Source organism: Salvelinus namaycush, chromosome 12 (assembly GCF_016432855.1).
Source record: "Salvelinus namaycush isolate Seneca chromosome 12, SaNama_1.0, whole genome shotgun sequence".
Classification (NCBI taxonomy): domain Eukaryota; kingdom Metazoa; phylum Chordata; class Actinopteri; order Salmoniformes; family Salmonidae; genus Salvelinus; species Salvelinus namaycush.
The window spans coordinates 45,401,283-45,466,968 of NC_052318.1; the positions used below are offsets into that span (position 1 = coordinate 45,401,283).

Sequence of the window (65,686 nt, forward strand, 5' to 3'; positions counted from 1 at the left end):
TTTTTTACCCAAGTTGATTTGAAGACATGAACAGAATGCATCAGGGATTGGTTGTTTCATTTTATTTGTGTTCATTTTGGAGTTGAATCTCCTTTTCAAAAAAGTAACCAGAACTGACCATCTCACAGTGCATCCCCGCGTTCGTTTTTTTTGTTGTTGATGTGGTATCGTTTTATCATCGTGATACTAAACCTATTATCGGTATCGAAGTCAAAATTCTGGTATCGTGACAACACTACTCTTTACGGCTCTCTGTCTGGTCAATGGACAGCTCATTACTGTCTCTGCGTTGATTTAATATAAATATGATGACAATGATATACCCACTGGTACCTTGAAACTCACTAATTCCCTGATCCTAGCTACTGTCTTAAGATCAACTCTACCCTGTCACTCATATCATACATTACACTGCATGTGTTTTTCTCTCTAGGTCTCTGGTCCGCTCTAAGTTCTTTCCCGAGCTGGAGAGCCGGACCCCTGAGGAGCCTCCTCTGGAGATCAAAGACCCCCTGCCTGAGAAGCTACGCGACTCTGTGGTAAGATCAAGGATCTTTAACCAGAGCCAAATGGCTCTGGTTAAAAAAGTAGTGCACTATCAAATTGTATTTGTCACATGCGCCGAATATACAACAGGTGTAGGACCTTGCAATGAAGTGCTTACTGACAAGCCCTTAACCAACAACGCAGTTTTAAGAAAAATACCTAAAGAAAAATAAGAAATAAAAGTAACAAATAATTCAAGAGCAGCAGTAAAATAACAATAGCGAGGCTATATACAAGGGGTACCTGTACACTATGTAGGGAATAGGGTGCTATTTGGGACTCAAACCAAGCATTGTGTGAGTGACAGACTGACCAGGTGAATGCAATTATCACTTATTGATGTCACTTGTTAAATCCACTTCAATCAGTGTAGATGAAGGGGAGGAGACGGGTTAAAGAAGGATTTTTAAGCCTTGAGACATGGATTGTGTATGTGTGCCATTGAGGGTGAACGGGCAAGACAAAGATTTAAGTGCCTTTGAACGGGGTATGGTAGTAGGTGCGAGTGTGTCAAGAACTTTCGACACCTTGTATAGTCCAATGCGCCAACGAATTGAGGCTGTTCCGAGGGGGGAAAGGGTTGCAACTCAATATTAGGAAGGTGTTCCTAATGTTTTGTCCACTCAGCGAATATAACAAATGTTTGAATGCGGTTGGTGGTCTGAGGTTTTAAAACCCTCTTCATCTCTCTCTGTCTGGTTTTTTTTTTTACAGAGAGAGATTTTCCACTCGGATCTGGTCATGTTTCCCCTCATGGCTGTCATCACGTTTGCCATCAGTGCCAGCACCGTGTTCATCGCTCTGCAGGTCAGTCAACTCACCTGGTCGACTGTAGATGGACGATATGACGTTTCAATATCTAGAGAGAAACCCTTCTGGTTTTCTATGACACTCCCCAGTGAAACCTTGTCTCTCTTCCCTCCAGCCTGCTCTTAGTTATATCTTGTACATGGTGGCCGGGGTGGTGGGCTTCCTCACACACTACCTGTTGCCTCAGCTCCGCAAGCAGCTGCCCTGGTTCTGCCTGGCCCACCCCGTGCTCCGTTCTCGAGAGTACAGCCAGTTCGAGGTCCGCGGTAAGTAGCAACCCGTCACCCCCTAAACGCACACGTTCACACGCCCTGAAGAATTGTGTCGAAGCCTGTGGTTTGTCATTGATTGTTTTGCTATGCCCTGTCCGTCCCAGATGCCGCCCAGTTGATGTGGTTCGAGAAGCTGTATGCGTGGCTGCAGTGTGTGGAGAAGTATGTCATCTATCCGGCTGTAGTGCTCAACTCCCTCACTACAGAGGCGCAGCGCGTCAGCCTGAAACCCAAGGAGCTTGACATCTAGTAAGCAGCTCAAGCCATCCCCTTTTACCAACCTCACCACGCGTTCCTCTCCATCCCTCATCCCATCTATCCACCCAGTCAGAGCTGAGGTTATGTTTATTGAGACTACGCTTTGTTATTGCACCATTAATGTGTTTTGATGTCCCCCTCTCGGTCTCTCTCTCCTTCCCCTCCCTCCAGCGGCCGTGCTCTCTTCATCTCTCTGGCGGGGATGAAGCTGCTGCGTTCGTCGTTCTGCGCCCCGTCTCTGCAGTACGTCACGCTGTCCTTCACCGCCCTCTTCTTCCTCTTCGACTACCCACACTTCTCAGAGACCTTCCTGCTCGACTACTTCTTCATGTCCATCCTCTTCAGCAAGGTACAAAATACTCCTCCCTGGGATTTGGTTTTGCACAAATTCAACCAAATGAAAGTACCTACACATACTTAGCTGTATGTATACTGAACAAAAATATAAATGCAACGTGTGACAATTAAAAAGATTTTAATGAGTTAGTCCATATAAGGAAATCGGTCAATTGAAATAAATTCATTAGGCCCTAATCTATGGATTTCACATGACTGGGTAGGGTTGCAGCCATGGGAGGGCATAGGCTCACACACTTGGCTGCCAGGCCCACCCAATCAGAATCAGTTTTTCCCCACAAAAGGGCTTTATTACAGACAAATACTCCTCAGCACCCCCCCATCAGACGATCCCACAGGTGAAGAAGCCGGTTGTGGAGGTCCTGGGCTGGCGTGGTTACACGTGTTCTGTGGTTGTGAGGCCGGTTGGACGTACTGCCAAATTTTCTGAAACAATGGAGGCAGCTTATGGTAGAGAAATGAACATACAATTTTCTGGCAACAGCTCTGGTGGACATTCCTGCAGTCAGCGTGTCAATTGTACGCTCCCTCAAAACTTGAAACATCTGTGGCATTGTGACAAAAGAATGTTCCATTGAGAAATGACTGGACTCGGGTGTTTGATCGCTCACGTTAGATTGGATGGTTTCTCGTTACAGCTCTGGGACCTGCTCTACAAGCTGCGTTTTGTCCTCACCTACATCGCTCCCTGGCAGATCACCTGGGGCTCTGCCTTCCACGCCTTCGCCCAGCCCTTCGCTGTGCCCCGTATCCCTGTACACTGGTGCTGTGATCAGCAGAAAACTGTTGGTTAGATTACATCCTTGTTCAACAAAGTTCTTTCTGCACTCCCTGTTGCTCATTTGCCCGTGAGAAAAAGTGTTTAAACAACACTAAATGCTGTGCGCATTGAATGTCCTGTGTGTTAGTGTTGTCTGTTAGAGGTCCTTAACCTAACTCTCAGACTCAGCCATGCTGTTTGTCCAGGCCGTGTTCTCTGCTCTCTTCTCTACCCCTCTTAACCCTGTCCTGGGCAGTGCTGTGTTCGTCACCTCCTACACCAGGCCCGTCAAGTTCTGGGAGAGAGACTACAAGTGAGTTCTTTACTTTCCAGGAGCCCGAGAGAGGTAGAGATGCATTGTTCAGACCATGTGGGGTGTATTCACTAGGAACCAAACAGAAACAAACGGGAACCAAACAGGGAAGGACCTACCTAAATGTGTCCAATAGAAACTCTCTTGTGTTCGTGGGCAAAATGTTTTCTGCATAGAGTAAACGGTTTCCATTAAAATGTTTTGGACTAATGATTACACCCCATGACTCTAGCAGTTGCTTGTTGCCGTTCAGAGGTCAATGTTAAAACCGGATTAAGGAGATTATTGCTAAATGCCGTGAAAGCTAGCAGACTGCGTTACCATTTTACACAAGTCACCACCTGTCTTGTGAAACGTGCAGTTTCTAGAGCCTCTGTGTCGCCCGGTTAACATAATATCTGTCTTTCCAGCACCAAGAGGGTTGATCACTCCAACACGCGACTGGCCACCCAGCTGGACCGCAACCCAGGTCAGCTGCCGCAGTCTTCCTTCCCCTCATCTAACATTCTCTAAAAGGACTCTGCTCTCATGCCTGTGGTCTCCTCTCTTCCAGGTGCTGATGACAACAACCTGAACTCCATCTTCTATGAACACCTGACGCGCTCTCTGCAGCACAGCCTGTGTGGTGATCTGCTGCTGGGCCGCTGGGGAAACTACACCACAGGAGACTGCTTCATCCTGGCCTCCGACTACCTCAACGCCCTGGTGCACGTCATCGAGATCGGCAACGGCCTGGTCACCTTCCAGCTGAGGGGGCTGGAGTTCAGGGGTGAGGAGGAGGAGGGGAGAGGGTTTGGGCTAGAATGAGCTTTTATGGAACCAAGTTCAATGTGGTGGGCTTTAATGGTTTGAACGCGAGGTGGACAAGTTGAAAATGCTATCTTTTCTCTCTCTGCCGTTGTCCCTCATCCCCCTCTCCCGGTGTCTCTCCCCCAGGTACCTACTGCCAGCAGCGGGAGGTGGAGGCCATCACCGAAGGGGTGGAGGAGGACGAGGGCTGCTGCTGCTGTGAGCCAGGCCACCTGCCCCACATGCTCTCCTTCAACGCGGCGTTCGGCCAGCGATGGCTGGCCTGGGAGGTGGCCGCCACCAAGTACGTCCTGGAGGGCTACAGCATCAGCGACAACAACGCCGCCTCCATGCTGCAGGTGTTCGACCTGCGCAAGATCCTCATTACCTACTACGTCAAGGTGTGTGATCCATCCTGAACATACAGTGAACTGTAAAATGAGATACAATAACATGTCAATTGAACAGTAGATGGCCCGGTCTGTAACCAGTGTTTCCTCTACCGTAGAGCATCATCTTCTACGTGAGTCGCTCTCCTAAACTGGAGGAGTGGCTGGCCAATGAGACGGTCCAGGAGGCGCTGCGGCCCTGCCTGGGCCCGGCCTACGTGGACAGTGACCCGACCTTTAACCTGAACATAGACGAGGACTACGACCACAGGGCCTCTGGCGTCACCCCCACTGCCTTCTGTATGGTCTACCTGGACTGGATCCAGTACTGCAACAGCAGACGCCCGACGGTTAGTGTTCCTTCTCATCTAACTGTTGTGTAGCTGTCAATTCACGTTTTAAAAAAATATATAAAAAATGATATCTATATTTTTTAAACCAGAACTTTCCATAGCAATGTCATTAGTGTTATCAGCCGACTAGCTTAATGAAATGCTTTGTGTTATAGCCAGTGGAGGACAGCGAGAGGGATTCTCCGCTGATCACCCTGTGTTTTGGCCTCTGCATCCTGGGGAGACGGGCTCTGGGCACAGCCTCCCACAGCATGTCAGCCAGGTAAGTCTCAGGGCCGGACTGTCTGTCTGTTCGCTAACTGAGCATGTAATATGTCTCTAATGTGATCGCGTATAACCGACGGTGACTATCCGTACGTTTGTACCCCGCCTGTCAGCTTGGAGCCTTTCCTGTACGGCCTCCACGCCCTCTTCAAGGGGGACTTCCGCATCACCTCTCCCAGGGACGAGTGGGTGTTTGCTGACATGGACCTGTTGAACAGGGTGGTGGCCCCCGGGGTGCGCATGTCCCTCAAACTGCACCAGGTAAGACATGTCATATGGACGTGACTCATTACAGACAGTATGGTGGTCAATGTAATGTCATCACCCACACTAAGGGTGCGTTCGTAAATTCACTCTGGAGTGTCAAGAGTGCGCTCTGGGCTGTCCGTAGAATTCAAAGCGTTGTCAGATTGTCCGTTCGGAAATTCAGAGCGTTTCCCTCTCCCGACAGCAGTCAAGCACCCAAGGTAAATGGCTAACGTTGGCTAGCTTGCTAGCTACTTGCAGACACAAATGAGAGAACAGCTCACTGACCGTTTTACATTTACATTTACATTTAAGTCATTTAGCAGACGCTCTTATCCAGAGCGACTTACAAATTGGTGCATTCACCTTATGATATCCAGTGGAACAACCACTTTACAATAGTGCATCTAACTCTTTTAAGGGGGGGGGGTTAGAAGGATTACTTTATCCTATCCTAGGTATTCCTTAAAGAGGTGGGGTTTCAGGTGTCTCCGGAAGGTGATGATTGACTCCGCTGTCCTGGCGTCGTGAGGGAGTTTGTTCCACCATTGGGGTGCCAGAGCAGCGAACAGTTTTGACTGGGCTGAGCGGGAACTGTACTTCCTCAGAGGTAGGGAGGCGAGCAGGCCAGAGGTGGATGAACGCAGTGCCCTTGTTTTACTCGCCCTAGCAGAGCTGGTTAGGCTGTTTTTGTTATCCGTGTTACTGGCAACAATTGTGTTCTGTTTTTTTCCCGCCAATATTTACTGACACCAGGTTGTTTTGTAAATTCACCAACTTTTCTGAGCTCGGGCACACTCAAACCAGAGTGCTCTGAACTTGGAGTAGATTGCCAGAGCGAATTTACGAGCGCACCCTAAGAATTTACGATTTTCTTTAGAAACATTGTGGTGGCCAGAGCTGAGACTAAGAAGTTTAATGATGACATCGCTCACACTAAACAAAGTATCGTCTCCGACCCCCCCTCCTCCAACAGGACCACTTCACGTCCCCAGACGAGTACGAGGACCCGGTGGTTCTGTACGACGCCATCACTGCCAACGAGGAGAAGATGCTGATCAGCCACGAGGGCGACCCGGTGTGGCGCAGCGCCATCCTGGCCAACATGCCGTCGCTGCTGGCCCTGCGCCACGTCATGGACGACGGCAGCGACGAGTACAAGATCATCATGCTCAACAAGCGGTTCCTCAGCTTCAGGGTCATCAAGGTGAACAGGGAGTGTGTGCGCGGCCTGTGGGCGGGGCAGCAGCAGGAGCTGGTGTTCCTGCGGAACCGGAACCCGGAGCGCGGCAGCATACAGAACGCCAAGCAGGCCCTGAGGAACATGATCAACTCGTCATGTGACCAGCCCATCGGCTACCCCATCTACGTGTCGCCCCTCACCACCTCCTACGCAGGGGGGCACACCCAGCTCCGCTCCGTCTGGGGGGGGCCTGTCAGCCCCCATAACATCTACACCTGGCTCATCAGCAGCTGGGACAGGTACACTTACATTACACAGCCTGCAGTAGCCATGGTAGGACTGATATACGCACACACACACACACACACAGCCAGGTATTCCTGCGAAGTTCACATACTATCACGCACATGCCATACACGGATGTTCTCTCGCTCTCTCTCGCACACGCCCACTGACCGTGTGCGATAAGACGGTTTAATTTGAACTCTGTCTCTCCCCTGCAGGTTACAGAAGGGTTGTGGGGCTGGCTGCAACAGTGGAGGGAACATCGAGGACTCGGACTGCGGCGGCGGCTCCACTTCCATCTCCAACAACCCAGCGGCTCACACCACCCAGAGCACCCCGGCCTCCAGCTTGCCCCTGCCCCAGCCCCATTTCACCTCCATCCACCCCCCCATGGGTGAGCTCAGGACCCCACCACTCACTACAGCCTCTGATGTCCACTGTTCAGCTGCTGCTAGCTATTATAGCAATGTCAATACTGTCAGTATGCTGACAGCCATGGAACTGTTTGTGTAATGATTGCATTCTGTAATGTGTATGAAATGCCTCTCGTTGTCACTGTAGGAACTGACAACCCTGTGGGTCCTACCCCCACCTGGCCCCACCACCCTCAGCCCCTCCCCTTGGCCCTGCTCAGCCAGTCAGAGGGCAGGATGGACGCTGGGCTGGTCACCTCCCTCCACCGGACCTCGTCCATCCAGGGCCTCCTGGGCCAGCACCTGTCCAGCTCCCAGCTGTCCTTCAGTAGCTCTGTGGCCATGCCTTCCCTGCCCGGCCCGGAGCGCTTCTGCCCAGGCAGCTTCCAGGAGGGGGTGCACAGAGGGTCCGGACGGACAGGACATGGCCTGGGGCAGGGCAGCGGGCTGCCCTATGAGGGCCTCTACGGGAAGTGGAGCCTGTCTGGCAGAAAGGGCTTCAACGGGCCTGCCTCCGCTGAGAGTGACAGCGGAGGGTCTCCGTGCATACGGACACAGGTGAGGATAGTAAAACTACGTAGTGTGTGGGAGCTAGAGCATAGCGTGACTGTCTTTATGAACTAGGGCCGTCCCCGACTAAAAAGCTCATCGATGGGTTGAACATTTTCAAATTTGTATTTTTCCATATATATATATATATATATATATATATATATATATATATATATATATATATATATATATATATATAGACACCCTATGTGTGTAAAATAAAATCAACTATATTTAGGCTACTGAGCTTGTCTGATGCTTTAAGCACACTGTGATTAATGACTCGAGGGAGCCAGAGATCAACCTTACCAGAATAAAGAAAATCAACTGTTCCCGACCCTCTTCCTTCCGCTGCTGCTGGCCTTGGCAGATTCTGCTGTTAGACTCCTGCTGCTACGCTCCTAATAGGCTACACCAGGGGGTCTGCAACCTTTTGCATTTAGAGTGCCATTTTATCTTACCCTTTCTACTGATCTGCGTGCCCGTTGTGATTTTTATATGCACATTTTTGTGGAACAGTTTCATTTTATTTATATTGGTCTTTGTATCTCAAAATCATTTTCATGTGGATAATCAGAATTCTAAAAGTAATTTCTATTGCTATTGCCAACTATGTAAAAATAGCCTACATAAAGCCAACAAATAAAATCATTGCAGCCTGCAGGTAGAAAATATCCTAATAAAATAAATATCCTGATGGTAATTCGTTGCAGTGGAATCTGAGGCTTTTTACATCTTGTCACTCTGTGTTCCAGTCTACTCCACCTGCAGCTCCGCCTGAGGCCAGCCCAACCCAAGACCCACTGGGCGTTACCCAGTCCGCTGAGACCACGACCCTCACTGCAGGGGAGCCCCCCAGCCCCGCCCCCCGAGAGGAGTCCACAGAGCTGCCTTTACTTGAGCATCTGGACTGAGTCTGCACTGGAGAACACATGAGAACCCCTGCAGCCAAAGCACACCACCACCATGGCCAGTTCTAGAGCGGGCCTAACCGGCTCAAACTGGACTCATTCCAGCTTCCCGGAGTCATTCCAAAGAGAACTGGACTCTGAGGTTCGCTACATCTCTGGCAGATCACAACCTCTCAACATGTTCATTTGTAAATGTTTTCCAGCCTTTGCAATACTGGATGGATCTGGGAGGTCTAAGTACATTCATCTGCTCCTCATCGAACCACCGTAAGGATGCATGTAAAAACAAAATGTATGCACCGACCCCCCCCCTCCCTTCCAAAAAAAAAACATTCGCCGTGTCCCCTCCTAGGACTTGAAACAGGAGCTCTCGCCCGATACACCCTCAGAGTTTCTGTGGACAACCTTTTGGCCATGGCTATGGTAACTCTAGCAGGCCAAAAAGCCAGTGCAATTGTAAGGGATGTTGTGTAATGTTTAGTTAGTTTTTTGAAATTCTATATAGGGGAAGGGGGAAAAACCCCTCGTTTCTCCTCTCCTTCACCTGAGATCCACCAGCAGCAGCAACAGCATAACGAATCCAAAAAGGGAATGCCAATATCCTGTTGCTGTATGTACAGGTGAAGCCAGAGTTACTACCATAACAAGCCTTGTTCTTTATCCCCACTCCCCATTCCTGCTCCAACCTGCTGCTTCACTGTAGAAATAATTCACTGTGGGGAAATCCACTGTGAAACTGCATGGGTCACATCATATGACCAGTCAATATCAACACCCCACCTCCCCCAGCATACCACCCACATTCCAACAGCCCCTCCCTGTAGAAACACCCTCATGCTCATTCAGGTGTTTCTGACGCATCAACAATCTCAAGCGTTCTGTCAAGGAGCTTGTTTCAGGGATAAGACTCCCGCCTACTCCCACCTTTTCCAACATGTGGTGCTTTTTCCCGGCAGAGTTTACAATCCAGTCCGGCCTGGACACGAGCTCTGAATTTGGGGAGGTCTACAGAGATGTGACTCTGGACAGAGATGGTGCCCATTGTACAGGACGGGAGGAGATTGTTCAGACCACACGATTCTAAACTGGGATTGTTCTTTCTAAAGCCTTTTAGATTTCTGTTTCCTATTTTCGGGGTGAGTGGAATGTCTTTTTTTTTTTTTTTTTTACTTTACTTGAAGAATCACAACCTCCTCTGTGGCTTTAGGCTAGCCCGCGGAGTTGCCCTAGTGACCGACCACTCTCGGCCCTGACCTGATCCAATCAGCTGTGGACTCTAGACGGTGGGAGGGGCTCTGACAGAGGCCCTTCTGCTTTCCTTGCCTCCAGCTACAGTGCCAGCTCCTCTTACTAGTAAACTACTGCTACTGCACCTCCTGCTACCACTACTATACCTACAACTACTGTTTGTGCTACACTTACCTCCAGCGTTTTAGTTGGAAACAAACAAAGTTGAATAAATATTCAAAACAAAGATGGCATATTTATTATTGACAACGTCTGGAAGACTGTTAAAAGGGTTTGTCTATTTGACATGCTGGCGTGATAGAAACATGGCGATCGAAATAGGCTCTTGTTAATCGTCACCTTTGCCCCACGTGTTTTGGCGTCGTCGTTGTACACTTTCACCATTGGTTCTCCTCTCTTTATTTGCTGTGTAATGTAACTGGAAGTATTCCCGAGGAGTCACTTTAAGATGTTTACTTTACCAAGTGCTTGACGCACTTATGACTAGAGACCCGCTCCCATGATCTCTCTAACCAGAGCACATATCAGACAAGCTGGCCGTCTCCCACTGTTCTGTTCTGTCCCGAGAGTTAGAGCCTTACAGCACTACAGTAATCCATGTGCCAGTACCTTGGTCTGTCGTGGCATGTATTTATATCAATGGTAGAGCTATCTGGAATAACCTTTTGTACCATAGTGTAAAGCTGGTCCTAGAAGACTGCCTTGTATGCTCGTTTTCACCCCTAGCCATCTTAGGTCTCACTTTAGTTAGCGGACTGAACTGTCTACTAAAATTTCTCTGGGAATCTGTTCTTACGGGGTAAGAACTAATTGGTGGAAAACGCCATTCTCCTTGGTAACGAATAGGAATGATCTGCTATCTACTCATCGTACTGTGTCTAAAAGGGAAGAGTTCTCAAGCGCTAGGTTAGATGGTATCTAGATAAGTTGGACTGGGTAATTATGCAGTAGCAGAGTAATTTAGTCTGAATCTTGGGAGTCTGGGCCTCATGGTTGAATTTATGGGTCACTACTCAAAGTGCCAGTCAATGTGATGCCCCCACTACAGAAACAGCAGTGGTTTGAAGTGGGTTACTGCCACTTCGTTCTTCTTTCATTCTGCTTGAGCTACAGGTCTCTTAATTTTCTAAAACCATCCTTTTGGTTTCATCATCTAGAAAAACATTTTGAGGACTTGGGACAAGCACTGGGCTGATGAAAATCGAGTCTTTTTGTTTGTCAGATCATTGAATCTTAACTCCATGGCTGTCATGGTTATTGTTGAGGAGGAGCAGACGGGAGCTGGCGCCTACCAGATGTTAAAACCCAGTATCTAGCTAATTGATCGGCCCTTGTTAACGTGTGTCCTCCCTAGGCTCGGGAAAAGCCGAGCCATTTGTAATCGGGGGCCCTTTTTTTGTTTTTCTTTCCCCTTATTCTCAGTGTAATATCCAAAGCAACAGGGAGTACTTTTATTACTGGGAGAAAGGAAAGCACAAGTTACTGGACAGAACTGGGTGTCTATAATAAAAGGGATTCCTTGATCTCTGCCATTTATGTACAGCATGTTTTGTATATAAATATATATATTTAAAAATATATATATATATAAATCTATTTTATTATTATTGGATTTCTGGTTCTTTTTCATGGAAGACACTATGTTGAGTCTTCGGGGAGGTTCTCTCTTGTGTTTTCCCCTCAGAAGAGAGATCCATCTCCTGAGGAAGGACGTTCTTCACATTGAATCATGCAGTTTGGGAAGAATCGATTAATACTTCTTTTGCACAAATGTTGTATAATAGTACACCATCCCATGTTTTTTATTGTAATTATTTTAGTTATTTGGGGGGGATGTTTTATTTAAAAACTGTATGCCGATATATTCAAAGTTCTGTACAGTTTTCTGTGACCCCTCTATTTAAATTAAAGCTTTTTGTGTCATCATTTGCTAATTAAATGCTATGAGTGCTTTCATTTGACCTTTCCCCTGTCTTCTTTTCTCTATCAGCCTTTGTCGGGCAATGTTATCATCATTTGAATATTGATTCAGAACAGCAGAACACCTGTCTTGAACAGAAACCCGAGCACATTCCAGTCAAACATTTTATTAGCAACAAATGTTACAGTTTATCAAGTATTCTATGTGGGAAATATTTCAATAGTGGGAGCCAATGTCTATCTGCAGGGCACGGTGAGGTAACTCTCTTCATTCCCCAATGGAATGCACGCTCATTCCTAACACATTTTATGAAACAAATGTTCAATTGAATGAGTTGTACAGTGTGTGTTGAATCTTTTTTTTGTTGTAGAATGCATCCGGGTGTTTGTCTTCCTTGGATTGAGGGATCAAACAAAGGAGCGTTTGATCAGAGAGGGAGTGTACCTTATCTCGTTATAACACTCCTCTTCCTTCCCCTCCGTCCACTTCCTCTTCTGGCCAGAGCGATGGAGCCACAGTACTAGCACCAGCAGGGCCAGCAGCACCAGGGCCATGGACAGGGTCAACAACACCCCCTGGAGGATCCCCGGGGAGCTGGCTGGAGCTGCCGAGAGGGAGCGCGGTACTCAGATTCTAAACACACAGCACTTCCAACGCAGTTAAAGTAACTCCGACCCGTTTCATCAACGTTTCAAAACCCTTATGAATGTGTATGATATGACTGACAAGTATTGGGGGGGGGGGGTAGAGTGAGGGAGAACTGAAGACCATGTGGACCAGGGAGGGACTCACGGCTGTAGATGGACAGGTTGACGTAACAGTTCTGGGACCCCAGGAGGTTGGTGACGGAGCAGCGGTACAGCCCAGAGTTCTGGGACGAGATGTTGACTATCTGGACAGAGCCTGATAGGTCCCCTGACATGGAGAACAACAGAAGTTACAGGACACTAACATTAGTTTGCATTTTACAACTATACTGTTTTTAGTCCTGAAATAGAATTAAACCCATCGCAATGGTGTGAATGACACACTTTTTCTGATTGCTGTGCCGTAGCTGAAACGATCGTCCACCAGACGGCTCTCTGTGGTAGCAATTAAGCCTGGGAACGAGGTTACCCTTAGACAAGCTCCACCGCACCTGCAGCATGTTAATGTCTCTCGGGCTCTAGTCCTGGGTTAGTTAAAGGCTGCTCTTACCGTCCATGTTGATGGGTAGTGAGATTTTCTCTGGTTCCAATTTATCCCACCGCATCTCGGGAGTGGGCACCCCCTCAGCCACCATGCAGGACAGGGCAACACTCCCCCCCGTATCAGTGACCCCATCCCACAGGCACAGGGGCAGCGAGGGGGGTGCTGAAAGAACAACACACATATCGGGTACAGATTGTAAAAGTAACTCAGAACTCAATGTACAGCAGGCTGACTCGATGTTAAATCACACCGAGTGAGATACGGTTATCGTTGAGAATTGCATTCAGGGAGTAATACGACATGGTTATAGTGATTTGGTATGTGAACCACCTACCCAGGACGTTAAAGGCCAGTTCCCCTATACCAGGGTCTCCAGTCTCTGGGGGGTTGCTCACCATGCAGCGGTAGGTGCCAGCGTCTGAGATGCGTGTGTTGTTGAGGATGATGTCAGCACTCCAGGGGATGCCTAGGAAACCCACCCTGCCTGTTAGGGAGGGGTTCTCGATCACCTGGCCATGATCAAACACTATCACCTGAGGGACGGGGACAGACAAAATCGGCATACTGAGACCTTTCTGACGTGCCAAGCAGTACATTTCAACACCATCACCGTATCTACTAATGGGGATACAAACTAGACCTGTGTGGGGAAGTCTGGGTCAGAGAAGGGTGCCAGGGTCCAGATGATGTTGAGTCTGGACAGGGGACTCATGGTGAAGAAGGAGCAGGGCAGGGTCACCGAGTCCCCCTGAACCACCTCCAGATTGGAGTGTCTCATGGTTACCCTCACTGCACCTGCACAGGGGATGGAGCATAGGGCAACACCTATCAATGGGCAATTCAGGCACATTCCACTATTCAAATTCCTCTCACATATATGAGGTATCCTATGGTGAATACAAGGTAATACAGCAGCATGAACGGCACACATTAGTACTTATTGGGTTTGGTGGTGTAGCAATGAAATAAGAACAAACTAATGACACAAATACCATTCCTTGTGTTTCTATCAAAAATGGTTTGTCCCATGCATGCTCCTGACCCTGGCCTGGGCCTCCCTCCCTCCCCTGCTCTCATTACTGTAATAATGCGTCCTTCCACACTACTGAGGCATCCCCGGGCCCTTTGTATGTGTGTGGGAAACTAGCATGGACATTGGGAACTAATTACAGCTGACAGCTCAGGCCAAGCAGCCAAACATGGCTCATCACTGAGAGGCAGAGATAGAACAATAGAGACATATTCTCTATGCAGTGAAAACCCCTATTGATATATATTTTTTTTTTTATACATTTAGATTTGTCTAACTCAGCCATATCAAATACCTCCCATCTTCAGAGGCAGGCTATATCTTCTATTTCAGTTTTTTTATATAACCAAGAGTTCGTTCTTGTCAATTAGATACCATACGTTTTTGGGGGAAAAAAACAATTATTACCATGATGTAATCATAATAAAACGTTTAAAATCCGTAGTTTCAAATGATAATGGATCATCTCCACAGCAAAATCATATGCTGCTGAGATGATAGCATACACTGCAATCTTTTTGGCAGACAGGCTACTGGTAAACAAAGAAATCCCCCTATAATGAGGTATATTATCTATATTTTGCTCAACTCACCATACTCCAGAAGGGTAGACAGCAGACACACAGCCTGGAGCAGCCACCCTCCAGCGCAGCCCATATCTAAGAAGAAGAAATGTTGCCTACTCTCTGTCCATCACATAACAGCAGTGTCAGTAGCCCACCCTTCTGCTCATTTCAAATGCGGAGGCATTGACTGGGCAAACATAATTAATCTATTGAGCGAACCCCCCCCCCCCCATCTCGCTCGCTCTCTTTCTCTCACACACACACATACACAACAGAAATGTGTCTAAACACATATTTACAACCACAATTCCTACCATTTTCAGTAGAGAGAAGTAGCACATATGCCATTTAGCAGATACTTTTATCAAAAGCAACTTCGTCATGGGCATACATTTTACATTTGGGTGACCCTGGGAATTGAAGCCACAAGCCAAGCAATGCTAACATCATGCTCTTCCAACCGAGTCACACAGAACCGCAATGACGTAGAAGACCAAATACATGTATTGCCTTCAGAAAGTATTCACACCCGTTGACTTTTTCCACATTTTGTGTTTTACAGCCTGAATTTAACAATGATCAAATTGCGATTTATTTTGTCTCTTGACTACACACAATACCCACCAATGTCAGAGGAATTCCATTTTTTTTTAAATTACAAATTAATTAAAAATAAATGTTTTGACTCAGTAAAATGTTACTTAGAAAGTCATAGTGACATAAAAACAATAATAGTGTTTAAAAAAATGTATGACTACCTCATCTCTGTACTCCACATGTACAATTATCTGTAAGGTCCTCCAGTCGAGCAGTAACTCTCAAACACAGATTCAACCACAAAGACCAGGGAGGTTCTCCAATGCCTCGGAAAGAAGGGCACCTACATTACTGGTAGATATGTAAAAATACAAAAAAGCAGACATTGAATATCCCTTTGAACATGGTGAAGTTATTAATTACACTTTGGATGGTGTATCAATACGCCCAGTCACTACAAAGATACATGTGTCCTTCCTAACTCAGTTGCCGGAGAGGAAGGAAACTGCTCAGGGATTTCAACATGAGGACAATGGTGACTTTAAAACAGTTACAGAGTTTAATGGCTGTGATGGGTGAAAACTGAGGATAGATCAACAACATTGTAGTTACTCCACAATAATAACCTAATTGACAGAGTGAAAAGAAGGAAGCCTGTACATAATGCCAATATTCCAAAACATCCGTTCATTTTAATTTCATTAGGGAAGCCCAATTGAGACCAGTGTCTCATTTTCAATGGTGCCCTGAGGACATAAAATAAATAAAATGAAAATACAAGATACAATAACGAGTACATTACATTAGAACATCACAGGCATCATTAACAAAATTATTAAAGTCAATTTAAAACAATTGCACACCTTGGTGAACTCATTTATCATCAGGGTTTGCAACTGCCCTAGAAGCACCAGGGTATCCAAATGTAATGAATTTTGTAAGTGATTCCAAAAATGTTGAGCGTTTAAACTCAAAGCGGATTTACCTAGTTCGGTGGAGACCCGAGGAATCTCAAGGGTTAACCAACCCTGTGAACGGGTCTGGTATCTCATGTTTTTATACTTTAACAATAAAGTTCGGTAAGTCGGAAGGTTGTATAATAGAGCTTTGTAAACAAAAATGGAGTAATGAAGTGATCTATGGGACTTTAATGAGGACCAGCCAACCTTTTGAGACAGGATGCAGTGATGCGTATTATCCTGTTTGCAACAAGGCACTAAAGTAGTACAAAGTGTTATGTTTGGAGCAAATCCAATACAACACATTACTGAGTACCACTTTCCATAGTTTCAAGCATTATGGTGGCTGCATCATGTAATAGGTATGCTTGTTAAGGACTGGGGAGTTTTTCAGGATAAGCACAGGCAAAATCCTAGAGGAAAACCTTGTTCAGTCTGCCTTCCACCAGAAACTGGGAGATTAATTCAACTTTCAGCAGGTCAAATCTACACCAGAGTCGCTTACCAAGACGACAGCGAGTTACAATTTTGACTTTAATCCGCTTGAAAATCGATGGCAATACTTGAAAATGGTTGGTATCAATGATCAAACACCAATTTGACAGAGCTCGAAGAATAATGGGCAAGACAGAAAAACGTACAGCTGTAATAGCTGCCAAAGGTGATTTTAACATGTATTGACTCAGAGGTGTGAACAATTATGTACATGAGATGTTCAATCAAAAAAAATCTAAAAACATGGTTTCACTTTGTCATTATGGGGTATCGTGTATGGGGTATGGGTGAGATTTTTTTTGAAACATTTTGAAGTCAGGCTGTAACACAACGAAATGTGGAATAAGTCAAGGGGTGTGAATCCTCTCTGAAGGCACTGTAACATAAGCAGACAAACAGATAAGAAGGGCAGAGGACATTAATTGAAATTTGGTGCAAATTGGAAAAAGTCCAATGCTTTCACCATTGACTGGATATGGAGGCGTTCGCGGATATTTTCAATTTTACTGTAGAATGCTCTTGTCGAGTGGTACAAATGATGTGATAGCTAAAAATCAATTAAATAGTGTGTCCCTTGTGACATAACGAGTTCTTTAACAACAGGCGGTGTTCCGTGTGTTCTATTTCTCAGAATACTTGTTCCAAACGGGAGAATGGGGTCATAAGAAGTGGCCTCTGTTTTGTGAATATAATTTAGTAAAATAATGTGGGGCGCACATCGAAATTCGGTCATGTTAAATGGTTGTATAAATTCGCCAGTTAACCAGAAGTGGAATCAATGCGCAGGGCCTCAAAATGTAAAGCCTAACACATCGCATTTTGTGACTTTGAAGACCCGCAGCTTTGTTGATTGGAGCTGTCTGAAGGTAGGCCGCTTGGGCAGTTGGAGCGCAGTGCCCACCACCAACTCCATGTCGTCTTCGTTTAACTAATTGGCATAAATGGCAGGTCCACATTAATGTAATAAATAACCACCCCAATGGTGTACAGTAATATAAAACGTGGTCTTGCTATCAATTGTCTGATACAGTGACTTAGAGAAATAGAGGGACACATAGAGAAAATGTAACCAGGCAACTGGATTAATAATACATCTACTTTAATGCATGGGAAACTATGGGATGGATTCAATCCGTATTACTGTAGATCCGTAATTTCTGATTGAGCCGACAGGTGGAGCGTGTACCATGAATGCAGTCTCTGCGACTGCGGGACCGGACCATTGCCTTTAATTGTCAATCGCGCTAAAAAGCGGATATTCAGTGCTACGGAATGAATAGAGACCATACTTTCTTCTAAGGTTTCAGAGCTCTCATGTTGTTGTTGTTTTTTTCAGCCTGTCTACATACCTTTGAAGTGCATTACAGTTGAAATTGTCACCACACCCTTGGACAGTAAATGGTGAGAAGGTGTCCCATGATCACCATGATTACATGTATGAATCACAATTGATGTGTCTTCTGCAACTTATTTAGGTGAGCCTTACTTGTGTAAGCTGTGGGCTATTTAGGTGTGACTCAGCCAACAACACTGCAATGTATTTAATTCCCATCATCTCTAGTGAGGAAGGAGTAAGGAGCGGCAATGAAAAGGGGCACAAAGAGTCAGCGGCCTCGGTGACATGTGAGAATGAGGAGGACATGGATGAAGGGTTTACAGGGACTCTGCTGCCTGCGAGAGATGCTCCTTCATGGATGTGGGAGGGCTTCTCCATAGACGACTACAACCCAAAACCCCAACCCCAAGGTCCCCAACCAAAGATCCTCACACCCAAACTGAAGGAAGATAAGAGAGGCCTACCCAAAGTGACCGTGCCGCAGCCTTTCAAGATGACCCTGCGTGAGGAGAGCGAGGGGCAGAAGCAGAGGCAGCTTAGGAAGGCCTGGTTGGAGACTGCCAACAAGCCAACAGCCACGCTGCCTCGATTCAAAGCGAACCCTGTTCCCAAGAGCAACCAGTTGCCCTTGTATGATAAGATCGTAGAGGAGTGTGAGAGGCAGAGAAAGGTTCTCTATGAGAAACGGAGTGATCTCATGCTGGCCATGCAACAGCCCTTTAACTTGGGGTCAAAGGTTGCACATGGACCTGCCAAGAGGATGGCTGTAGCTGAGGGTGATGGAGAGGGAACAGCAGCCAAGGAGGGAGACGAGGGACCAAAGCCTGAGACTTCAGTTCCTGTCCGCTCCTATAAGGACATACTGAAAAGATGTGCCCAGCTGGCTACTCGTCGTCCTCCTCCAACGAGAGTGGAGAAGAAGCTCACTTTCCAACCCATTATCAACCGGACTATACCCGACTTTGGGAGGTTGCACCACAGGTTTGAGGACCGTCTCAGGAGCGTCAGACAGGGAATGCATTCCACCGTGCCACAGCCTTTTAGTTTCCAGGTGAACGCTGGAGGGGATCAGACTGTCAGTACGTCTAAGGAAACTCAGAAGCATGGCAAGAAGGACCCATGCCCCGTGGTGAAGTGGGAGCTAGCTAGGATTCTGGCCAGCTCACAAAGACTTACCAAGTCTGCACTGCTACGAGAGGAGGCTGCGAAGTATGTGCAGAGTATACTGAATTTCAGTTCTTAACTTGATGCAAATGTTGTTGTTTTTTAACTGTGGTAGGTTTCTATTTAGACTAATGAATACATCTTCTGCTGTTTACAGGAAGAGACTAGTAATGAGAGAGAAGAGACTGAGAGCAGAGCAGCAGAAGTCAGAAGCTAGCTGTAGTCTTCAGAAAGAAGTGGCCAAGTGGCTCAACGCCCAGAAACAGCGCAGTACTGCCAGGGCACAGCGGCAACAACAGAACTACAGGTATACCTCTTAAGACCATGGAGGGGAGCTCACAGAATATTACTATACTGAACAATACTCAGCCCTCCCTTTGTGTAACTTAGGAAGGAGATGAAGGTGCGTAGTGCCGAGTATCAATCTGAGCTGGCAGACATGATGGAGAGAGTGAACAGTAGACCACTGCTGCTCCAGCGCCACTGGCAGGTCAGAGTTCAGCATAGAGTTGCAACTCAGCTGATATCCCTCCTTTACCAGCACACACTATTCAGCCACAGTGAAGTACTTCTAAGGTCGGGTGCCTACAACCATAGCAGCGGGAAGTAGCCCCCTGAAAAATCATAATAATGAAATATATATAAATAAAAAATAACATCTTCACAAAAGTAGCGCACTAGGCCTTTACTAGTCCTGTATTAGCTGACCGATATACCCGTCTGTAGCGCAGGCAAGCATCCCCCCAAACTACTTCTCGCGGCTATGCCTACAACTCCACATTGTTAGTGCCTGATCTCAGGAAGTGGGGATAACATCATAGGGTAATTGTGTTGTGTCCTGTCCAAAGACCCGGAGAGAGGCAGACAAGCGTTTCTCCCTGATCCTGGAGCGGGCTGGGCTGGACGAGGCTCTGCTGTGGAGCAAGGCTATGCTCCAGGAACAGGGCCAGCGTTTCCAGCTGGAGGCCACAGAGGAAACCTAGGAGGGCACTGATACTGATCTGCATGAGGAGCTTGCAGACTCTTCTGAGGGATGAACCCTGACAAAGACATGTTTTTACTAGTGTATTAAATTACAAGTGTTCAATCACATTCAAATTGTATGTTGCATCTCTCTACCATCTTATATCAGTGCATTCTTTGAGAAGTCACACTGTTGATATGCAACTGCGATATGCAACTGTTCAGGGAAGTCAGGAACCAATACACGCAGTCAGTCAGGAAAGCAAAGGCTAGCTTTTTCAAACAGAAATTTGCATCCTGTAGCTCTAACTCCAAAAAGTTTTGGGACACTGTCAAGTCCATGGAGAACAAGAGCACCTCCTCCCAGCTGCCCACTGCACTGAGGCTAGGTAACACGGTCACCACCGATAAATCCATGATAATCGAAAATTTCAATAAGCATTTCTCTATGGCTGGCCATGCTTTCCTCCTGGCTACCACAACCCCGGCCAACAGCTCCGCACCCCCCGCAGCTACTTGCCCGAGCCTCCCCAGCTTCTCCTTCACCCAAATCCAGATAGCAGATGTTCTGAAAGAGCTGCAAAACCTGGACCCGTACAAATCAGCTGGGCTAGACAATCTGGACCCTCTCTTTCTAAAACTATCTGCCTCCATTGTTGCAACCCCTATTACCAGTCTGTTCAACCTCTCTTTTGTATCATCCGAGATCCCTAAAGATTGGAAAGCTGCCGCGGTCATCCCCCTCTTGAAAGGAGGTGACACTCTAGACCCAAACTGTTATAGACCTATATCCATCCTGCCCTGCCTTTCTAGTTAATAAACAGATCACTGACCATTTCGAATCCCACTGTACCTTCTCCGCTGTGCAATCCGGTTTCTGAGCTGGTCATGGGTGCACCTCAGCCACGCTCAAGGTACTAAACGATATCATAACCGCCATCGATAAAAGACAGTACTGTGCAGCCGTCTTCATCGACCTGGCCAAGGCTTTGGACTCTGTCAATCACCATATTCTTATCGGCAGACTCAATAGCCTTGGTTTCTCAAATGACTGCCTCGCCTGGTTCACCAACTACTTCGCAGACAGAGTTCAGTGTGTCAAATCGGAGGGCCTGTTGTCCGGACCTCTGGCAGTCTCTATGGGGGTACCACAGGGTTCAATTCTCAGGCCGACTCTTTTCTCTGTATATATCAACGATGTCGCTCTTGCTGCGGGTGTTTCCCTGATCCACCTCTACGCAGACGACACCATTCTGTATACATCTGGCCCTTCTTTGGACACTGTGTTAACTAACCTCCAAACAAGCTTCAATGCCATACAACACTCCTTCCGTGGCCTCCAACTGCTCTTAAACGATAGTAAAAACCAAATGCATCCATTTTCAACCGTTCGCTGCCCGGAACCCGCGCGCCCGACTAGCATCACTACTCTGGACGGTTCTGACATAGAATATGTGGACAACAACAAATACCTAGGTGTCTGGCTAGACTGTAAACTCTCCTTCCAGACTCATATCAAACATCTCCAATCCAAAATCAAATCTAGAATAGCCTTTCTATTTCGCAACAAAGCCTCCTTCACTCATGCTGCCAAACTTACCCTAGTAAAACGGACTATCCTACCGATCCTCGACTTCGGCGATGTCATCTACAAAATAGCTTCCAATACTCTACTCAGCAAACTGGATGCAGTCTATCATAGTGCCATCCTTTTTGTTACCAAGTCTATACCACCCACCACTGCGAACTGTATGCTCTAGTCGGCTGGCCCTCGCTACATATTCCTCGCCAGACCCACTGGCTCCAGGTCATCTATAAGTCTATGCTAGGTAAAGCTCCGCCTTATCTCAGCTCACTGGTCACAATAACAACACCCACCCGTAGCATGCGCTCCAGCAGGTATATCTTATTGATCATCCCCAAAGCCAACACCTCCTTTGTCCGCCTTTCCTTCCAGTTCTCTGCTGCCAGTGACTGGAACGAATTGCAAAAATCGCTGAAGCTGGAGACATATTTCCCTCACTAACTTTACACATCAGCTATCTGAGCAGCTAACCGATCGCTGCAGCTGTACATAGTCCATCTGTAAATAGCCCACCCAATCTACCTACCTCATCGCCATATTGCTTGTTTTTTTTACTTTTCTGCTCTTTTGCGCCAGTATCACTACTTGCACATCATCATCTGCTCATCTATCACTCCAGTGTTAATCTGCTAAATTGTAATTACTTCGCTACTATGGCCTATTTATTGCTTTACCTCCTCACGCCATTTACACACACTGTATATACTTTCTTTTTTTTCTATTGTGTTATTGACTGTACGCTTGTTTATTCCATGTGTAACTCTGTGTTGTTGTTTGTGTTGCACTGCTGTGCTTTATCTTGGCCAGGTCGCAGTTGCTTAACCAGCTTACCTGGTTAAATAAAGGTGAAATATATATATATATATTTTTATAAATAAATTCACTGTCCTCTCCTCTGTAAGGACAAGAATGTAATGGCTTCTAGGACAAGAGCTAATGGGGTTTGATAATAGCTACTATAATTGTACCCCCAGCTGCTTGCCTTAGCTAACAGACATGGTAGAGAGATAGAGGTAGAAGCTTCTTTGTTTTTCTGGAAAAGTTTTTCATTTATTTTTCAAACCATCAAAATGTCAGGGAGACAGGTACCAGACTTTTCCCCAAAAAAATTGTTTCCATGAAAGCTGAATTATTGTTTGTTAAAATGCAGTTAAATGAAGATAAAATGCAATAAGATAGTAAATAGTAGTAAAAAAATCGTAACAAATCAAAATACAGTATAAAAACAATATAAAAACTGTAATAAAAAGAAATACAATGGTAAAATACTTAAAATCTTAAATAACTCCAAAATAGAACAAGGTATCTATCAAAAAATGTTACACCAGTGAATGGGACACCACAGACAGTATCCCACATTGCATAGTTAGATTGACTTCCACATGTTGTAGGTCAGTGTGCCTGTAACGGCTCTCGTTGGTGTTAGAATGAATGGACCAAGGCGCAGCGTGGTAGGCGTACATCGTAACTTTATTGATGACACCAAACAAAATAACAAAGTATAAAAACGAAAGCGCACAGTTCTGTAAGGCTAAGAAACTAAACAGAAAACAAGATCCCACAAAACCCAAGAGGAAAATGACAACTTATATATGATCCCCAATCAGAGACAACGATAGACAGCTGCCTCTGATTGGGCACCATACTCGGCCAAAAACAAAGAAATAGAAAACAGACTTTCCCACCCGAGTCACACCCTGACCTAACCGAACATAGAGAATAATAAGGATCTCTAAGGTCAGGGCGTGACAGTACCCCCCCCAAAGGTGCGGACTCCGGCTGCAAACCTGAACCTATAGGGGAGAGTCCGGGTGGGCATCTACTCTCGGTGGAGGCTCCGGTGCGGGACGCAGACCCCACACCTCCCCCCACTTCGGTGGCGCCTCTGGTGCAGGGATCGTTGCCGGGACCTCCGGACCGTAGATCGTCGTCGGGGACTCCAGGCTAAGAACCCCCCCTGTAAGCTCCGGACTGGAGACCCTCGCTGAAGGCTCCGGACTGGGAACCGTCGCTGGAGACTCCAGACTGGGGACCGTCGCTGCTGATTCCGGACTGGAGACCGTCGCTGGAGGCTCCGGACAGGGGACCGTCGCTGCAGGTTCCGTGCCATGGATCGTCGATACAGGCGCAGGGCCATGGATCGTCACTGGAGTCTTCATGCCATGTATTATCACTGCAGGCTCCGGGCCATGGATTATCACTGCAGGCTCCGGGCCATGGACCATCACTGGAGGCTTCGTGCCATGGATTATCACTGAGGCTCCGGGCCATGGATTATCACTGTAGGCTTCGTGCCATGGATCATCACTACAGGCTCCGGGCCATGGATCATCACTGGAGGCTTCGTACGTGGAGCCGGAACAGGTCTCACCGGACTGAGGAGACGTACTGGCAGCCTGGTGCGTGGAGCTGCCACAGGGCTTACCAGGCTGGGGAGACACACTGGAGGCCTGGTACGTGGAACCGGAACATGTCTCACCGGACTGGGGAGATGCACTGGAAGCCTGGTACGTGGTGCAGGCACCGGATACACTGGGCCGTGGAGGCGCACTGGAGGTCTCGAGCGTAGAGCTGGCACAATCCGTCCTGGCTGGATGCTTACTTTCGCCCGGCAAATGCGGGGCGCTGGCACAGGACGCACTGGGCTGTGAAGGCGCACCGGAGACACAGTGCGCAGAGCCGGCGCAGGATATCCTGGGCTGAAGAGACGCACCGGGGACCAGGAGCGCTGAGCCGGCACAATCCGTCCTGGCTGAATGCCCACTCTAGCACGGAAAATGCGGGGAGCTAGCACAGAGCGCACCGGGCTGTGAATGCGCACTGGAGACACAGTGCGCATCACCGCATAACACGGTGCCTGACCGGTCACTCGCTCCCCACGGTAAGCACAGGGAGTTGGCTCAGGTCTAAACCCTGACTCCGCTAATCTCCCCGTGTGCCCCAAAATTTTTGGGGGGGGAGCTGCCTCTCGGGCTTCCGTTGTTGATTTAACTCCTTGTATCGTCGCCGTTCCGATCTCGCTGACTCCATCTGCTCCCTTGTACGGCGATACTCCCCGGCCCTTGTTCCGGGTCCTTCTCCATCCAGGATTCCCATGTCCACTCCTCCTGGCCACGCTGCTTGGTCCGTTTTTGGTGGGATCTTCTGTAACGGCTCTAGTTGGTGGTAGAATGAGTGGACCAAGGCGCAGCTTGGTAGGCGTACATCGTAACTTTATTGATGACACCAAACAAAATAACAAAGTCAAAAAACGAAAGCGCACAGTTCTGTAAGGCTAAGAAACTAAACAGAAAACAAGATCCCACAAAACCCAAAAGGAAAATGACAACTTATATATGATCCCCAATCAGAAACATCGATAGACAGCTGCCTCTGATTGGGAACCATACTTGGACAAAAACAAAGAAATAGAAAACATAGACTTTCCCACCCGAGTCGCACCCTGACCTAACCAAACATAGAGAATAATAAGGATCTCTAAGGTCAGGGCGTGACAGTGCAATAACTTTTCTTCGTTTTAAATATACATATACAGTACCTGCCAAAAGTTTGGACACACCTACTCAAGGGTTTTTCTTTATTTTTACTATTTTCTACATTGTAGCCATGCTGGTTAAGTGTGCCTTGAATTCTAAATAAATCACAGACAGTGTCACCAGCAAAGCACCCCAACAACTTCACACTTCCTCCGCCATGCTTCACGGTGGGAACCACACATGCGGAGATCATGCGCTCACCTACTCGGCGTCTCACAAAGACACGGCGGTTGGAACCAAGAATCTCAAATTTGGACTCATCAGACAAAAGACAGATTTCCACTGGTCTAAGGTCCATTGCTTGTGTTTCTTGGCCCAAGCAAGTCTCTTCTTCTTATTGGTGTACTTTAGTAGTGGTTTCTTCACGCAGTCTCCTCTGAACAGTTGATGTTGAGATGTGTCTGTTACTTGAACTCTGTGAAGCATTTATTTGGGCTGCAATCTGAGGTGCAGTTAACTCTAATGAACTTATCCTCTGCAGCAGAGGTGACTCTGGGTCTTCCTTTCATGTGGCCTTCCTCATGAGAGCCAGTTTTATCATAGCGCTTGATGGTTTTTGCGACTGCAGTTGAAGAAACTCAAAGTTCTTGACATTTTCCGGATTGACTGACCTTCATGTCTTAAAGTAATGATGGACTGTAATTTCTCTTTGCTTATTTGAGCTGTTCTTGCCATTATATGGATTTGGTCTTTTACCAAATAGGGCTATCTTCTGTATACCACCCCTACCTTGTCACAACACAACTGATTGGCTCAAACGCATTAAGAAGGAAATAAATTCCACAAATTAACTTTTAATATGGCACACCTCTTAATTGAAATGCATTCCAGGTGACTACCTCATGAAACCGGTTGAGAGAATGCTAAGAGTGTCCATAGCTGTCATCATGGCAAAGGGTGGATACTTTGAGGAATATCAAATATAAAATAAATGTTTTGGTTACTACATCATTCCATATGTGTTATTTCATAGTTTTGATGTCTTCACTATTATTCTACAATGTAGAAAATAGTAAAAATAAAGAAAAACCTTGGAATGAATAGGTGTGTCCAAACTTTTGACTGGTACTGTACGTTTGCTTTGGCATTAATGAATATGTGTATAACCCATTTCTATTCAACGAGTAACACATAAATACACTCTTAGAAAAAAATTGTTCCAAAAGGGTTATTTGGCTGTCTCCATAGGAGAACCCTTTTTGGCTCCAGGTAGAACCCTTTTCTTTTCACAGAGGGTTCTACATGGAACCCAAAAGGGTTCTGCCTGGATTCAAAAAGGCTTCTTCAAAGGGTTCTCCTATGGGGACAGATGGATAACCCTTTTAGGTTCAAGATAGCAGTCTATTTTTATAAGAGTGTAACCAGACTTAGTTTGGTTAGAGCGGTATGTAGAAGGTAGTGTTCTCTAAAGCAGGTTCCTCAGCAGGAAGGAGAGGGCTGCCCCTAGAGAGAGACCCAGAGCCAGGAAGAAGGTCATCAAGGCCCCTGTTGTCTCACAGTCTTTAGACCTCACCAACCTGGGAAAGCGAACAGGGATCAGGTGGACAGCTCAGATACTGGGGAACACGTTGCAAACTGCACAGATTGTTACTACAGTGTAATAACATGTTAAATTAAACAAAACAAAAAACGGTTAATGGAACAATTTGACAAAACTGTTGAAGAGATTCCGGGAAGATATACATTCTGTGACTCACTGAGGTGCGTAGGACATGCAGAGACAGATGAAGTATCCATTGGACACAGCGAATAATGTCATGATGGCAACGAAGGCAACGTCATGGGAGAACAGGACTGGCAGGTACTGACGGTTGTCAGTGTTACACAGCATAATGAGAGGGATGAAGACCACACGGGACACCACGAGCACTGGCAACAGACGGCTTCTCTTTGAGGGCTGTGGACAGATAAAGACAGAGAGCCACTATTAGGCAGAGAAACATGCTCTGAGGCATTGGAGCAGCAATTGAATGCAGTTATTGGTAGTAAAGAAGACAGACAGAGGGCAGAAATGTCAGACTCACCCACTGAACCATAGAGGTGACACTGCGGCCAATCAGGTCCATGGCGTTAAAGACGACGAAGCAGCAGACACAGAGAAAGTATCGGTCTGAAAGATACAGATGTAAGGCAGATGTCCAACCACAACTGGACATTATATTACTAGGCAATTATGTGTTATTCTCCCAGCTGTTTGCTCACCCCACTCCTTGTTTCCATACACACTCTTCACTTTTACTGTGACAGCGGGGAAAACCGACAGTGTGACAGCCAGCACACACGTCACACAGAGGGCCATCACCCAAATCTGCACAACAGTAACAAAGTGTGAGAGAAATGTTTGAGAAAATGTTGTTTTGAATTGAGATCGGAATGACAGTGGGATACGGAACAAGGCACCTTTTTGAAGACTGCCAGGACAGATGACCTGGTGTGACTGTCAGTCTGTTTCGTCATGGACAGGGCTTCTTTGGTCCCACTGGCCTCAAAATCACCATTTGTTATTATGGGTTTATTGTTGTAGCCATTCAGGTCACCATTGTCCAAAGCTTCTTTTTCTTTGTCTTTGAGAAGAATAGGGAAAAAATCGTCAGGGCTCTGGCAACTGCACTGATTTGACCGTGATAAAGACAGTGACAAATGGTTCAAGCATTATATCGTTTTGAAAACATAGCTGAAAACAAACAAACATATTAAGGAAAATCCCTGCACATAAGTGAATTAACTATTAGTAATAATAGCTCTTATACATGGTATAATGTATTTGTTATTAGTTAAGGATGGAATATAATGTTCCATAAACCTACCTGCACTTTTGAGAGGCTCGCTTGAGGTCGCCAGTTGGTCATGGTGACTTTTACTTTTCTCAAAGTAAAACCGGGCAAACTCCTAGAACCCAACACACAATCTTATGAGTACATTCCTCTGTAGTGTCCTAAGCAACAGTAGGAGAACTGACTATTGCTCTCTTGTCATGACCGGTGTAGCCACTCACCAGGTGTGGCAGTAGTAAGTAGCTGAGCAAAGTGAGCAGAGTTGCCAAACAGGGGGTTATGAAGTACCCAAGAGCAGCACTGGCCTTGTCTGTTTCACCTACACAGAGAAGAAGAGAAACTCAGTACGAAATAGAATTGAAAGACAAGTTGACGTAAAAACAGAGTCAAATCTATGCTGGCAGGCGGAGCTGAGATGTTTCCCACCAAACAGGATGTGGTGACCAGTTAATCAGTTGAGTGAAGCTGAAGCATAACACACGTTTACCACAGTTTGAGCCTGCTCTTCCAGTTATGCTAATGTGAGCAAACATTGTGAGCAAATGCCATTAGCAAAAGACCTGTTTTAGTGAGCCTGTTACTATATTAAGGAGGAGGTCATGTTGATTGAGTGCGCCTGGGTGTGTCATTGTGTTCGTTGTTAGTGTGTGTCGTGAGGTGATATGTTGTGCGTAGGGAAGTGTAGTACTCACTGAGGATAGAGAGCAGACTGGCCAGAGCAGCGAAGATCCCTGCCAGTCCCTGACCACTCAGATACAATGTGCTGTACTTCGGGGGGAGCATTCCTACCAGCCCAAACAGACTGCCCTGGAGCACAGCTCCAAAAGCTGGAGAAGGGGAGGAAGAGGGGATGTGTGAGTATTTCCACGTAAAATGTGATTGGAACACATTTTCATCAGACAATGACACTACTACTTCTGATTCTGAACGATATAATACGTGATCCAGAGACACATGAGGGCAGGTGGGAACCAACTCACAGTTGATGAACCAGATAGTTGCCATGGTAATAGAGAAGAAGCTGTCGGGCTGCATGGGCACCTTGACCATAATGGCCGTGAGGAGGAAGAGGCAGAGGATGGAGACCAGACTGACAGCAATCCGGACCTTCTCTCTGATACTAACGCCACACAGGAAAAAGAAGGTTGGGTTAGACCACTACATTAAACTAGACCTTCCATTCAAAAGGAGAGAGGTGTGGAATCAAAAGTAAGACACATAGAACCATGTGGTATGTTGCTCACCATTGGTACAGGAACGAGTTGGCTAGGGTGAAGAGGAGCAGGGGCAGCTGGGATAGAAGGGTCATAAAGCTGGCAAATTTGTAGTCTTTAGTAACTGGGGTCGTTCCATTCGTAACTGGGGTCGTTCCATTAGTAACTGGGGTCATTCCGTAACTTGACGGGGTCCCTTTGAGGCGGTCGTCGAAATACTTCAGCAGAAAACAATGGGAGAACAGAGGTGACATTAGCTGAAGCCCCCTACTCTTATCATACGGCAAACTAATAATAGACAGTACGTTTGCCTGAAAGTGTAATATTCAGTGAAAATGTTTATTGTTTGCGGTACCTCAGTGTGTGTGTGTCTGGTTGTGATGAGGTAGAGGAGCTGTGTGGTACCTCAGTGGTGGTGATGAAGAAGTTCCATGGCAGCAGTGTCCCCAGTCCCAGGATAAAGATGATGACGGCCACAGCACAGCCTCTGTTAGGGGAGAGAAGACATCACTCACATCTCACATAGCAACCACTCCTACATCCGCTGGTAGCACAGCGTTTTAAGGTAGGTTACTGTTTCCACTGGTATTTACTTTGTATTTCATAGGAATGTATGTGGTAAGAATGGGTATTTTATAGTTTACTTACACAATCGGTGATTACCTAGTACTAAATGGTGCCTAGTGATGCTTAATGTATCCCAAAGAAACAAGTCATTTCTAGTTTTTTACTGAGTAATTACTGATATATCATGTCATTTCTTATGTGATTCCCATGGACCAGTGCTCAGATGAACGATATGGTATGTCACACCCTGATCTGTTTCACCTATCTTCGTGCATGTCTCCACCCCCCTCCAGGTGTCGCCCATCTTCCCCATTACCCCCAGTGCATTTATACCCGTGTTCTCTGTTTGTCTGTTGCCAGTTCGTCTTGTCTCGTCAAGCCTACCAGCCCTAGCCTCTGTTTTCTAGCCCTCCCGGTTCCGACCTTTTCTGCCTGCCCTGACACTGAGCCCGCCTGCCTGACCAATCAGCCTGCCCTGACCTCGAGCCTGCCTGCCGCCCTGTACCTTTCGGACTCTGACCTTGTTAATGAACATCTGCCTGTCCTCGACCTGCAGATTGCCTGCCCCTTTGTATTTGAATAAATACCAGAGACTCGAACCATCTGCCTCCTGTGTCTGCATCTGGATCTCGCCCTGTGTCGTTATATGGTGACTAAACGAAGAAGCATGTGAAAGTTGCTCACTACAAGCTTTTTGTCACAGATGATTCAACCAATGAAAAGTGAGTAAACTCACCGGTCCACAGGGGCATTCTTCTGGGTAGTCATCCTGATACTCTTGAGTCTGTACACAAACATGGGACAGAGGAGAGCTTCTGAACGTGTCACTCTTTTAAATACTGGTGTGTTGGAAATAACCACAGCAAATCCCCCTGATGTTATTCTAATCAGTCATCTTTGACAAGAAATAACATCATATTTTTTGCTCTTGGTGATTTCAGCATGTTCTAAAAAGTCGACAACTTCAAAGGAGTTAACCATATCCAGTCCCCTCCCGCCATCATTTCTACAACATCATTTCCTTGTCTTCTGCCATGTTCAGAAGCTGGTAGGTATCTCAGGTTAGACAAGGCTACTTTTTGAATGAACCATGTGGTAAATAAGAAAAGCTTTCCACATGGCTTCTGAAACGAAGTATTCAATGGCAAACTTTGAGATGAAATTAGTATTATTATAGAAGATGTTAGACCTATACAACATCTCAAAATGAACGGTTTTATTACTGACATGGAGAAAAATGTGTTCCATTACTTCGGCTAATACCGGCGTATTAAACTATTGGCATTAACTTCAGGTCATAGCCTATACAGCCTTAATTATAACGCTCTAGATCTATCTAATCAGAAATGAAATCCTTCCCGATGGACTATAACATCTTGGGGTAGCCCACACCTGCCGACACACACTCACCACCTACCTGCCTTATGCTTCAAATAGAAAATGTAGTTGATACATCGAATTATATTGAATTAAATCCTTGGTGTCGGGACCACCGGTGGCTCCTTGTGGAACACCACGTTGAGGATATGACTCATACACGTACAACAAAGTAACAACAGTAGCTATACGCACAGGCTAGTACGCTGCGCATGTCGCTCTTTTATGTACAGACCAATTGAAAGGATGTTTTGCTTGTCTGTATTGTTTTTGCGGGCTATTCATTTGATTTATTCTAACAGTTAAAACATGTAACACATTCAACAATACAGCATCTTATTCAAAACTCAAGCAACAGAGCAGTAGTTGCTGAGTGAAGACATAAACTAGACGCTGAGAGAAGAAGTGCCCCGAAGCAGGCACTATTAAAATTGGACAAATAAAGCACAATTCTTCTTAATTTCTGGATCACAAAAAAATTCTCAGCGAATAAAAAAGTAGCCTATAGTTGAGCGCCTCGAGGCTATTTGAGCTGTTCTTCACGGTACATAGGTTATATCACCATGCAAAAAAACACAGCCAAATGAAAAGAAATGCCAACAAAATAATTAAAAAAACACAGCCAAATGAAAAGAAATGCCGACAAAATAATAAAAGCAACGTATGATAAACATTAAACTCACCAGTTAGAGTCGAATTGTTTAGTAGCTGGTATCGTCTTTGCGAAACTGATTAAACGCGCTCAATGAAGCGAACGCTTTTCAACATTTAGCGCGATTGCTTGACAGACAAGTGTTTCCTGTACACGGATCGCCAATTTTGAGAGCGCCTATTGGATGTTTTGTTCAGCCAAGTTTGTTCAGGGGTGGAAAAGTACCCAATTGTCACACTTGAGTAAAATAAAAGATACCTTAATAGAAAATGACTAAAGTAGAATTGTAAGTAACTCAGCAAAAATACTACTTGAGTAAAAGTCTAAAATTATTTGTTTTCAAATATACTTAAGTATCAAAAGTAAATGTAATTGCTAAAATATACAAAAGAAAAAGTAAGAGTATAAATAATTTCAAATTCATTTCAAATTCCTTATATTAAGCAAACCAGAGGGCACAATTTTCTTGTTTGTTAAATGTACAGTCGTGGCCAAAAGTTTTGAGAATGACACAAATATTAATTTTCACAAAGTCTGCTGCCTCAGTGTCTTTAGATATTTTTGTCAGATGTTACTATGGAATACTGAAGTATAATTACAAGCATTTCATAAGTGTCAAAGGCATTTATTGACAATTACATGAAGTTGATGCAAAGAGTCAATATTTGCAGTGTTGACCCTTCTTTTTCAAGACCTCTGCAATCCGCCCTGGCATGGTGTCAATTAACTTCTAGGCCACATCCTGACTGATGGCAGCCCATTCTTGCATAATCAATGCTTGGAGTTTGTCAGAATTTGTGGGTTTTTGTTTGTCCACCCGCCTCTTGAGGATTGACCACAAGTTCTCAATGGGATTAAGGTCTGGGGAGTTTCCTGGCCATGGACCCAAAATATCGATGTTTTGTTCCCCGAGCCACTTAGTTATCACTTTTGCCTTATGGCAAAGTGTTCCATCATGCTGGAAAGGCATTGTTTGTCACCAAACTGTTCTTGGATGGTTGGGAGAAGTTGCTCTCGGAGGACGTGTTGGTACCATTCTTTATTCATGGCTGTGATCTTAATATTGTGAGTGAGCTCACTCCCTTGGCTGAGAAGCAACCCCACACATGAATGGTCTCAGGATGCTTTACTGTTGGCATGACACAGGACTGATGGTAGCGCTCACCTTGTCTTCTCTGGACAAGCTTTTTCCAGATGCCCCAAACAATCGGAAAGGGGATTCATCAGAGAAAATTACTTTACCCCAGTCCTCAGCAGTCCAATCCCTGTACCTTTTGCAGAATATCAGTCTGCCCCTAATGTTTTACCTGCAGAGAAGTGGCTTCTTTGCTGCCCTTCTTGACACCAGGCCATCCTCCAAAAGTCTTCACCTCACTGTGCGTGCAGATGCACTCACACCTGCCTGCTGCCATTCCTGAGCAAGCTCTGTACTGGTGGTGCCCCGATCCCGCAGCTGAATCAACTTTAGGAGACGGTCCTGGCGCTTGCTGGACTTTCTTGGGCGCCCTGAAGCCTTTTTCACAACAATTGAATCACTCTTCTTGAAGTTCTTGATGATCCGATAAATGGTTGATTTAGGTGCAATCTTACTGGCAGCAATATCCTTGCCTGTGAAGCCCTTTTTGTGCAAAGCAATGATGACGGCACATGTTTCCTTGCAGGTAACCATGACTGACAGAGGAAGAACAATGATTCCAAGCACCACACTCCTTTTGAAGCTTCCGGTCTGTTATTCGATCTCAATCAGCATGACAGAGTGATCTCCAGCCTTGTCCTCGTCAACACTCACACCTGTGTTAACGAGAGAATCACTGACATGATGTCAGCTGGTCCTTTTGTGGCAGGGCTAAAATGCAGTGGAAATGTTTTTTGGGATTCAGTTCATTTGCATGGCAAAGAGGGACTTTGTAATTAATTGCAATTCATCTGATCACTCTTCATAACATTCTGGAGTATATGCAAATTGCAATCATACAACCTGAGGCAGCAGACTTTGTGAAAATGTATATTTGTGTCATTCTCAAAACTTTTGGCCACGACTGTATTGATAGCCAGGGGCTATGGAGCCAGATATCTGCAAAAAGGTTGAACGTACATGTCGTTAGGATTGTAAGAAAATCCATACGTAAAATGTTAGGATCATAAGAAAAGCCATGCGTGAAACATGAAACGTAAGTATGAAATTTAAACTGTGAACATACAAACATGTTACGATTACTGACCAACATTTCAGGCTTGAACAAATCTTGTGTTGCATTTCTGACATACAATAATACCTTTCAGAGTTTTGGCAGTTTCATCTCACCAACAAAGAAAACGTACACCAAACGGCCTGTGAGGAGCATTACGAGAACAAGCACAACACAGTACAAAAACCGGAAGTCAGTAAAACTGGAAAGAGGTATCCTGCACGTTTTCAAGTTAAAAGTCTCCATTCTCTATTACTCAGTTGAGTTGGCATCATATTTAGGTAGCTAATGTAATGGATTTGTTTTTCAGTGCAAGTCTAGATAGCACTAGCTGTATTATGCCTACAACAGTGAAGTTTCAGTCCGCTAGATGTATCTACAGCATCTCTGGGTGACATGGACATCCCCATGCATGCACCTTATCAAAATACGACAAATTCAATATTGCACCATCCCATTATCTGGGCTCTGTCTGCAATCATAACCAGTAGTATATACCAGGAATAATGAATCACAACCAGTAATATATACCAGGAGTAATGAAACATAACCAGTAGTATATACCAGGAATAATGAATCACAACCAGTAATATATACTAGGAGTAATGAAACATAACCAGTAGTATATACCAGGAATAATGAATCACAACCAGTAATATATACCAGGAATAATGAATCATAACCAGAAGTATATACCAGGAATAATGAAACGTAACCAGTAGTATATACCAAGAATAATTAATCATAACCAGTAGTATATACCAAGAATAATTCATTGTAACCAGTAGTATATACCAGGAATAATTAATCGTAACCAGTAGTATATACCAGGAATAATTAAACATAACCAGTAGTATATACCAGGAATAATGAATCGTAACCAGTAGTATATACCAGGAATAATTAAACATAACCAGTAGTATATACGAGGAATAATGAATCATAACCAGTAATATATGCCAGGAATAATGAATCATTACCAAATCAAATGTATTTATATAGCCCTTCTTACATCAGCTGATATCTCAAAGTGCTGTACAGAAACCCAGCCTAAAACCCAAAACAGCAAGCAATGCAGGTGTAGAAGCACCTAGAGAGGAACCAGGCTATCAGGGGTGGCCAGTCCTCTTCTGGCTGTGCCGGGTGGAGATTATAACAGAACATGGCCAAGATGTTCAAATGTTCATAAATGACCAGCATGGTCAAATAATAACAATCACAGTAGTTGTCGAGGGTGCAACAGGTCAGCACCTCAGGAGTAAATGTCAGTTGGCTTTTCATAACCAGTAGTATATACCAGGAATAATGAATCATAACCAGAAGTATATACCAGGAATAATGAATCATAACCAGAAGTATATACCAGGAATAATGAATCAGAACCAGTAGTATATACCAGGAATAATGAAACATAGACTAATAATAGATGTCTGGTGAATCTATGAATTATGTATGACCACGGGAATCTTTGCCACTAAAAATATTGATTGATTTATTTCCTCACTCAAAATCTTACCAAAGCATATTGGTAAGATATATAGCAGGGCTTAATATGAATAGATTTTTTTTTTACATGATTCATATGAATCGGGTCATGAACATATGGACTTTGAAATGAACAAGGGAGAGGTTAAACAGAGGCTACGTCTGGCATAAGCTTATTCCCACACTTTACAATAACTCTGTTGCAGTGTTCTTAGGTAATATCCATATAGGCTATTCCCTCCATCACGACACTGCTGCCCAGTGGAAGAGCTGGTGATCTCCATGCAGCACCATGCACCTTCGGAAAAGCACCGCTCAGCTTCAGAAGATTCCCTTCTGGAGAAATGCAGTCATAGAGTCATTATACTCTAATGTAGGCCTATTTGCCTACTAGCCAAATAAAGTGCAGTGCATGTGTGATGCACGCAACTCATCATTACAACATATTTGATCATTTAATTCATCCTTCAGTCAGTCAGTATGTCATTCATTCAGTCATTTGTCTGAGTTGCAGTAACAACTAAATCAAAGAGAATATAGAACAGTGGGGGGGTGGGCTTTCCTGTTTTGCATGTTTTTTGGGCATTAGTATGTGTCACATATCAGTTGGCAAACAATGTAAAATATATATATTGTAATGACCTGACTAGATCATAAAGGAACAATTGTCCAGACAGGATTGAGTTTACGAATTTACGGTTTATTAACCCAACTTCACACAGGTTACTGTTTGGCCGTAGCTCACGCCAAATAAATGAAGGATACCCTATTAACCAACTGTGACCTTCTCTTGTGAAGGCCAGACGTAAGAGAGAGAACCATGGCTAAACCTGGTCTTAACTTCCAATGCTCCATCCCCCTGCCCAACCCCCCTCCATGCCACTCCGCCAACCACCAGGATGCCCTGCTTCAGAACATTCCAGGCATTCCTGTGATTGGCAGATAGCAGGTTGATTGGCATGTCCGACCCCTTGAACACTGGGTACTGGTAAGTACAACACAACCAACTAATAGCCTAACACATAACACACAGCTGTCTGTGCGGATCGCTACAATATAGTTGAGTTAATAAAGTCGCATACAAACATGGTCTTTTGTTTTCTTTTGTAAGGCAGGTGTTTCAGCCTAGCTCAGTTCTTTCTGTGGTGGTGGGGCAAGCCAGCAGAGCCGTGATTGGCTCAGTGTTCTGTCACTCATGGGGACACTACTTCACCGCCAAGTCTAAGGGTAGAGTTAGAAAATTCCAGCCCCTTGGGTGCTGCCATAGAGTTACATTAGAAGTGCTCATCCAAGAAGGCTCAAGGTCATTGGCCACAGATAAAATGACTTAAAATCACATTATATCTGCAGTAGCTTTGATTGGACTGATCATGTCAACATTATACTTTCAAAATCTTAACTAGCAGTCAACAATCTCCTGGCAAATCATTTTTAATCCTTGTCATATGAAGAGAAATAATGAAGAGAAATTATAGATAAAACGTATCGGTGCTCATCGGCCATTGGACATAAACATTACACAACAAGTTGTAAATCACTAATTCAACAATGAGTGGTTTGGAAGGAATCAGTGGCTAACTGCAAGCATTGCAAAGCAATCGTTTAAGGGTCTCTTTTACTAGTTTAAAATTATAAACATTCAACATTGGCCATTCTGTCAATGAAGCATGATTTGTGCCGTGCTCAAAACAACTGTTAACTCGGAACTGCAAAATCTGACTTTAGTGAGTTCAAGACAACTGGGAACTCGGGAAAAATTAGGTACTGGGAAAATACCTTTTGAACTTTCATCCAACTCGGAATTGTACATTCGGAACTCGGGCCTCTTTCTAGAGCTACGACCTGAAGATCACTGACGTCATCATAATTTGACCTTTTTTTTCCTTCAAGTTCCCAGTTGTCTTGAAAGCACATCAAATATTGTAAGAGCTTTCATTGTCTGCGTATATGCCCCCTTTATTTATCCTACGGTTCTGACTTGGTGTACTGTAAGAACAGCCCATGTTCTGAATTCTGTCGCTGTACATTTCAAACGTGCTGAAAAAATTATTATATTGACTACGTCCGTCCTAGCTCGCTCATTAATGTCTTAATCGAAATTACATATTGCCTCTTATCTGCTTGTCGTCACCCCTTATGCCATAGTTTGTACATCTCAATTGTCATTAGAAACCACATTTGTTTAAGCAAGTCAGCCAAATCAGCTATGTTTTTTAAAGGCAGTAAATGAGGCTGAATTAACTGTTTTGCTGCCAGACAAGGCTCTGCTGATAGCCAGGTGTTGCAGTGGTAAGGTGTTTGGACTGCTGTTGGGACTGCTGTTGGGATAGCTTTATGTAGGCCCTAACAATTTGTGGGCACTGTTTGTCACCGTTTTAGTGCAATTAATGTATTGTTTAGTGTTGTGTTGTGTAGTGGCTTTGCTGGCATGCATCCCACATATATATTTTTTTGCCCCACCAATATTTACGTGCTAAAGTCGCCACTGGATGTGCAGATAATTTTGCAAGGGGCCCTGCTTGTCCAGCACGCAGGCAGACCTGCAAGAAATCATTCCGCCTGAGAGAAGCTGTGGAGAAAAGATAGAGGAACTACTAAACATGGACCTAATGGAGAGAGTGGATGGTGCCACACCATGGGTGAATCCGGTAGTGGTGGTGCCAAAACCGGACGTGTCTGGACATGAGACAAGCGAACACAGCAATCATACGTGTCGGGTACCCAATCCCCACAGTAGATTAACTTTTGCAAGGAATTAATGGGTCTCTCATATTCAGTAAACTGGATCTTAAATGGAGCTATCATCAATTGGAGCTAACACCAGAGTCAAGAGACGTATTGATGTTTGCAGAGCATAATGGGATGTACAGATATAAAAGACTCATATTTGCAGTTTCATCGGTGAGCGAGCAGTATCCAAATGAAATCGAAACATCCCTGACAGGCATCAAGGGGGTGGAGAACATATCGGATGACATCATCGTCCACGCCCCGGACAAGGAGACCCATGACCAGCATGCTGTCCTCAACAAGCTGGAGAACTGTGGGCTGACTCTCAACTCAGAGAAATGTCAGTTCAACATGGACAAATTGGTGTTTATGGGCATGCTACTCTCACAGAAGGGCATTGTGCCCACGGCTGAAAGAGGGAGCGCAGTGGTCGAGGCCAGCGAGCCAGAGACTGCATCAGAGGTTTTAGCTTTCTAGGTTCAGCGGGCTATAGCAGTAGGTTCATTCCCCAGTTCTCTACACTCTCAGAGCCTCTGCGGAATTTGACCAAGAAGAACACAACATTCCACTTCGGACCGGAACAGAAGGTATTTCAGACATTAAAAGAGAAACTGGCTGAAGCCGCGACACTCGCGTACTTTGACAAAGACATGCCCACAAAAGCAATAGCAGACGCAGGACCAGTGGTCCTAGGAGCTGTGCTCGTGCAAGAACAACACAGAGAAATGGTTCCAGTCTGTTATGTGAGCAGGAGTCTGTCAGAGTGTGAATGCAGATATTCACAAACTGAGCGTGAGGCCCTTGCGTTGCTTTGGGTTTGTGAAAGTCTTCACCCATATGTACACGTCAGGGAATTTGATCTTGTTACTGATCATAAGGCGTTAGATGCTATTTACAGTCCTCGCTCAAAGCCATGCGCTCGCATTGAACGGTGGATGCTGAGGCTCCAACCCTGTGACTTTCGAGTTGTCCACATACCAGGGAAAAACAACATCACTGACCCTCTGTCTCATCTAATGGGAGGGACTGCTGTGAAAGACACGCACACATGGAGCCGAGGAGTATGTGAGATTTGTGGCTGTGAATGCAACTCCAAATGCAATGACCATAAGGAAAGTGGAGGACGCATCAGCTACAGATGAAGAGCTAAGATAGTACATGTCATCCCAGTTCCAAATATCAGCCCACAGAGAGAAGCAACAAGATTGAACTTCACTCAACTTTCTAGAGCAGTGGTCACCGACCGGTGTATCGTGATCGACTGGTCGATCTCCAAGGCATTCCTAGTCGATCGCCAAACACTTAAGTAAAAAACCCAACAATAAAGCCTTGTGTTCTATTTTTTTTTTGTCTGGGCTGTTGGCGGTAGGTGCACCCGATTCAACTGCCCTGTGCGCCGGGTAGGCGAACTGTTACCATTTTGAACCATTTCATGTGTCTAAAGGTACAAACTCTGCCTTCCCGGCAGGCCCAGAGAGGAAATCAAGTGCACTATAGGCCTACCACTGGCCAATCGGATGGCTCAGATTACCGTGTCTGCTGTAACGTAGCAGGTTTAAGAAACGTTTAAAACCCCGACTAGAGGGAGACTGTCAACGAATACAGCAAAGAGCTGCTGTTTTTATGAGTGAGTTCATGTTTAACTCAGCATTGTCAACACTTTGTATTCAACACTTTTATAAGCCATAAAATGCGTTCTTCCTATTTCCACTCAGCGCTACAACAAGCACTGCAGCAGTAATGAATGAGTAGGAAAGTGTATCTATAGGCTTGCCTTGTTATTATTAGCGGCTTGGGTCTTTTTTAATATAGAGGAATATTTAACTTTCTCTGTTCATTGGAGTAACAACATGAATTTGAGCATGAGGCAGAAATAATGCGATGCCATCAGCTGGAAGACTATGTCACTTTTTGGTCAATGTCCCTTTTTGGTCAGTGTCAGTGGAGGAAAGTGAGAGCGGAGGGCTGTTGAGAGGCTGCTCTCTCCCTCCGCTGAGACTGACCATCAGATGCAGGCACCATCAGCCCAGTAAAATAAAAAGCGAATTATTTAAATGTATGCTCACTCAGCTGTGCCTCACAAGTAATACAACAAATGATCTATTACCGGTGTGATCATATAGCCTACCTCAAATGTTGAAATATATATTTTTAAATGTCCTGAACAACAATGCATTTGGCAAGGCAATTCAAGCAAAGCCAATATGTGGTGATAATGTATTGGGCCTATAACTTACTGCACAAACCTCATTGCTACAGTACTGTTTTTAATTGGTTAATGTTGCACAGGCTTACGTTTTTTAAGTCATGTTTCAAAAAAATATGAGCGGTAGATCTCGGCGTGCGTTTTGACTCAGAAAGTGATCTTGACTTAGAAAAGGTTGGTGACCACTGTTCCTAGAGTTTTCCCTGTTAACACTATCAACGTTTCCCTTTACTGTGGCAATTGTGATCGAATCAACGCACTATTAGCCACTTTCAATGCAACAAACCAAAACAAATTAAACTATGCAAGAGATTTTGTTGTAGGCAGGACGCATCGGAGTAGGATTCTATTGCATTGACACACACTACTCAGCCCGTACTCTACACAGACCGATCCATACAGCCATATATGGATCTGTGCCATTTACTTTTAACTGGACTGTGTTTACAGCATGAGCGGTTCTGAGTAGATGTGCCCTTGTTTTGAGATCAAAGGGAGAGCTGCATGTAGCCACCGGTACACACATTTTGTTCATATCCTTTTCTAGTTAGGGAGTTATTAGCCCAGTTATAGATCATTTGTAGTCAGCAATAGGTGAGTGATTGTTTCCTGCAAAATCACAAAACGTGTACATTTCTAGACATCTTTGTAAAGCAAGTCTGGTAAAGAGCTTTTTTTTGTCTTAAAGGGGCAGTGTTGTATTTTGAGACAGGCTTGAATAAGTAGCCAATAGGCAGAGGGTAGCATAATTTGTCTGATTCTCTGTAATAATGGTATGGGAATAATAAGAAAAAGAAACGTCCCTTTTTCAGGACCCTGTCTTTCAAAGATAATTCGTAAAAATCCAAATAACTTCACAGATCCTCATGGTAAAGGGTTTAAACACTGTTTCCCATGCTTGTTCAGTGAATCATAAACAATTAATGAACATGCACCTGTGGAACGGTCGTTAAGACACTAACAGCTTATAGACGGTAGGCAATTAAGTTCACAGTTATGAAAACCTAGGACACTAAAGAGGCCTATCTACTGATTCTGTTGAACTTATCAACATGAATTGGGGTATTCAGAGTACTATACAGGTAGAGAGCATTAAACAGAACTATGTCAATAACAACATTTTGATAGAACCTTATAATCCCAAGCTCTCATAATCAGTGGTGTAAAGTACTCAAGTAAAAATACTTTAAAGTACTACTTAAGTAATTTCTGGGAGTATCTATACTTTACTATTTATATTCTTGACAACTTTTACTTTTACTTCACTACATTCCTAAAGAAAACTCGGTACTTTTTACTCCATACGTTTTCCCTGACAACCAAAAGTACTTGTTGCAATTTGAATACTTAAAAGTAAAGGAAAAAGGTCAAATTGGCACACTTATCAAGAGAACGTCCCTGGTCATCCTTACTGCCTCTGATCTGTTGGTGTCACGTTCCTGACCTGTTTTCTGTTAATTTTGTATGTGTTTAGTTGGTCAGGGCGTGAGTTGGGGTGGGCATTCTATGTTTTGTGTTTCTATGTTTAGGTCAGGTGTAATTAGCCTTATATGGTTCTCAATCAGGGACAGGTGTTTGACGTTTCCTCTGATTGAGAACCATATAAAGGTAGGCTGTTCACACTGTTTGTTTGTGGGTGATTGTCTTCTGTGTCTGTGTATGTTGCACCACACGGGACTGTTTCGGTTTGTTCGATCGTTTGTTTGTAGTCTGTTCCTGTTCGTGAGTTCTTCGTGTATTTATGTAAGTTCCATGTTCAGGTCTGTCTACGTCGTTTTGTTATTTTGTAGTTTGTTGAAGTGTTTTCGTCTTTACTTTAATAAACTTCGTTATGTCAAATCATCACGCTGCACTTTGGTCCAATCCCTACTCCTCCTCTTCTTCCGAAGAGGAGGAGGACAGCCGTTACAGTTGGATGATGTCTGAGTGATGGAGTGTGCCCCTGGCTGTCGAAAAAAGTAATAAAAAAGTAAATTGTGCCTTCTGGTTTGCTAAATATAAGGAATTTGATGTATAGCATTTACTTTTACTCAAGTATGGCAATTGAGTACTTTTTCCACCACTGTACTTAAGTACATTTAAAATCTGATACTTTTAGACTTTTCCTCAAGTAGTATTTTACTGGGTTACTTTCACTTTTACTTGAGTCATTTCATATTAAGGTGTCTTTACCTTTACTCAAGTATGACAATTGAACACTTTTTCCACCTCTGCTCGTAATGTTGTGATAGAATAGAATAAAATAGTATAGCATAGCTTTATTTTTTCCAGTGGGGGCTGACGTGTGGTGTTCCAGGTAAAGCAGTAAATAACATGACACATCTCACTACATGGCAGATAGGCTACAGTTTTCAAGAGAAAGTCCCAAGAATCTGTGTGTATTTATAGCATGTCATTTCCCATGAAAGATACATTATTTTGGCTTATTCTGCATTATTGAAAATGTAATTTTCTAGCTAGCAAACTCTCCATATTTACTGGCTTCTTACTGGTAGGTACTGTATATGTTGATACCAATTAATCAAGATGGAGATGGTTCACAGAGTGAACTGGCCTGTGACAAAAACACTTAAAGTAATGCAATGACCATGTTCCAAAACAAAGAAACATCTGATATACAGTGGGCTCCGAAAGTATTGAGACAGTGACACATGTTTTGTTATTTGGGGTTGTACTCCAGCACTTTGGATTTGAAGTGGTACAATGACTATGAGGTTAAAGTGCATACTGTATCTGTAGGCTATCTGTATGAATGTAACTGCCGTTTACTGTGGAACAGTGGGATTATTGATCCGATAGTCACGTACTGGTAGGCCTATTGGTGGGGATTGGGGTTTTACGCTGCGTCTGAGAAGAAAAAAAACACTCCATAAATGAAAATTGTTATTCAATCATTACTCATTGGATGGGTTTTGGGAAATGACTACCTTTGTTTACTCTGACTTGTTTACAATAGCCTTGTCTGTCAATTTACTGGACATGACTTGTTTGCCTTAAAGGGGAACGCCAAAGATAAGTTACTTTTACTCATCTATGTTGTTTTGACGTAGCAGGATGACTTATAGCCTATGATAATGTAAGACGATATAGGCTGAACAAAAAATATAAAACCCAACATGTAAAGTGTTGGTCACATGTTTCATGGGCTGAAATAAAAGATCCCAGACATGTTTCGTATGCACAAAAAGCTTATTTCTCTCAAATTTTGTGCAAAAATTTGTTTAAATCCCGGTTAGTGAGCACGTCTCCTTTGCCAAGATAATCCATCCACCTGACAGGTGTGGCATATCAAAAATCTGATTAAACAGCATGATTATTACACAGGTGCACCTTGTGCTGGGGACAATAAAAGGCCACTCTAAAATGTGCAGTTTTGTCACACAACACAATGCCACAGATGTCTCAAGTTTTGAAGGAGTGTGCAATTGTCATGCTGATTGCAGGAATGTCAACCAGAACCGCTGTCTACCATGGCCTTACAACCACAGACCACGTGTATGGCGTCATATGGGCGAGTGGTTCGCTAATGTCAACGTTGTGAACAGAGTGCCCCATGGTGGTGGTGGGGTTATGGTATGGGCAGGCATAAGCTACAGACAACAAACACAATTGCATTTTATCAATGGCAATTTTAATGCACAGAAATATCGTGATGAGATCCTGAGGCCAGTTGCTTTTAATTTCCAGTCGTGAAATCCATAGATCAGGGCCTAATGAATTTATTTCAATTGACTGATTTCCTGAGATGAACTGTAACTCAGTAAAATCTTTGAAATTGTTGCATTGTTGCGTTTATATTTTTGTTCAGTGTAATAGTGACCTTGAGCTGTCCTGACATCGAATAGGGGGTGTGCTATGTGCAGATGTCAACTCTGTGTGACATCATCCAGCCAAAGTAATATCTGTTGATGAGTTAAGGCAGTTCCCCGTCTTGGCTGTTGCAACACTGTAACCCACAGTAAACTTAAATTGTCTGGTCAATCTTTCCAACATAATAACTATGACTGTCCTCTAGCCACAGTTGTGTCAGAAGTTTGAGAGGAAGAGAATACTTCCTCGACCATATCTCAGACAGACTGAACTTAGAGATAATGAACATCCTGAAATCGTTACAGGAATTACTCACACACAGATCCAGAGCCAAGGCTAGCTTTATTTACTTGAATGCACACTGTTGTGAGAAAAGCAGTCCCGACGAGGAGTTGCTTATGAACATAGAAATAATGTTTAATGTAATAAAGTTAACAGATCATTCTGTTAGTTAGTCGCAGGCTCAATATAAAAAAAATGTTTGTGTGTGTATGTCTCTTGTTGAGTGGGTCATTGATCTTTTATTTGACTTGAGGTTAACCAGTGACAGTGTGCTTTTTTTTTTTTTTTTTTGTCATGCCTTCCCCCTTATCCTTCCTGCCATCTGTGTATAAATATACACCCTTTTGCAGATTGTATTACTTTTGGACCTGTGATTCACCATGATTTTGTCTGATTGCTGGAGTTTGTGTGCAGTGCTGTTAATATGTCCTCTTTATATGGGTAAGTGCCCTGACATGGCTCTTACATTCAAACTGCGGTTGTTTTTAGTTACCTTTTAGAAACGTTTGTTGCACATTTTTCCAAATTGTCCTGTATTCTGGATGATACAACAGGGGCTGGAAAAAGGAAATACATGTACTCAAAATAAATATATACAAGAGGGATTTTTTTAACCACGTGTTGTATTTGATTGAAATTTACCGTCCAATACTTTTTGACTGTGGGATTTTACGTTTGGGGTGATCATATAAAAATGATTGGATGTCATAATGATTAACATCAATGATTATTGGGGTATTACGCGCACGCACGCACGCACACACACGCACACACACACACAAACATCTTCAGCTTTGACTCCGTCCATTAGGCTTCTGTATACTATGAAGAATTTTGATTTGACAAAACTCTGACGTTTTCTGCTATTGTAGCCAGGTTCCCAACCTGGGCCCAGTCATGCCTATGTGTAAAATACCTGAACATCTTCCTGCACTGACCTCACAGGTGTCAGTGTTCTGTGTGAAGTCTTCTGTAAAGAGGAGAATGTGGGCGTGGAAGGAGGTCATTACACACTTACCAAGAAGCTTGCGTACGGCAGTATGCTGATATACCACTGTCCAGACGAGTACTATCCCTATCCAGCTTTAACTCGCTTGTGCCAGAAAAGTGGAACTTGGTCACCGACTCCCCATATAAGGCCTGTTCAAAAGTGCAAGAGTGAGTAACAATTCCTTGCACTGGTACTTTTAATAAAAACAATATTTGAAATAAGCTGAACGCTACTTAAACACTGCTTCCTCCATTTTCTTTTCTTTTAGTGGTTGAATGCCCGAACCCCTTGGTTTTGGAAAGTGGTTCTGTCTTTCCTTTACAAATGCAGTATTTTGTCAACAATAAGACCACATATGAGTGCTATTCTGGATACACATTACGTGGCTCATCCTCCCGTGTGTGCCAACCCAATGGGAAGTGGAGTGGGGGAACACCCATTTGCAGACGCGACTGTGAGTAACAAACTATCATCTGTCTGCCTACGCCGCTCTCTTCCTCCTTAGGACCCTCTTTTTTTTGGTCGCACTGACCCGTTAGAAATGTAGCTCAGCCTCACGCTGTGACCTTTCTGCCTCTCTCACACCCTCGCTCTCTGTTTCCCGCTGACATTCTCCCACATTGTTTTACAGCAGGAGGCGGAGAGCGTTGTGCTGACCCTGGGATTCCGGCCGGTGCTAGGAGGTTTGGGTCAAGTTTTGGCATAGAAGACAAAGTGACATACCACTGTGACGAGGGCTTACATTTGCTGGGGTCAAAGGAGCGTGTATGTCAAGAGAATGGCCAATGGACTGGGACTGAGCCTAAATGTTACTGTGAGGACCCATGAAGACATCCTAAACAATGACACCTTTGCAAGCAGCTTAACACACAGTCACCAATATTCCATTGATCAAATATACCTAAGGATTGTCACGTACAGTCCAATTTCATAGAATGCGCGAAAGAGAGATTTAACCCTGTGTTTGTCTGGTTCTTTTGTTCTTGTTGCAGACAAGCACACGTATGACACTGCACTGGAGATCACAGAGGCATTCGGCAGTGCTATCAGAGAGAGCCTTCAGTTGGCAGCGCCCATCGGTAGGTCTCTCCATAACAACCAATATGTAATGTTAATCAAGTCTTTATTCTGTTGTCAATATCACCATAACTGTAACATATTTGCCAAACCTTTCACATATTTTCCTTGCGGCACCATTCCTCACACACATCCTCTTCCACCTGTGATTGTCAAAGTAAGATATCATGCTGGTGTCTTTCAGATGACACAGATCAGGAAGGAAAGAAGATCACGGTAGATAAAGCTGGAAAGCTTAACATATACATTGCTATGGACATCTCTGACAGCATTGTGGAGGATCAGTTTAACAAAGCAAGAAATGCTGTCAAGAAACTTATCACAAAGGTATGTCACAGGTACTCACAAGGTACAACTATATATAAATGGATTTGGCTATTTCAGCCACACCCGTTGCTGACAGATGTATAAAATCGGGCACACAGCCATGCAATCTGCATAGACAAACATTAGGCAGTAGAATGGCAGTACTGAAGAGCTCAGTGACTTTCAACATGGCACCGTCATAGGATGCCACCTTTCCAACAAGTCAGTTCGTCAAATATCTGCCCTGCTAGAGTTACCCCGGTCAACTGTAAGTGCTGTTATTGTGAAGTGGAAACGTCTAGGAGCAACAACAGCTCAGCTGCGAAGTGGTAGGCCACACAAGCTCACAGAAACGGGCCGCTGAGTGCTGAAGTGCGTAGCGTGTAAAAATGGTCTGTCCTTGGTTGCAACGCTCACAATGAGTTAAAAACTGCCTCTGGAAGCAACTTCAGCACAATAACTGTTCATCGGAAGCATCACGAAATGGGTTTTCATGGCTGAGCAGCCGCACACAAGCCTAAGATCACCATGCGCAATGCCAAGCGTCGGCTGGAGTGGTGTAAAGCTCGCCGCCATTGGACTCTGGAGCAGTGGAAACGCGTTCTCTGGAGTGATGAATCACGCTTCACCATCTGGCAGTCTGACGGACAAATCTGGGTTTGGCGGATGCCAGGAGAACACTACCTACCCCAATCCATAGTGCCAACTATTACATTTGGTAGAGAAGGAATAATGGTTTGGGGTTGTTTTTCATGGTTCGGGCTAGGCCCCTTAGTTCCAGTTAACGGGAAATCCTAACCCTAAAGCATACAATGACATTCTAAGCGACTCTGTGCTTCCAACTTTGTTGCAACAGTTTAGGGAAGGCCCTTTCCTGTTTCAGCATTACAATGCCCTGTGCACAAAGCGAGCTCCATACAAAATTGTTTTGTTGAGATTGGTGTGGAATAACTTGACTGGCCTGCACAGAGCCCATCGAACACCTTTGGAATGAATTGGAATGCCGACTGCGAGCCATGCCTAATCACCCAACATCAGTGCCTGACCTCACTAATGTTCTTGTGGCTGAATGGAATCATGTCCCCGCAGCAATGTTACAACATAGTGTAAAGCCTTCCCAGAAGAGTGGAGGCTATTATAGCAGCAATGGGGGAACCAACTCCATATTAATGCCCATGATTTTGGAATGAGATTTGTTCATGTATGTTATGTGGTTGCTGAGTAATTTAGGTCTTAGCAGGGGATCCCTTAAAGAGAATCCCTGGTACTTTTGTATACTTTTTAGCCACTAGTTCTGAAAGTAGCTCTCACAAGCCAAAAGTGGTCCCAGAAAATTGCTTACAACATCACATATGTGCAGATATGTGCACCACGTCATTGCTCTCTCTCTCTTTCTCGCTCTGCTGTGTGTGCACTTGCTAGCTGTCACTTACAGTGCATTCAGAAAGTATTCAGACCCATTGACTTGTTCCACATTTTGTTACGTTACAGCCTTATTCTAAAATTGATTAAATATTTTTTTTTCTCATCAATCGACACACAATACCACATAATGATTAAGCAAATGTAAAAAAATATATACATTTTTGTGAATCTATAAAAAATTAAATCTGAAATATCACATTTACATAAGTATTCAGACCCTTTACTCAGTACTTTGTTGAAGCACCGTTGGCAGCGATTACAGCCTCGAGTCTTCTTGGGTATGACGCTACAAGCTTGGCACACCTGTTTTTGGGGTGTTTCTCCCATTCTTGTTGTCCTGTTGGAAGGTGAACCTTCACCCAGGTCTGAGGTCCTGAGCACTCTGGAGCAGGTTTTCATCAAGGATCTCTCTGTACTTTACTCCATCTTTCCCTCGATCCTGACTAGTCTCCCAGTCCCTGCAGCTGAAAAACATCCCCACAGCATGATGCTGCCACCACCATGCTTCACCATAGGGATGGTGCCAGGTTTCTTCCAGACGTGACGCTTGGCATTCAGGCTAAAGGGTTCAATCTTGGTTTATTCAGACCAGAGAATCTTGTTTCTCATGGTCTGAGTGTCCTTTAGGTGCCTTTTGGCAAACTCCAAGCAACCTTAAGGTGTCTGTTCCTGAGGAGTGGCTTCCTTCTGGCCACTCTACAATAAAGGCCTGATTAATGGAGTGCTGCAGAGATGGTTGTCCTTCTGGAAGGTTCTCCCATTTCCACAGAGGACCTCTGGAGCTCTGTCAGAGTGACCATCGGGTTCTTGTTCAGCTCAGTTTGGCAAGGCGGCCAGCTCTATGAAGAGTCTTGGTGGTTATAAACTTCTTCCATTTAAGAATGATGGAGGCCACTGTGTTCTTGGGGACCTTCAATGCTGCAGATATTTTTTGGTACCATTCCCCAGATCTGTGCCTCGGTTTTTGCTCTTACATGCACTTTTAACTGTGGGACCTTATATCGACAGATGTGTGCCTTTCCAAATTATGTCCAATCAATTGAATTTACCACAGGTGGACTCCAATCAAGTTGTAGAAACATCTCAAGGATGATCAATGGAAACAGGATGCACCTGAGCTCAATTTCAAGTCTCATAGCAAAGTGTCTGAATACTTATGTAAATAAGGTATTTCTGTTTTCCTTTTTTAATACATTTGCAAAAATGTCCCCAAAACTGTTTTCGCTTTGTCGTATGGGGTATTGTGTGTAGATTGATGAGTTGAAAAAAAAAATTTAATCCATTTTTAGAATTAGGTTGTAACGTCACAAAATGTGGAAAAAGTCAAGGGGTCTGAATACTTTCCGAATGCACTGTATATGGCAAGGGGCTATTGCTTATTGGTTGAACTCGAATTGCCCACGTGAGGGAAAATGTAGGGGAAATGGCACAGCACAGCTTCCAGAAAAACAGTTACAGTATATTGTGGCGAATTGAGGTAAAACAGTAATTCTGCTCATAGATTATGTATTTATGAACTACACATTGACACATCCAGCCCAAAGTGGGAGGTTTAAAAAATAGTCAGTATTCGCAAAAGTACCAGAGCATGTCTTCTTAACCCTTAATGTATGCACATCACACAAAAAATGACTGACACTATGCCTTCAGTTATTGTTCACCACAGTTTTCCACTCCTATTCCTTGACACACATCTAAATGTAATTCTGTCCTGCACCTTGTGCTTTCTCAGGTCAGCTCCTTCGCAGTCAGCCCAAATTACGAAATCCTTTTCTTCGCTTCTGATGTATTAGAAGTTGTCAACATATTAGATTTTTCTGGAGAAAAAAGAAAAAAACTTGAACAAGTCTTGGCTGACTTGGACAACTTTAATTATGGAGGTGAGCAAAGATTGACCTTACATGTATTTACATCATCATCATTGCCCAAACTATACACTCATCCAGTTATCCATAAACTTGACAAATAGTGTGTGTGTGTGTGTGTGTGTTTGGATGTGTGTGTACTTTTTCACAGAGAGAGAAAATGTTGGGACCAATCTCAACCTTGCTTTTAAAACCATCCTGGAACGCATGGCTATCCAAAAACAACGAAATGAAACTTTATTCAAGGAGGTCCACCATGTCCTCATATTTTTCACAGATGGTACTGTACCGTAGTACTACTAGTCATGTATATTTGTTTGGAAAGTATTTGACTTGCATTATTGATTGCAGCTTATTTTTTAATACATTTTTTAAAGTTCAGCTTTGGTCAGCTCAGTAATAATCTCTTGACTGTCTTTTCTTGCAGGTGCTTTCAACATGGGGGGTAGGCCCGAAACCACAGTGGCCAAAATCAGGGAAATGGTCTACATGAATCAAAAGGAAGAAAGGGATCAATATCTTGGTGAGGTCAAAGTTATTTGTGTTGTCTTGACATTGGTATTTTATTAGGATTCCCATTAGCTGTTTGTTGCAAAATCAGCAGCTACTCTTCCTGGGGTTCACACAAAACATGACATAATACAGAGCATTAATAGACAAGAACAGCTGAAGGACAGAACCGCATTCAACGACAACCTGACATTCTAGTCTTAACTATTCATTTCCTGTATACAAGTTGTCTGTCTAACTATAGACTGACCCGGGTCTACATAGTGCACACAACAGTCGGCTCGAGAATGATGGTCAAACCACAATCAATGGGTTGTGGCACTGTACAATATTCAAATTCATTCAAGTCAGCTATTATCTCAAGTATATAAATATTCTTTTTTTGGGGGACCAACTTATTATTTAGTTCTGTAGAAAAAAAATGTGTGTGAGGGGGGGGGTTACAGGTACAAAAAAAGTAAATCAAAGAAATGCATACAAAGATAACCCCAACCCATTTAGGGATTGGCATATTTTAATCATCAATTGGAGACGATTTCCATATGTTTCAAGACAGGCCAGAGATGTGTCCATTCTAGTCTATCAAAAGCTTTTTCTGCATGGAGAGATTATACAGCCCAGGGAGCTGTTGTTTCTGATGGAGTATCTTAGATATGTAATAGTCCACGGAGGTTATCTGAGGATGAACGCTTTATAACAAACCGCTTTCGTCCATGTGGCCCTATTTGGGTAAGTAAGTCTCGAGACGGGATGACAACATTTTAGAAAACAGTTTAATATTTGTGTTTATCAAAGATAGTAAGAACACTGGGGGAATCCCTACCTTTTTTTAATAGAAGCGAAATTAGTCCTGTATTCACATTTCTCCCAAATTAACTTTTGTGAATGGCTGTATTAATCATTTACAGCAATAGTCGACCTAATTGATTCCAAAATGTTAAATAGACCTAAGGAGGAATACCACCCCATTCAGGAAATGTGCCTTTATTCATGCTATCCAATGCCTTTTTGAGTTCATTGAGAGAGAATTGGGCTCCCGGCGAGGTGGCTTCCTTTTAGAAAGGACTTAGTCTGACTTGGTGTAGATTTACAATCAGAAGTGTACAGTTCTTTATAGAAGCGAGAGAATCTTGGAGAAATCTTATAGTAATTCCCCTGTTTCAGATGTAATAGTTGCTATATCAGTTAATTGATCATTACTGCATAGCTTGTTGGCCGGTAAACGACTGGGACGATTAGCATGGAAGAAATGGTCGAGTCTTACTCAAAGGATGGCAAATTCTGCTTCTGTCTTATCAGTAAACGATGTTCTGTCTTGACTTTAGAAAGAGTAGTAGCTACCTGGTCTGAAGAGAGGGTTTCTTGAGAACGCTCTAACGCGTTAACAGCATTTCCAAATTCTTTCAAGTAAAAAAAAAACATATTACAACCTATGTTGTATTAGTTGCGTTGTTTGCTCTATAACCCATTTGTTCATACACCACCGTGTTATGCAATAAGACCGTGACAACAAAAAGACAACTGTCACACAGTGGCGGAATAAATTCAACTACACATACGTTTGTTTCATCAACATCTGTCCTGTGAAGTCCACAAAGCAAATATTGCATGAAACCAACAGTTATATGACCTATAGCATGGTCAAGCAAGTTCATGTTTTCGACAGTTTACTAAATAAACAACGACTGATTTAGAACCATGGAGTTACAGCAAGGCAGCACAAAGACTACAGGAGCACTGCCTCTGCTATTCCAGCACCATTTACACTTAAACATCAAATCAACCAGGCTATATGCATAGTTTAAAACACCAAAAACAATTTAGTCCAATCAATGTTGCTAAATATCATGTGGCTGTCCATGGCACTGATTTCTCTCTCTCTGTGTGTGTGTGTGTGTGTGTGTGTGTGTGTGTGTGTGTGTGTGTGTGTGTGTGTGTGTGTGTGTGTGTGTGTGTGTGTGTGTGTGTGTGTGTGTGTGTGTGCAAGTAAAACAAAAAATGATGATTCACTCTACTTGCAGTCTAGTTGAATGCTAATGCCGTCCTCTCGTTCATGTTGGCAAAATGGTCTATGGCTCTGTCATAAAGAGTTTTGTTGTCATAGGCTACCTAGCTTAAATGCTTGCTAGCCTGACTTCCTCACATGGGCGACAATGAACCAGCTAAGCTAGCTAGCTAGTTAATGTGAGTCTACTAGGCTACATATTGAACTTCAATCGTCTCAGGCCAGTGGCACAACATATTAATTTATGGTTAGATCAGAATCATTACAGAGAATGTACAGAGAATTAAGTCAAAACCACAAGTCCAAATCACTCTCTCCATCCATGGCTTAGGAGAGGGCCGATTTAGCAAGCTAGCGACTGCTGGACATCAACACAAACAGACCAGAAACAGTCACGTTTTGCAAAGGAAGTGATTTGATTGCTCTGAAACCAAATCCAAACTGGCCTCCCTTGGGGGGCGTTTTGCTGCACCGGGACAACGCTGATTGGCTAATTATTTTATCAAGGGAGGCCAAATGCTTGCTGGCATCAATCAATCAAATGCTACAGAGGCAACATGTTAAAATCTTTTGGTTCAGACAGCATCAGATACATGTGCTACACATACTGAGAGAGGAGCGCTGTTACCCTCGCTCTGATGATTCTCCAGTGCGATTCAGCCACTTGCGAGTTGACAGAAAATATTTAAAACACAACAGAGACGAAAGATATATTATTTTAGATTTTTTTAAAGATGTATTGGTCAAATATTTGTGGAAGCCTGGCTTCTCTTGACATTCATGAATACACTCCACTGGCCTTGACGTGTTTCTTGAATAAATCTTGAGCCTCCTTGGCATTGGAAAACATGTGTTGTATTCTGGAAGGTCAAGATTAGTTTTCCCGGGTGGCTGAAGCCGCATCTCAGGGTTAGCTTGCGTAGCTGGGATCTCGCCTCGTTGTAGGTCGCCCTCTGTTTCTGCAGTTCGGCACTCAGATCTGGGTAGATACTGATCCTCTTCTCCTCATACGTCAAAGCCCCCGATTCCGCTGCGAGACGAACAATTTGCCGTTTGACTTAAAAACTGTGGATTTGTACAATCATACACGAGATCCGTTCATGAAGAGGACCTTTGCGAAGAGCAATGTTTATCAACGGCATGGGACCCAGCTTCTCCTGCCCAAACAGTTCATCGAAAATATTGTTCATGAAGGAAGTTGGGTTGCCCGCTTCCAAACCAGTTTCAAGTCCTGTGACCCGCATATTGAATTTACAGGAATGATTGTTCAGTGATTCTGTTTTATATTTTAGGAGTTTGATTTCCTCATCTAGCTTAGTTTGCACTGTTTCCAGGTCTGTCACGTTGGCCACTGTCTCCAAACGTAGATATCCACTTTAGAAGTGAGCAGTGCAATATGTTAATTTATCAGTTTTAATTGCAAGTTGAGGACAGAGGTCATTTCCTCACAAACAATCTCTCGAATAGTAGTGGCCAACTCTTTCTGTTGTTGGGTGTTGAGAGCCGCCATGTTCCCACTGGTGAATTGTGTATGAACAGAATATGCCAGCTGTTGGAGCGAAATAGACCTGATATTGTTCCTTGAAATACAGTGAACATCCCACATCTTAATGTGATATTATATGTTGACAATTATTTTAAAATAAGATGACCAACCCAATTTGTCTATCCCCGCCAGACGTGTTCGTGACACTCAGGTTAAAATACGACAACCAACGGTGAACCAACTATATTCATTTGGGGAGATGCCGAAACATTCACGGACAGTTAGCTAACTTGGTTTTGCTAACAAATTTGTCCTGGGAGATGTTATTTGTTGTTATTTAACCTGAAATTCATATGGCCCTTTGTTTTAACCGGATCTTCGTAGAATATTGACCCATTTTGAGTCACAAAATCGTGTTCTCTACTCCAATAGTTCATCCCAGAGATAAAAGGGGAAACCTAGCTAGTTTTTAGTTTTACCTCGTTTTACCAACGTGGGTATATGCTAGTGAAAACCAATGAGTAGACGGGAGAGGCAGGAACTGCAGCTCCTCAAGCACAATGTTCCCTCTAATCTTTTTAGAGCATTGAGCAAATTTCAGGTCTGCTGAGCGCAAACTTGAACATTGTGAAAGTTCTGTGCAACTTCCAGTGCGTGTGTTTACTGTGAACACTGAGGCTGTGCCCGCTTTAAGTTACACTTTTAACAGTGGCCAAGTAGTTTCATTTTGTTTGTTGCATTGAAAGTCGTTAATAGTGTGTTGATTCGATCACAATTGCCACAGTAAAGGGAAACGTTGATAGTGTTAACAGGGAAAACTCTAGGAACAGTGTTCACCAACTTTTTCTGAGTCAAGATCACTTTCTGAGTCAAAACGCAAGCTGAGATCTACCGCTCTGATTTTTTTTAAACATTACTTTAAAAAAATGTAAGCCTGTGCAACAATAACCAATTAAAAACAGTACTGTAGCAATGAGGTTTGTGCAGTAAGTTATAGGCCCAATACATTATCACCGCATATTGGATTTGCTTGAATTGTCCTGCCAAATGTTGTTTTAAATGATATTTCAACATTTGAGGTAGGCTATATGATCACACCGGTAATATATACATTGTTGTATCACCTGTGAGGCACAGGTGAGTGAGCTTACATTTAAATAATTCGCTTTTTATTTTACTGAGCTGATGGTTCCTGCATCTGACAGTCAGTCTCGGCGGAGGGAGAGAGCAGCAGACTGAGGGTCCGCCTCTCAACATCCCTCTTCTCCTCCTTCCCTCCACTGACCAAAAAGGGACGCTGTCTTCCAGCTTTCTGCCTCAATGCAAAATCATGTTCCTCCTATGAACAGAGAAAGTGACGTTTTCCTCAATACTAAGAAACACCCAAGGCGCTAATAATAACAACAATGCGAGTTTATAAATATACTTTCCTTTTTCATTCATTTCTGCTGCAGTGCTTGTTGTAGAGCCGAGTGGAAATACGAAGAACGTGCATTTTCATGGCTTTATAAAAGTGTTGAATACAAAGTGTTGACAGTGCTGAGTAAGAACTTAAACATGAGCTCACTTATAAAAACACCATCTCTTTGCTGTGTTCGTTGACAGTCTCGCTCTAGTCAGGTTTTTCAACATTTTGAAATCTCTCATGATCAATTTTGCTGTAGCTTTCTTTTATGCCTGCACTGTACTGTATGCACTGTAATCTGAGCCATCCGATTGGCCAGCTGTAGGACTATAGTGCATTTGATTTGCTCTCTGGGCCCGCAGATTTTGTACCTTCAGACACATGAAATAGTTAAAAATGGCAAAAGTTTGCCTACCCGGAACGCAGTGCAGCTGAATCGGGTGCACCTGCCACCAACAGCCGGATATTGTTTTTTTAAACAAATAGGAACACAAGGCTTTATCTTTGTTTTTTTTAGAGGGAACATTGGCCAATCTTCTTTATTAGAACCCTATAATATAGGGCCTGGCTACAAGCAGCAGTTTGGATGAAATGATTGAATAACATTTTTGCAACACTCGTGCACGCATCGCGGACGGTCTGCTCAGCATGTCCGTTAAATTCATAGTTATTTTGCAAAAGAAAGCCACGCGTTTCAATATGCCAACATAACCGGAACTCCTAGGTCTATTACCTAAGTATGTGAATGTTCTTGATTCATCTAATGCCTAATGCTTTTGGAACTTCCTCTTGTTTCTTTGTTTTTTAGATATCTATGTTTTTGGTGTTGGAAGTGAAATCTTTGATGAAGATATCCAGCCACTTGTGACAAAACGGGATAATGAGGACCACTACTTTAAACTAAAGGATGGTACAGAATTGGAAGAAACCTTTGATAAAATAATTGGTGAGTCCTTCTAATTTGACCAGCAAATATGGCAGTGTGTCTCTGCATGGACTTTGTTCCCTCAGAGAGTGCTATATTTGAGTGTCTTTGTATCAGTGTGTTGAGCCACCTCTCTCCTCTATGTAGATGAGAGCAAGGTTGTGGGTCTATGCGGGCTCCATAGAAACTACGATCATGACACCGCAGACACCATACGTGTAAGATATCCCTGGAATGCAAGGATTGGCATCCCGGTAATTACTCATGCCTCATTTGTCTAAATTGAAACTCTTTTCAGTGCTTGATTATTCATCAATGCACCAGTGGCCTTTCTTCATGATCATATTTGATTTAGTGTGCAGTGCACTGTGTTAAGGTATCATTAATTCCAATTAGAAATGAATTAGCTAGCTAGCCAGCAGACCTCGCCTTTCATTTTAGGCTGGAATTCAATCGTCACTCGTGGTGTGTTTCTGCAATGCAATTTCTCAGGTTGTTTGTGCTTTGGGAGAGTGATAAACATTATGGCTGACAAACTGTATCCTGTCCCATCCCAGGGCACACAAAGATTGACATCTTGTTGACCTTTTGATTAGATATCGATGCAAATGCTTGCATGTTGTCATTGACAGTATTTATGTTCAACCTCTCTCCTGCTCCGGTCAGCATGAGGATGGAAGTTATGGTAAATGCATGGGGTCTCTGGTCACTCCCCGCTTCATCTTGACTGCTGCTCACTGCTTCAAGTTCACAGACACAGCAGATCAAATCAAGATTACGGTTGGCAGAAATCAAGGTGCAACCAGCCACTCCTCCAAAAACATTTCCACTTACACCTAAAGTTTTTTTTTAAACTAGTACAACTTGTTTTTTCAGGTGATTATCATCATTGCCAGAATATATGTCAGGATGAACTGGTGCTATTCTATGAAATAGGTTTGCTCATTTCTACTCTGGTCCTGTCTCCTAACAGTTCTTACGGGATCCCGCCTAATATTACACCCTAATTATGATATCAAAGCCAAAGAGAAAGAGGGGATAAAGGAGTTCTATGATTATGACATAGCTCTCGTCGAACTTAAGAATGATGTGGATATCTCTATCAACATAAGGTAAGACGCATACGGTCAGGTGCAAAGTGATTGGCACCCTTGATAAAGACGAGCAAAAAAGACTATGAAATCAATTCTACAAATACTAAGCTATATTGCATGCTAAAATAAATTGGTAAATTATTTTTTACTAAAACAATTGCTCAGAGAAAGAGATTTTGTTGAAAAATAAGTAATATATATATTTGTTCGTTTTTTAACGATAGGGATATAAATTATTGCCACCCCTGTTTACAATACTCCAGCACCCTCCTCTTGTGAGGATAGCGACACTGAGCCTTTTTCTAAAATGTTTTATGAGATTGGGGGTACATTGGGAGGGATTTTAGACCAACTTGGTTATCTTTTTGAGATTTACTTGTTGAACAAAATCTTTCTCTGAGCAAATGTATTAGTAGAAAATACTATAATGTTCACACATTGCATACAATATAGCTCAGGATTGGTATCATTTATTTTAGTCTTTTTTTGCTCATCTTTACCAAGGGAGACAATAATTTGACCTCTGTATGTGTTATGATGCAGAAGGAACAAGAATGAACACAGTGATTTAAGTTTATTTTTATGTATCTTAATCTAATAATCCAGCTGTTTGGAGTAATGTGTGAAACACAGTTTCTTTCATGAATTCTTACTTTACTGTCTTCCTCAGACCAATTTGCATCCCTTGCACCAAGGAAACAAGTGGTGCTTTAAGATTGTCGGGAGAGGAAATCACCTGCAAGCAACAAGGTGCAATTGCAGCACACAGCCTATTCATCAAGATACGCATAGCCTGATATAGAAAGGTTCAATTAGGCACCGTATGTGACCTCGTCTCGTGTATTTCTCTCCTTGCAGAAGAGCTCTTGTTAAAAAATCCAATTGAAGAAGTCAGTTTCATGTCACATGATAAGGACAAGGGAAATAATAAGGATCAGCGGAGCGATGCCAAACTTAAGCTCCAGGATCAGGTGAGTGCTTGTATGATGTCTGACCACACAGACAGACAGGCCCACCAGTCTCAACGTCAACAGTGAAGAGGCGACTCCTGGATGCTGGCCTTCCACGCAGAGTTCCTCTGTCCCGTGTCTGTGTTCTTTTGCCCATCTTAATCTTTTATTTTTATTGGCCAGTCTGATGAGATATGGCTTTTTCTTTGCAACTCTGCCTAGAAGGCCAGCTTCCCGGAGTCGCCTCTTCACTGTTGACGTTGAGACTGGTGTTTTGTGGGTACTATTGAATGAAGCTGCCAGTTGAGGACTTGTGAGGCTTCTGTTTCTAAAACTAGACACTTTTCACTCTAATGTACTTGTCCTCTTGCTCAGTTGTGCACCGGGGCCTCCCACTCCTCTTTCTATTCTGGTTAGAGCCAGTTTGCGCTTTTCTGTGAAGGGAGTAGTACACAGCGTTGTACAGGATCTTCAGTTTCTTGGCAATTTCTTGCATGGAATAGCCTTCATTTCTCAGAACAAGAATAGACTGACAAGTTTCAGAAGAAAATTATTTGTTTCTGGCCATTATGAGCCTGTAATCGAACCCACAAATGCTGATGCTCCAGATACTCAACTAGTCTAAAGGCCAGTTTTATTGCTTCTTTAATCAGAACAACAGTTTTCAGCTGTGCTAGCATAATTGCAAAGGGTTTCATAATGATCAATTAGCCTTTTAAAATGATAAACTTAAATTAGCTAACACAATGTGCCATTGGAACACAGGAGTGATGGTTGCTGATAATGGGCCTCTGTACGCCTATGTAGACATTCCATTAAACATCTGCCGTTTCCAGCTACAACAGTCATTTACAACATTAACAATGTCTACACTGTATTTCTGATCAATTTGATGTTATTTTAATGGACAAAAAAATTAGCTTTTCTTTCAAAAACAAAGGACATTTCTAAGTGTACACTACCGTTCAAAAGTTTGGGGTCGTGTCCCTCTCACTCATTTTTTTCTCTCGTGCAGAGGGAAAATTGTATTGAATTGGCTACTAAGGTAGATGGCATAACATCGGATAATCTGAAGGATGTTGTCACTGAAAACTTCCTGTGCTCGGGTGGACGTCAACCTACTAGAGATCATGTTGCCTGCAAAGGTATGTTTAATATATAATGGAACATTGTGTGATGCACTCACTGTCTAAGTTTGTATATTTTTTTTTCAATGGATTGAGAAATTCTCTAGTTTTAAAATAGTAGTGTTGTAATTTTCTAAAGGAAAAGGGTCCCATTACTTCGTCTTACATTTCCACTTCATTGTGTATGTGTGTACACAGGTGACTCCGGTGGTGCTCTGTTTAAGAACTATGATTATCGCACAATCCAGGTTAGAGACATTTATTTACAGCAGATACATAGGCACTAGACACTACCTACAGAGGGGAGCAGTAAGAAAGTGGCAACATTCTGTGCATTTCCCTCATACTTTTTGCTCTATCCTTTTATGTACATGGGATTTTACATATTTATTTATGTAAAATGTATTTGTAAACCTCTGGGGTCTTTGTAATCTACAGTTGATGTACATGAATTAGTACTGACACCGCTTCCATTCTTCAAAGGTTGGATTGATCAGCTGGGGCACCAAAAATCTGTGCACTGATGGTAACAACGACGTCCAACAGGAGTCTGACGATGACTCCAGAGATTTCCACATCAACCTTTTTAAAGTTGTGCCATTTCTGAAGAAGCATTTGGGGGATGACACACAAGGTTATGCACCGCTTCAGTTTTTAGACAAATAGAGACGGCGATTAAAGGTGTGCGTTTTAACAAAGTTTCATGATCATGTGATTATGTCGTTCTGGCACTGAACATGATCATGTGTATGAAAAATAGTTTGCTGAACTATAGTTATCAATGAAAGTGTGCTCTTTACTAGTGCTGATGAACTCATTAACTGAATTTGAAGATGAAAATGTGTTCTTTACTAGTGCTGAGAAACTCATTAACTGAATTTGAAGATGAAAATGTGTTCTTTACTAGTGCTGAGAAACTCATTAACTGAATTTGAAGATGAAAATGTGTTCTTTACTAGTGCTGAGAAACTCATTAAATGAATTTGAAGATGAAAATGTGTTCTTTACTAGGGCTGAGAAACTCATTAAATGAATTTGAAGATGAAAATGTGTTCTTTACTAGGGCTGAGAAACTCATTAAATGCATTTGAAGATGAAAATGTGTTCTTTACTAGGGCTGTGAAACTCTTTAACTGAATTTGAAGATGAAAATGTGTTCTTTACTAGTGCTGAGAAACTCATTAACTGAATTTGAAGATGAAAATGTGTTCTTTACTAGGGCTGAGAAACTCATTAACTGAATTTGAAGATGAAAATGTGTTCTTTACTAGGGCTGAGAAACTCATTAAATGAATTTGAAGATGAAAATGTGTTCTTTACTAGTGCTGAGAAACTCATTAAATGAATTTGAAGATGAAAATGTGTTCTTTACTAGTGCTGAGAAACTCATTAACTGAATTTGAAGATGAAAATGTGTTCTTTACTAGGGCTGAGAAACTCATTAACTGAATTTGAAGATGAAAATGTGTTCTTTACTAGTGCTGATGAACTCATTAACTGAATTTGAAGATGAAAATGTGTTCTTTACTAGGGCTGAGAAACTCATTAACTGAATTTGAAGATAAAAATGTGTTCTTTACTAGGGCTGATGAACTCATTAACTGAATTTGAAGATGAAAATGTGTTCTTTACTAGGGCTGAGAAACTCATTAACTGAATTTGAAGATGAAAATGTGTTCTTTACTAGGGCTGAGAAACTCATTAACTGAATTTGAAGATGAAAATGTGTTCTTTACTAGGGCTGATGAACTCATTAACTGAATTTGAAGATGAAAATGTGTTCTTTACTAGGGCTGATGAACTCATTAACTGAATTTGAAGATGAAAATGTGTTCTTTACTAGGGCTGATGAACTCATTAACTGAATTTGAAGATGAAAATGTGTTCTTTACTAGGGCTGAGAAACTCATTAAATGAATTTGAAGATGAAAATGTGTTCTTTACTAGGGCTGAGAAACTCATTAACTGAATTTGAAGATGAAAATGTGTTCTTTACTAGGGCTGAGAAACTCATTAAATGAATTTGAAGATGAAAATGTGTTCTTTACTAGTGCTGAGAAACTCATTAAATGAATTTGAAGATGAAAATGTGTTCTTTACTAGTGCTGAGAAACTCATTAACTGAATTTGAAGATGAAAATGTGTTCTTTACTAGGGCTGAGAAACTCATTAACTGAATTTGAAGATGAAAATGTGTTCTTTACTAGTGCTGATGAACTCATTAACTGAATTTGAAGATGAAAATGTGTTCTTTACTAGGGCTGAGAAACTCATTAACTGAATTTGAAGATAAAAATGTGTTCTTTACTAGGGCTGATGAACTCATTAACTGAATTTGAAGATGAAAATGTGTTCTTTACTAGGGCTGAGAAACTCATTAACTGAATTTGAAGATGAAAATGTGTTCTTTACTAGGGCTGAGAAACTCATTAACTGAATTTGAAGATGAAAATGTGTTCTTTACTAGGGCTGATGAACTCATTAACTGAATTTGAAGATGAAAATGTGTTCTTTACTAGGGCTGATGAACTCATTAACTGAATTTGAAGATGAAAATGTGTTCTTTACTAGGGCTGATGAACTCATTAACTGAATTTGAAGATGAAAATGTGTTCTTTACTAGGGCTGAGAAACTCATTAAATGAATTTGAAGATGAAAATGTGTTCTTTACTAGGGCTGAGAAACTCATTAACTGAATTTGAAGATGAAAATGTGTTCTTTACTAGGGCTGAGAAACTCATTAACTGAATTTGAAGATGAAAATGTGTTCTTTACTAGGGCTGAGAAACTCATTAACTGAATTTGAAGATGAAAATGTGTTCTTTACTAGGGCTGATGAACTCATTAACTGAATTTGAAGATGAAAATGTGTTCTTTACTAGGGCTGATGAACTCATTAACTGAATTTGAAGATGAAAATGTGTTCTTTACTAGGGCTGAGAAACTCATTAAATGAATTTGAAGATGAAAATGTGTTCTTTACTAGGGCTGAGAAACTCATTAAATGAATTTGAAGATGAAAATGTGTTCTTTACTAGGGCTGAGAAACTCATTAAATGAATTTGAAGATGAAAATGTGTTCTTTACTAGTGCTGAGAAACTCATTAAATGAATTTGAAGATGAAAATGTGTTCTTTACTAGGGCTGAGAAACTCATTAAATGAATTTGAAGATGAAAATGTGTTCTTTACTAGGGCTGAGAAACTCATTAAATGAATTTGAAGATGAAAATGTGTTCTTTACTAGGGCTGAGAAACTCATTAACTGAATTTGAAGTTGAAAATGTGTTCTTTACTAGGGCTGAGAAACTCATTAAATGAATTTGAAGATGAAAATGTGTTCTTTACTAGTGCTGAGAAACTCATTAAATGAATTTGAAGATGAAAATGTGTTCTTTACTAGGGCTGAGAAACTCATTAAATGAATTTGAAGATGAAAATGTGTTCTTTACTAGGGCTGTGAAACTCTTTAACTGAATTTGAAGATGAAAATGTGTTCTTTACTAGGGCTGATGAACTCATTAACTGAATTTGAAGATGAAAATGTGTTCTTTACTAGTGCTGATGAACTCATTAACTGAATTTGAAGATGAAAATGTGTTCTTTACTAGGGCTGAGAAACTCATTAACTGAATTTGAAGATAAAAATGTGTTCTTTACTAGGGCTGATGAACTCATTAACTGAATTTGAAGATGAAAATGTGTTCTTTACTAGGGCTGAGAAACTCATTAACTGAATTTGAAGATGAAAATGTGTTCTTTACTAGGGCTGAGAAACTCATTAACTGAATTTGAAGATGAAAATGTGTTCTTTACTAGGGCTGATGAACTCATTAACTGAATTTGAAGATGAAAATGAAAATGTGTTCTTTACTAGGGCTGATGAACTCATTAACTGAATTTGAAGATGAAAATGTGTTCTTTACTAGGGCTGAGAAACTCATTAAATGAATTTGAAGATGAAAATGTGTTCTTTACTAGGGCTGAGAAACTCATTAACTGAATTTGAAGATGAAAATGTGTTCTTTACTAGGGCTGAGAAACTCATTAACTGAATTTGAAGATGAAAATGTGTTCTTTACTAGGGCTGAGAAACTCATTAACTGAATTTGAAGATGAAAATGTGTTCTTTACTAGGGCTGATGAACTCATTAACTGAATTTGAAGATGAAAATGTGTTCTTTACTAGGGCTGATGAACTCATTAACTGAATTTGAAGATGAAAATGTGTTCTTTACTAGGGCTGAGAAACTCATTAAATGAATTTGAAGATGAAAATGTGTTCTTTACGAGGGCTGAGAAACTCATTAAATGAATTTGAAGATGAAAATGTGTTCTTTACTAGGGCTGAGAAACTCATTAAATGAATTTGAAGATGAAAATGTGTTCTTTACTAGTGCTGAGAAACTCATTAAATGAATTTGAAGATGAAAATGTGTTCTTTACTAGGGCTGAGAAACTCATTAAATGAATTTGAAGATGAAAATGTGTTCTTTACTAGGGCTGAGAAACTCATTAAATGAATTTGAAGATGAAAATGTGTTCTTTACTAGGGCTGAGAAACTCATTAACTGAATTTGAAGATGAAAATGTGTTCTTTACTAGGGCTGAGAAACTCATTAAATGAATTTGAAGATGAAAATGTGTTCTTTACTAGTGCTGAGAAACTCATTAACTGAATTTGAAGATGAAAATGTGTTCTTTACTAGGGCTGAGAAACTCATTAAATTAATTTGAAGATGAAAATGTGTTCTTTACTAGTGCTGAGAAACTCATTAACTGAATTTGAAGATGAAAATGTGTTCTTTACTAGGGCTGAGAAACTCATTAACTGAATTTGAAGATGAAAATGTGTTCTTTACTAGTGCTGATGAACTCATTAACTGAATTTGAAGATGAAAATGTGTTCTTTACTAGGGCTGAGAAACTCATTAACTGAATTTGAAGATAAAAATGTGTTCTTTACTAGGGCTGATGAACTCATTAACTGAATTTGAAGATGAAAATGTGTTCTTTACTAGGGCTGAGAAACTCATTAACTGAATTTGAAGATGAAAATGTGTTCTTTACTAGGGCTGAGAAACTCATTAACTGAATTTGAAGATGAAAATGTGTTCTTTACTAGGGCTGATGAACTCATTAACTGAATTTGAAGATGAAAATGTGTTCTTTACTAGGGCTGATGAACTCATTAACTGAATTTGAAGATGAAAATGTGTTCTTTACTAGGGCTGATGAACTCATTAACTGAATTTGAAGATGAAAATGTGTTCTTTACTAGGGCTGAGAAACTCATTAAATGAATTTGAAGATGAAAATGTGTTCTTTACTAGGGCTGAGAAACTCATTAACTGAATTTGAAGATGAAAATGTGTTCTTTACTAGGGCTGAGAAACTCATTAACTGAATTTGAAGATGAAAATGTGTTCTTTACTAGGGCTGATGAACTCATTAACTGAATTTGAAGATGAAAATGTGTTCTTTACTAGGGCTGAGAAACTCATTAAATGAATTTGAAGATGAAAATGTGTTCTTTACTAGGGCTGAGAAACTCATTAACTGAATTTGAAGATGAAAATGTGTTCTTTACTAGGGCTGAGAAACTCATTAACTGAATTTGAAGATGAAAATGTGTTCTTTACTAGGGCTGATGAACTCATTAACTGAATTTGAAGATGAAAATGTGTTCTTTACTAGGGCTGATGAACTCATTAACTGAATTTGAAGATGAAAATGTGTTCTTTACTAGGGCTGAGAAACTCATTAAATGAATTTGAAGATGAAAATGTGTTCTTTACTAGGGCTGAGAAACTCATTAAATGAATTTGAAGATGAAAATGTGTTCTTTACTAGGGCTGAGAAACTCATTAAATGAATTTGAAGATGAAAATGTGTTCTTTACTAGTGCTGAGAAACTCATTAAATGAATTTGAAGATGAAAATGTGTTCTTTACTAGGGCTGAGAAACTCATTAAATGAATTTGAAGATGAAAATGTGTTCT

General features: G+C 42.7%; 4 protein-coding genes across 8 annotated transcripts in view; 2 read left to right on the plus strand and 2 right to left on the minus strand.

The window, feature by feature from the left end:
- Positions 1-9,053, plus strand: part of LOC120057315 (pecanex-like protein 3) — a 23,731-nt gene extending 14,678 nt beyond the window's left edge. The window contains exons 17-33 of the mRNA XM_039005889.1: positions 434-539; positions 1,261-1,353; positions 1,472-1,622; positions 1,733-1,877; positions 2,058-2,235; positions 2,882-2,990; positions 3,187-3,316; positions 3,727-3,785; positions 3,870-4,085; positions 4,253-4,506; positions 4,614-4,844; positions 5,003-5,109; positions 5,225-5,372; positions 6,334-6,839; positions 7,044-7,219; positions 7,387-7,796; positions 8,546-9,053. Of these exons, the coding sequence (XP_038861817.1) occupies positions 434-539; positions 1,261-1,353; positions 1,472-1,622; positions 1,733-1,877; positions 2,058-2,235; positions 2,882-2,990; positions 3,187-3,316; positions 3,727-3,785; positions 3,870-4,085; positions 4,253-4,506; positions 4,614-4,844; positions 5,003-5,109; positions 5,225-5,372; positions 6,334-6,839; positions 7,044-7,219; positions 7,387-7,796; positions 8,546-8,704 (3,178 nt within the window). The 3' untranslated portion in view covers positions 8,705-9,053. The remainder of the gene's footprint in view (positions 1-433; positions 540-1,260; positions 1,354-1,471; positions 1,623-1,732; positions 1,878-2,057; positions 2,236-2,881; positions 2,991-3,186; positions 3,317-3,726; positions 3,786-3,869; positions 4,086-4,252; positions 4,507-4,613; positions 4,845-5,002; positions 5,110-5,224; positions 5,373-6,333; positions 6,840-7,043; positions 7,220-7,386; positions 7,797-8,545) is intronic.
- A 2,977-nt stretch (positions 9,054-12,030) lies between these two features.
- Positions 12,031-15,640, minus strand: zgc:165604 (uncharacterized protein LOC792578 homolog). Of its 2 annotated transcripts, XM_039004838.1 has the most exons (6): positions 14,685-15,640; positions 13,702-13,856; positions 13,396-13,594; positions 13,068-13,223; positions 12,663-12,785; positions 12,031-12,474 (listed from the first exon to the last, which is right to left on the minus strand). In XM_039004838.1, the coding sequence occupies exons 1-6, from the start codon at positions 14,746-14,748 to the stop codon at positions 12,278-12,280; spliced, it is 894 nt and encodes a 297-aa protein (XP_038860766.1). In that variant the 5' UTR covers positions 14,749-15,640; the 3' UTR covers positions 12,031-12,277. The 2 variants fall into 2 exon arrangements, with proteins under 2 accessions (XP_038860766.1, XP_038860765.1); XM_039004837.1 differs by having other exon boundaries at positions 13,702-15,640.
- A 10,822-nt stretch (positions 15,641-26,462) lies between these two features.
- On the minus strand, positions 26,463-45,962 carry LOC120057318 (equilibrative nucleoside transporter 2-like). Of its 4 annotated transcripts, none has more exons than XM_039005891.1 (13): positions 45,012-45,962; positions 30,524-30,571; positions 29,626-29,707; positions 29,251-29,438; positions 28,987-29,126; positions 28,699-28,833; positions 28,228-28,325; positions 28,040-28,121; positions 27,633-27,796; positions 27,435-27,540; positions 27,257-27,342; positions 26,930-27,129; positions 26,463-26,749 (listed from the first exon to the last, which is right to left on the minus strand). In XM_039005891.1, the coding sequence occupies exons 1-13, from the start codon at positions 45,092-45,094 to the stop codon at positions 26,638-26,640; spliced, it is 1,524 nt and encodes a 507-aa protein (XP_038861819.1). In that variant the 5' UTR covers positions 45,095-45,962; the 3' UTR covers positions 26,463-26,637. The 4 variants fall into 4 exon arrangements, with proteins under 4 accessions (XP_038861819.1, XP_038861820.1, XP_038861821.1 ...); XM_039005892.1 differs by lacking the exon at positions 45,012-45,962 and adding an exon at positions 31,848-31,928; XM_039005893.1 differs by lacking the exon at positions 45,012-45,962 and adding an exon at positions 31,205-31,298.
- On the plus strand, positions 44,830-60,576 carry LOC120057316 (complement factor B-like). The gene is made up of 18 exons (XM_039005890.1): positions 44,830-44,959; positions 45,464-45,676; positions 45,778-45,963; positions 46,141-46,323; positions 46,502-46,588; positions 46,771-46,913; positions 50,050-50,197; positions 50,334-50,462; positions 50,610-50,705; positions 56,397-56,534; positions 56,661-56,767; positions 57,180-57,309; positions 57,487-57,625; positions 58,278-58,357; positions 58,466-58,578; positions 59,573-59,702; positions 59,883-59,932; positions 60,168-60,576. The coding sequence occupies exons 1-18, from the start codon at positions 44,899-44,901 to the stop codon at positions 60,348-60,350; spliced, it is 2,316 nt and encodes a 771-aa protein (XP_038861818.1). The 5' UTR covers positions 44,830-44,898; the 3' UTR covers positions 60,351-60,576.
- Positions 60,577-65,686: the final 5,110 nt, after the last annotated feature.

Bases quoted from the DNA above. Each gene is read 5' to 3' on its own strand.
- zgc:165604 (XM_039004837.1), bottom strand. From the start codon at position 13,992: ATGTGTGCCGTTCATGCTGCTGTATTACCTTGTATTCACCATAGGATA. The intron at 13,224-13,395 runs GTAGGTGGTTCA...TTGTTCTTTCAG, and splicing joins ACTGGCCTTTAACGTCCTGG to CACCCCCCTCGCTGCCCCTG. The intron at 12,786-13,067 runs GTAAGAGCAGCC...TCTCCATGTCAG, and splicing joins ACTACCCATCAACATGGACG to GGGACCTATCAGGCTCTGTC.
- LOC120057316 (XM_039005890.1), top strand. From the start codon at position 44,899: ATGATTTTGTCTGATTGCTGGAGTTTGTGTGCAGTGCTGTTAATATGT. The intron at 50,706-56,396 runs GTGAGGTCAAAG...TTTGTTTTTTAG, and splicing joins AGAAAGGGATCAATATCTTG to ATATCTATGTTTTTGGTGTT. The intron at 59,703-59,882 runs GTATGTTTAATA...GTGTGTACACAG, and splicing joins AGATCATGTTGCCTGCAAAG to GTGACTCCGGTGGTGCTCTG.
- LOC120057318 (XM_039005891.1), bottom strand. From the start codon at position 45,094: ATGTATTTCCTTTTTCCAGCCCCTGTTGTATCATCCAGAATACAGGAC. The intron at 30,572-45,011 runs GTAACTAAAAAC...GTTTGTGTACAG, and splicing joins GCAACAAACGTTTCTAAAAG to ACTCAAGAGTATCAGGATGA. The intron at 28,326-28,698 runs GTGAGTACTACA...TTCTCTGTGTAG, and splicing joins CAGTCTGCTCTCTATCCTCA to GTGAAACAGACAAGGCCAGT.